Raw genomic sequence first — 71923 nt, forward strand, 5'->3', positions numbered from 1 at the left:
ATGGTTAGAAGAGGAGAGGAAAAAATTGTGTTGCAAAAGTTACATTTAAGGTTAGTTGATTTAATGCATTTTAGGTTATTAGTTCTACTGTTAGTGCATTTAAAGTTAGTTTATTTTTAGTTGAACTAGTTGATTAATTAATAAAACTACTTTATTTTACTATATATAGAAGTAGTTTATTTTTAGTAAGTACTACTTTATTTTATTTATAGTAAGTGCTTAATTAGTAGTTGAACTAGTTGATTTAACAAAACTAGTTTATTTTACTATAGAAGTAGTTTATTTTTAGCAAGGAAATTAATAGAACTAGTTTGTTTTTTTAGTTAAAGCAATTATTCCCGCATCGACGTCGACAATGCCTATCCCGCATCCTCGTCGTCGACTCGGCGGAGGAGGCCGGCTTGATCAGAGGGGCCATGTCCGGGACTGGGCTCCGCCGGGCTAGTTTTGGGAGATGCTACCTTCCGGTGGGCGTAGGTTGGTGAGGAGCCAGCCCGTCGTTGACCCGATCCTTATTTGGTGGCGGTCGCGTGGGCCAGTGACGGTGCCGAGGCTTCCGGACACCGCGGAGGTGGTACGTCACCGTGTCAGCGAGGAGGACCAGCACGTCCGTCGCTACATGGTTGCGTTGGAGGGCAGGTTCGACAATACCTGGCAGGTTCTTCAGGGATCTCACTGGAGCTATGATCCTGTGATGGTTCCGTCCCTTTGGGTGTCCACCGCCCGCGCCGATACCCGTCGGGCGCTACGGTTCTAGCTGTATTAGCGATGCTATATGTATGATAGTATTCGAGGTGTATTAGTGATAATATTCGACGATGTACGGACGCATGGAGATGATGTAGTTTTGCTTATAATTGAATGCATCCTAATTTGAATACTACTTTATTTTGTGATTTGATTTTGCTTATTGAATGCTCAAAGTGGAAAACTACTCCTACTTTGAATGCTAAAATTGGAGAGCACTATGCAAGGCGTATGCATATGATTAGTTGATAGCTTATAGGGTTTTTGTTTTCGCAGAAATCTAGGAGCCCCCGGCCCCTCCATCATCCCCGCCGTCGTCCCCGTCACCGCCCGCTCCGACATCGAGGTGAGACCAGCCAAATCCTCTTTTAGAAAGATAATTAAACGATATTTCGGGTTGACTTTAAGTCTGTCGAGTCTCCACCATATATGAGAGGACGAAGAATCCCGACTGTTGTCGTGGGGGTAGCTTCTCCTTCGTTCCCGTGTGCTAGACAATTTGGTGTAATGCACTCGAGAACGAAAGGAAGAGCTACCATCACCGACGGTCGCAAATGTCAGAGAGGAATCAGTGAGGGAGAGTTCCACCATATATATATGAGAGGACGAAGAATCCCGACTGTTGTCGTGGGGGTCGCTTCTCCTTTGTTCCTGTGTGCTAGACATTTTGGTGTAATGCACTCGGGGACAAATGGAGGAGCGACCATCACCAACGGTCGAATGTATACACCACGTGAGCTGAGAGTTTTCAAGAAAAGACTCGACAAACCGATAGTCAACCCGTGATGAATAATAATGATCTAACTTAGGTTTTTTAGTACATATATTTAATTGTAGACGTTTAATATTTGAATTATGAACATAGGAAATGTCGTACTCGGACGACGAAAGTCTTCCGGGGGAGTGCGACTGGTGCCACGACGACCGAGGTCGGTGCGACAGGCCTCACCTGGACGAAGATCGGCGCTTCAGTATTAAGCTGGAGGAGACCTTCGATGTTGAAACGGTACGCAATGACGACAAATGTTATTTTTTCGTAATTAAGCACGACTTCAACTATTTCAACGTGTACTTTTCATATTTTACAATTCGACTAGCTTATCCCATGCCATGCAAGACGCTACGTCTTGGAGAGGATGGGTTTTGGAGACCATGAAAGTATGGAAACAAAGAAAATTCACCTAAGGACCCATCATGATATAGATTTTGAAGTAAATCTGTATAATTCTGAGAGCGTAACCCATTTTGGTTGCAAAAATTGGGAAGCATTTTGCAAGATGTATGGTTTTGATGAGGGTATGCTTGTCACCATGGATCTTGGTGATCCTGACATCGAGCAAGACAATATGGACATTTGGGTCCTTGTTGATACGCCTCCAATTCTACCGCTACGTGAGTTTCTCAAACATAGTTATTAGCTAATTTATATTGTTCATTTCAAAATAGTTGACAGCTTATTTTCATTGACAGCTTATTTTGATTGTTCAAACAATGTGCGAAACATGGTAGACAAAACCTACTACACCGATGGCGCAGAGTTAACTTATAAGGAGAAAACTCATCTGATCGGATTTTGTACTGATCTTGAGAATTACAATATCTATTGTAAAACTCCTCCACATTATGGTCAATACGTGCCACTAGTGCACGTGTTGAACTACGGTAACTACTATGGAGATACCCTGGTAAGATTTCTTACTATTACGACATCCGTGCATCTTTTGCATACTTCTAAAACTAGTACATCATTGCTAACTATGAAGTTATTACTATGTTTTTCAACAGATAATCACATAGGATTGTGTGCCTCATTTGATGTAATGGTAGGCTTGATGTTTTGAACATACAACCAGGATATCCTACGAATCTCAACTGTCCATACCGGATTTCTAAAAGAAGTGGAGACATGAAAAATCAAAGAATGGAAAAAATGTATGGACAGTCGGAAGGAGGTTCTTGGAAGCAAAAGGAAGCGAAGCGCAAAAGTTGGAGACAGGATGATCTCCATTCTCCATAATGGAGAGTCGGGGTCTATATTGTTTTATGCTATTTTACCTTAAAGAGGATATTTAGGTCCTACCTAATACTGATGATCATGTGCTAAGAACAATTAAGTAGGGTTGGTTCGATGACTATGAGGATGATGACCGTATGACTTGTTATTAATAACGAGTAGAAGTTGTATGATGATGATTAGTAGGACTTGTTATTATGATGATGCATGATGCGGGCATGAACAGTTATAATATATCAGTGGGTGAAATGAACATGGATTGGAATGAAGTGAAGGCAACAAGCATGTGGTGCATGTCGAAAGTGAAGGCAACATGTAGGATTAATATTACTTTCAACATGCACCACATGTTGCCTTCACTTTAATCTAAGCCATGTTTAGGCAAAGCAGTAGCGTTGGTAAATCAAGCACGGAAATAAGATAGGACAATTCTCTCTGTTAGCTAGCTTACACACCCTAAATTACCCCCTAAACCCTCCCCCCTTTCAAAAAAAACAAAAAACCCAGCCACTGAAATGCTGACGCATGGATGCCTTTTGGTCCCGGTTGGTGTCACCAACCGGGACCAAAGGCCCTCCTGCCTGGGCTGACCGCAGCGGCCACGTGGAGGCCCATCTGTCCCGGTTCGTGTAAGAACCGGGACTAAAGGGCTAGGGCATTAGTAACGACCCTTTAGTCCCGGTTCAACAACCGGGACAAAAGGCCCTTACCAACCGGGACAGATGACCCTTTTTTACTAGTGTTCCCTCCGTAAACTAATATAAGAACGTTTAGAATACTAAAGTAGTGATCTAAACGCTCTTATATTGAAACACCAAGAATAAAACTTAGTAGGGATAAACAGGACTTAAAACAAACTAAAATAGAAAAAGAAATTTGTATTTATCAGGCAAGTCACACTTTGGCAGTGTATAGCTTGTAAGCTATAGATTATATCTTAGTGTGCGTGTATGTTAGTGTTGTTAGTGTTGAAGTTTGAGTGTGCGTGTATGTTAGTGTTGAAGTTTGAGTATTTGACAAAAAGCTACAACTATCAGGGTTTCAATCCTACAGATTTACTGTTTTCATAATATCAACAAAAAACTACCAAATGAAGCTAATTTTTTGGCAAAAAAAACTACCAAGTGAGCTTGATGACCATTTTGCCAATTTTAAACGCATAAAAAATGACAAGCAGGACCCATTTGTCGGGGCTGACATGGCCGCAAAGTCAACTCCATTTATTTTGATCATTAAGTTGACCGTTATTATAGGTGGGGGCACATCAACCTTCTTCTTTCTCCTACTACTCTCTCTCTTTGGCATTTCAACAAACACCTTCTGTGCATGGGAGGGAAGCAGGTGAGCTTCACCATTGCGCTGGGCGTCGAGTCGGTGGGACCAGTCCACAGCTGAGGCCACCGGCGAGGTGCGGCTGCTGGTCACGACGGATCCCGAGCGGCTCTTCAAGGCCACAGGCAAGAAGGGCTCAGGGTCGTCGTGCAGCGCCGCCAAGGTGTCCGGCTCCAAGTTGAGATACAGAGCACCGCAGAGAGATGAACAGCGTAGGGAGCGTCGGCGCCACCAAGATCAGCCTGCGGCTGCAGTACTATGTACTGCTGGCCGGGGTGGGCGCCGTCCTGCTCATCGCCTGCCTCAACTACATGCCCGCCGCGGAGGTTGAGCCAGCGCTCGACGGGCTCCCCTCCAGCACACGACCATGACAGAGCAGTGGAGCGTGCGGACGCGTCGCTCAGCTGCGAGTCACTATGAGAGCGTTTTTATTCACTGTGAGAAATGCTACTGGCTTGTCCTTAGCACAATTAAGAATTGGGTCACTTGCTACACCTTGCTAGTTTTGTTACTTTCTACCTTGTTACAATTTATCTTCCTATCAAAACTATATTACAGACTCGCAGTGAAATTTGCTAAAAACCAATTGTCAATTACTTTTGCTCCTGTTGGATCGACACTCTCACTTATCGAAAGAACCTTATACTTGTGGGTCATCAGTCACAAACACTTCAACAGCCTCAGAAGGCTGACGCGACAGGGCATGGTCCGCGGGGTTGCCACTGATTAAACACACCGAGTCAGTCTGCGATGCTTGAGGGCCAAAGCTTGAGGGCCAAAACAATCCCATGGCTTTGTTTGGGATGAACAAGGGAGCAAGGCGTACTGGCCGTTCGATCCCATCAGCAAGCGTGTTTATGTCTCCTGCGACGTCGTGTTTATTAGGAATATGCAACTTATCTCTATTGAAGGCCCAAGGATTATCTATCACCGATGGTAGTTACCATCACTTCAGTTCTGTATGTTGTATGTAGTATCTATCAAATCAGAGAGTATATACAGTATCTATCAAATCAGAGAGTATATACGCGTAGTATATAGTATATAAAAATGTTTAGGTAGTATATATACTATTTTTTGGTATTATGTACCGTATTTTGAGTATGTTTCTTTTTATGTACAAATATGTATGTATTTCACAAATATAATAAAAACCATGGGTCAACTTGCAATTTTTTCATGTAACTCACTTTGGAGTATATTATATATAGTATATGAACATACTTAAAATGATAAAGTAAAAGGGCTCTGCTAAAAATCAGTCGACTGATTTTTAGTGAAGTCTCAGTCGATTTGTTGACCCTTAGATCTTTGTGTTGCTTTAGGATCTGTGCAACCCTGTTGTTTCCTGTATATCAGCCCACATATGGAACGAACTGGGTGGGCCTGTTTTTTTGTCTATGTTTTTTTCGTCGGGGCAGGCTTCAGGTGGTGGGCTGGGCGGAGGTCCTTTTTGTTTGTGTGTTGGGCTTTATTTTGCCGGTTGTTCTACAAGGTTTAGGTCTGTTTAGGTCTTTTTGTTAGTGCTCGTGTTGCCTGAGGACAGGAGCGATTAATAGGGCTGTTCGCTTTGGTTTGGTTCCTATTTTCTTTTTGTTTTTTCTTCATTTTCTATTGCTATTATTATTTAAAAAAAATATTGTCACTTGTTTACACATATATCGTTTGCACACAATTGCATGTACATCGAATCACATGCAATTACATGTTTTATTGTCAGTGTCTATATGCAACTTTTTTTCCAAAAATATTATCGCCGACACGCCCATCGACCACACATGGTTTCATGCACATCGGCCACACACAATTGTATGTGTGTCATTGGCGTGTAACTTATCTTTTTTCCTTCTCAAAAAAATTTGTCACCGGCCAACTAGACTTTATTTTTGGTTTGAGTTTTTTTTAACTTTGTTTGTGGTTCGAGTAGAGACCAGTAGGGGACAGTTGCATGTTCGACACTAGGAATGCAATTGCAAGTGTCGCACCCGACCGCAACTCCATGTCTTCTAGCCCGGCCACAACTGGAAGTTTTTGTTCTGTTGGAAGGGGAGCTGGTAGAAGGGGTGGGCCAGTTGCAAGCCCGACAACATCGCCACAGCTGCAAGTGTCACACCTGACCGCAACTGCATGTCCCCTAACATGGTTGCAACTGGACCTTTGTTTTGTCGGAGGGGGCGGCGAGAGTGGGGGCGGGCCGGTTGCATGTCCGACACTCGGAATGCGACTGCAAGTGTCACACCCAATCGCAACTGCATGTCTTCTAGCCCGACTGCAACTGTACTTTTTTGTTCTGTTAGAGGGGGCGCCGGTAGAGAGGGCGGGCCAGTTGCAAGCCCGACAACATCCCTGCAACTGCAAGCGCCGGACTCGATCGCAACTGCATGTCCCCAAACATGGTTGCAATTGGACGTTTGTTTTGTCGGAGGGGGCGCCGAGAGAGGGGGCGGGCCAGTTGCATGTCTGACACTAGGAATGCAACTGCAAACGTCGCACCCGACCGCAACTGCATGTCTTGTAACCCGACCGCAACTCGACTTTTTTGTTCTGTCAGAGGGGGCGGGTCAATTGCAAGCCCGACAACAGCCCTGCAACTGCAAGTGTCGCACCCGACCGCAACTGCATGTCTTGTAACCCGACCGCAACTAGTCTTTTTTGTTCTGTCGGAGGGAGTGGGCCAGTTGCAAGCTCGACAACATCCCTGCAACTGCAAGCGCCGCACCCGGCCGCAACTAAATGTCCCCGAACATGGTTTCCAATTGGACCTTTGTTTTGTCGGAGGGGAGGCGGGAGAGGGGGCAGGCTAGTTGCATGTCCGACACTAGGAATGCAACTGCAAGTGTCGCACCCGATCGCAACTGCATGTCTTGTAACCCGACCGCAACTGGACTTTTTGTTCTGTCGGAAGGAGCGGGCCAGTTGCAAGCCCGACAACAGCCCCGCAACTACAAGCGTCGCATCCGGCCGCAACTGCATGTTCCCCAACATGGTTGCAACTGGACCTTTGTTTTGTCGAAGAGGGCGGCAGGAGAGGGGGCGGGCCACTTGCATGTTCAATACTAGGCATGCAACTGCAAGTGTCGCACCCGACCGCAACTGCATGTCTTCTAGCCGGACCGCAACTGGACTTTTTTGTTCTGTCGGAGGGGGCGCCGGTAGAGGGGGCGGGCCAGTTGCAAGCCCGACAACATCCCTGCAACTGCAAGTGTCACACCCGACCGCAACTGCATGTCTATCACTACTTCTATTTTTCTACTTTTAATTTTGTTTTTGTTTTTGTAGGTTTTTTTATCTATTCTAAATAGTGTTTTTTTTTCAAACATGCCACCCAGTTGCACGTCGCCCCGTGTGCGACCGCATATATTGTAGTCCACATGCAATTTGAAGCGACATTAGCCGGGGTATAACTAGGGTGCGGGCGGGGCGGGGAGCTGAGTGCTTGGGCGGCCCGGTTTACTTTTCTTTATTAATTTCTCTACCATTTGTTTTCCTTTCTATTTTTATTTTTCCGTTTTGGATTTGTGTTATTTTCCTTTTCTAAATGGTGGTGTTTTGGACTTTTTTTGGGAAAAATGTTGCCACTCGATTAGCACATGCGTGGTCCGTACACAGTTGCATGTACTCCGGCCATGCGCAATTGCACGTCCACTGTCCATGTGCAACTTAACTTTCTTTTTCTTTTTAAAAAAGTAGTGCCAATGTGGTTATACACATGTCAGTAGCATGTCCGTCTACCACGTGCAATTTGCATGCCTGTCATTTCTAGTTTTAAGGAACTAGAGAAAAAAGACTTGAACAGAAAAAAAAAGAGAGAGAACACAACATCAACACGCACAAGCTGCACGAACAGCTAATCTTACCTCAGCCGATGCACGACAACCTGAAAAACATTAATGATGCATGAACAGTTAATTGACAGAGATAAAAGGCCAGCCCAAACCAGTGAAGCCCATCACAGAAAACAGCTGACAAAGGACAACCGAGCCCACAAACAAGCCCAACAAGCAAACATCACAAACCAGCGGTCAGAAACTACGATGAAGCAGAACGATATGTACAAGATGACGTCATTCGACTGAGACTTAGACGGACCCAAAGTAAAATATATACTACCACATGGTAGTATATGAGACATGTGGGGTAACTACCCCTAGGTGGTAGGATGAATTTCCCTATATATATTACACAAGACTTGAGGTGCAAGGAAAGTAAACATAGACTAATAAGGACTCCTGGAGCAATATTAATACTTCCTAACACCTCCTCTATGCAATAGCATTGCATTTGAAGAAGTGTAACACTAGAAAAAAGTGATAATCCAAATCCATGTCTTGAGAGTGTCGTCATAGCATGAAGAGTTTTCAAAACCCGTCGAGTCAAGCCAAAGGAGATGACGAAGAGTTGGCACATCAGAGAAAGACACCAGTAGAAGATATAGAAGATGAGTTGTCGAAATAAGATGGCACATCAAGAGAATAAAGCATTGCGTAGAAAATCATAGCCCATGGCAACCGACGACGAAAGAAGCTCGACGGCTAAGGACAATGGGCTTAGATCGAGAATGCAAAATGAATCCAGAAAATCGTATAGAAGACAACAACGGCAAGTAGGCCACAAAAGATGTATAGTAAGGATCAGGACCAGGAAAGACTGACGGACAAAGCTATGGTGGACTCGCAGGGCATGAGAAACATAAAATTCAACGGATTTGATGGACGCAGCTGAAACTTTAGAAAACTAGAAGCTAAAAAGCACACATTAGACTAGATGCGATGGCAGCGGAAGAGCACGCAACACCGAAGGAAGGTGCATGTGTGAGATGAAGTCGACAAAACAACCATTGTCGGTAATTACCAAACAGAGTGAATCAGCAGCCAGCTAACGAGCCAACCGCATGAGAATGCCCAGCAAAGCAAGGCGACAGCAGCAAGAAAACTTGCGTGCTACCAACAAGAAGTAGCCAACAGCCGAACGAATCAAGCCAAGCCAAGCAGCATGGCAACCCACCACCAACAGCCAATCGAACAGATCGATCATCGGGCGAACGTGTGAGCCTTGAGGATTGAGCGGAGGAGCAGCTGCGCATGGAAGAGCACTCATGGACGCAGCCTTCGGGGCCAGCGGCACAGCTCGACCTGGACAACACAATCCTAATCTGCATGATGTGGCTTCAAGTTGAATCGATCTGAGTAGCGACCTAGAGCAGCGGGAGACGGAATGAGCAGCAGCCAGATTCGTAGGTGCAGACCGAAAAAAAATCGATCGTGATCAAGAGAGAACTCGATCGATAGAGAGAGGACGAGTTGTGGTGTCCGGAGGGGACCTAAACCTAGGCTCTGATACCATGTTAGGAATATGCAACTTATCTCTATTGAAGGCCAAGGGACATATATATTATACAAGACTTGAGGTGCAAAAAAAGTAAACATGGACTAATAAGAACTCCTAGACCAATACTAATACTTTCAAACAGTGTTGACAAGGCACGAGCATGGGATTGGGAAGAGGAAGGAGCCACGCTGGCAGGTATTAACTTCACAATCGAGCCTATGTCCATTCTCACCGGTGGATAATCCCCTTGAGCACGCTCTCCGTCACCAACGAGCAGCGCTCGAACGCCTGCCACAGCAGCCAAAACGGCTACATGGCAGCGAATCCTGATGGAGACGCAGGCGGCAGCAGCGGGGCAGCGGCGGCTGAAAACGCTGCCACGACAACCATGGCAGCCAATTCACCCTCGGCGTCAAGGGTTATCATGGCAGCAAAATCGATTCTTGTGGCTGCCAAATCTGCTACCATGGCAGCGGAAAAGGCGCCCTCCGCAGCTGCACCGATGATGACCAGAGTGCTCGTGTTGGTTGGCTCGAGATCGAGCTAGCTTTGAGAAAAAGTTGACTAAATCTCCTTTTGAGATTGTGTTCACTACTTGTTTTTTCCTACTATACAGGGCGGGTCTTCAGACAGAAGGAGACACTAAGAAGATGTGAGGTGGTACCCAGGCGATCCGTGAAGGGACGATGACTCTGATGAAGACTTGCGAAGTTGCCAGGAGGACGATTGGACACGCCTAAAGATGGAGGGACGGCTGGGAGATGTTGATTCCTTCGATCGCGCTGGTCATATGTAGCTGTGTGTGGGATCTCCCGAGTCTTATATTCCCCTCGACTTTGGTCCATTTTGTAGCTGGTTGCGACTTTCGTTTGGCTTCCTGTTTTGTAATAGGAATAGCTGTATTATGTTTTGGTGTTACCAAGTTTTAGTCCCATAGTATCCATTTCGATGTCGAGCCGTTACAGTGGGTTTCCTGGTAATGCGTCGAACTTGCTCTCTTTCTTTCCCTCCTCCTGTCTGTCTCGAACTGATGTATTTCCGTTCTAATAATAGGAAGGGGGTCAGCCCGGTTCGGAAAAAAAATTCGTCTCCAACACCTGACCAAGATATGCAATCAAACAATACTTGTCATTGAAATGGATGTATCTAGATGTATTTTAGTTTTAGATACATCTATTTTCACCCATTTTGATGACAAGTATTTCCGGACGGAGGGAGTACATCACAAGTCGTTGCATTGCAGTCGTGATTAGAACCAAAAGTTAAGGTTAATAATGGCTTGCAGCCTATCACTTGCTCTGGGAGTGTCTTTGGAAATTTGGAAGGAGGCTGCGACATGGCAGGGACGCAGAGCGCTGAACCCGACCAACTGGGACAATGCTGGCAGTACAAAAACAATGGTTCAAGGCATAATTCGTCAGGCAGCCCCAGGCCAGGAGAGAAAAGCCATAAAATCAATAATCATCCTAATCACTTGGGAAATATGGCAGGAAAGGAACAGCTGCACTTTCAGGGGGGAAATCGCCTGTCCTGCTGAAGTCGTCAGCAAGATTCGAGCAAATTTAGGGTTTTGGCGCCTGGCAGGGACAAAAAATGTTTTGCGCACCCCTTCGGTATTGCCCCTAGGGCTTGTTCTATTTTCTGTTTTTCTTCACCCATATGATCACTTGATCAAACCTTGTTTTCCGCTCCCTCCTAATCAATGAACGCCAGCAGCATGCCGGATCTTTCAAAAAAATAATGGCTTGCAGCAGGGTGTGTGTGACCTGGTCAGGGTCAGCAAGTCCTCAAAGTTCAGTCTTGGATCACCCCATCCATCTGAAAGCCAAGGACCATGACCAACATGCAGCAAGGCACAGACAGTACATTCATTCCAAGTCTTCATCTAGCTAGCTGTGCAAGAGCTAACCATGAATTTCTTGCCACTAGTTAATCGCCCCGTGTTGACTGCGAGAGCTAACAGCAACGCACAGCTGCATCATGCGTGCGTGCTCGAACTTGTATCGATTATATTACGTAGCAAACCTCGGCCTGGGCCTGGATCGGGTGACCACACGCAACTGATCATACAAGAAGATGCCAACCGGCGCCAAATTTAAAACAGAGTGCTTCGGTTCCAATGCATACCCTAACCTATGCTGACAGCAAAGTTATATAGTTAATGAACCAAACAGGGAAGCATCACTCACCGGATATTCTTCCGATCCCGATTCCATTCCGTCCACCATCTCAAGAACACATTATGTAATCAGTTCAGCAACACTGTTACTTGCTGCTAGTCAGGCCCAAGGTCATTGCATTGCATTGCCTTTCTGGTTAGCAGCAGTTAAGGTTACAGCTGAGCTGACCGAACGGAAACGTTGACCTCGTCACGCCCAGCATGGTCTTGAGATCACTGGCTGGGATCATTATTTCAAAGATGAGAAGCTAGTACGTTGACCGTTGACCGGCCACAAAGATACCGTTGGTATATTCCAGCTGGCCAGCTGTGCAAGAGCAAGCCTGCCATGCATTCCCTGCCATTAACTGCTCTCTGTTGACTGAAGGAGATAGCAGGGCTGCTGAAAGAGATGGCCCGTGGCTAAGCAGGCCAGGAAGCTTCTCAGAAGCAGCTGTCGCCGATCTCCGGCCTCACGTTGAAGGGGTGATATCTTCTCCACCGAAAATTCTGAATGACATCTACGATGGACGTCGACTGAATTTGCCGGTTGGAGAACGACCTTGAAGCTCCGGGACCAACTTCTTGTTTGTTTCTGCATCACATCTACAGAAAAGTTGACCCCCGGGCTGAGAGCGCAAGAGAAAGCAGCCATTTGTTTGCTCCTCCTTGCTCCCATCTGCCTTGTCGCCTTGGCTGCCAACACCAACAACAACAAACTCAAAGGCTAAGGGTATACACTTTTTCACTTTTGTTTTCTCTTCTCTTGGGAGATTGCATATGCACTTTTTCACTTATCTTCTCTGCACTCTGAGAGGTTGCTAGCTGGTTCTTCTCTTCTCTGGTGGTAGCTAACTGTTGGTGGTTCCACATGGCCATGGTCAGCAGAGCCCGCGCTTCTCTCCCTTCGCCGTCATCGTCACCATTGCCGGCCTTCTCCCCTCGGTCGCCGCAGTCCGAGGTGGTGGAGAGGATGTTCACGCGTGGAGGGAGCGGGCGGTCGTCGTCGTCCAGTGCCAGCGGGGCTAACAGGAGCGCCAGCCTCAGAGAGATCGACGAAGAGGCCGCCATCTTGCACGATGCTGATGATGATGACGGCGGAGGGAAGCTGTATGTCGCCGTCGGTAAGGACATCAAAGACAGCAGATCCAACCTCGTCTGGGCAGCTCGGAACCTCTTCGCCGGTGATCCCAAGCTTGTCCTGCTGCATGTCCACCAGCCTGCCGACAGAATCATGATAGGTAAAAGGGTCCGGCTTCGCTTCAGTATGAATTTTTTCATCCCATCTGCATCAACTTGACCACGGAGAAGGATCATGGCTAGTAGTCTGATTTTCTTGTTATTTCTGTCAGCACTCCAGTCGTTTCAGAAGTATATTTTGCGTATCTATGGGGGAAAAACACACCTTGATCTTACTGGATTTGATCCCCATCTCCATTTTCTTTTCCATCCCCTGTTTCGCAAGAGAATCTGCTGAGACGATACAAATGAAATTAGCAGCAAGCAGTAGTCTTCTGTTGTTCGATGTTGCTGTCAGACCGTTTCAGAAAGCACTCCCCTGTTTTCAGTAGGCACTGCAAATACTTGTTCAGTAACCTATGCTGATTCAACTCTAATGTTGCCGGCGCAGGATTATGCAAGGTTCCAGCAAGCCAGGTCGAGGAAAAGGAGCTCAAAGCATACAGAAAGATTGAGAAGGAGGAGATGAACACACTTTTAAACCAGTACCTCAATTTCTGCAGAGTTTCTCTCAAGGTCAGTTGACTAATTCAGGAAAGGCTACATGGATTCTGAAATCATATTCACTTGCGGTTTCTTGTTATATGTCATCTGTACGAAATAAAAAGTAGCAAATTTACAGATGCAAGCTGAAACGCTGGTGATCGAGAAGAACAGTCCTGCAAATGGGATTATTGAGCTCATTGATCAGAATCGCATTACAAAGCTTGTTATGGGAACATCTTCCTTCTCAGTGTATGTGCAGATGCAATATTCCAACTTTGTAACGAGGTTTCATGAAAAAATATATTGCAATTATTTCCAACTGCACTGTTTTCATAGAGCACAGCACCATGAGTTATGTAATTAGACGCTCGAATCCTGTATATGTAAATTTCTTATTTCTCTTTTATGGGTCCGCTGTTCTAACAAGTGGCGATAAGGAAGGGGGCAGAACCATTTAGTCAATACTTCACTTAAAACTCCAAATAACAAATAACTATGCCTTTACTAGTTATCATCTCTCCCTCCGTCAAAAGTCTAAAGTAGAAATAATCCAAGTTGTTTATGTTGATTATGAATCTTCCATGAACAGGAAGAGGAAAGTACCAAAATCAAAAGTTGCAGCCAGTGTGCATCTGCAGGCCAAACCATATTGCCAGATCTTCTATATTTGCAAAGAGGCTCTTGGTTGCTCTAGGTATGAGCATCATGCATCCCTAAGTCAACATAAGGCAAATACTACACAGAATTTGGAAATTTCAGCTCAAGCAACTACTCAAAATTATATCTATCCTGACAAACAAAATGGTGCCATGTTTCTTATCATTTTTCAGGGAGGCCACTGAGCTTTGTGCAAAAGTAGAGTCACCCCGAAGTAGCTTTGCAAGCACTATCTCAGATCAACCTGAGTTAACTCCAAGATCCCTATCACTGCCACCAGGGCATCCAGGTCTTTTAGGCGCTACAGGCCAACAACCCTTTCCACGGCGGTCCAACTCAGTCAGTTATCCCTTGTCTGGATTGATAGCAGACAGTGTAGAAAACATGTCAGCTGCAAGGCGGCAGTCAATTGATAGTCTCTTAGGCTCTACAGATCAACAGGCCCTACCACGACGGTCCAACTCAGTTAGTTATTCCTTGTCTGGATCGATAGCGGGCAGTGTAGAAATCATGTCACCTGCAAGGCGGCAGTCGATTGATATGACACCAACAGGTTCCTCTCCGAGTTCCAGCCAACAAAGCACTGGTGGGTCCTCATTGGGTCTGAGGGATTTGGACAGTATGGATGGTTCACCGGTGCCTGCTTCAGTTGCAAGCTCTGAAGAACATCAGCACTCTACGGTAAGCTATATTGGACTGAGCTGAGTTCTCTAAGCATAGCCACACCTGTTTTTTGAATTACAATAATTTTACGGCTATGTGTACCCTATGGGTGCAGAGGCCCGGAGAACTATCCCTCCATTATTTAAACAAACAAACTTATTAAACATAACAATTACTATGTGATGTTAGAACTACGTTTAAAGAGGCTTTGGTCCTAGCACAAGTGTAGAGGGAAATGGTTGACAGTAGAATGTCTTCATGGCTGTAGCAACTCTCAACCAGTAGTGTCTCTACTGTTTGCCACTGGCACTATGGAAAAAATCACTTTGTTAAATAAAATCTTACTGCTATTGCTCTGTCATCTAAATTTTGGTTGATCAACCAAGGTCTACTGTTTTGGTCTCAGTTGTAATACTTATTAGATAATGTTGTCATGCTTACTGAATGCAAAGCAAACATAATGTTTTACAGGTGGAAATACATGAAATGTTTGAGCAACTGCACCGAGTCCGCAATCAGCTAGAGCGCTCGAAAAAGGAAGCATCTGAGGGCCGGCAGAAAGCCGAGAGGGACTTGTTTGAGTCTTCTATGATGGTATGTTATTTCTTATTGACAGATACCTTTAGTTACACACTATTGTTGTTTAATGTACTGTATTTTCCCAACCTTTCTTCTCTGAATACATGGAATTTATATTACATGTATCTCTCAAGTGAGCGAACTGTTTTCTTGCAGTTCAAAGCACGGGAGAGTTCACTCCGCAAAGAAAAAAAGGAGGTAGAGGAAAGGCTAACAAAAGAAAAGGCTGACCTTGAAAAAGAGCACTTCCATGTATGCAACGAGCTGCAGAAGGCAAATGAGCAGAGAGCAGAATTGGAGAGCAAGCTTCTCCAGACAAATGCCCTAATGGAAGAGCTCCAACAGTTGCAAGTGGAGCTGCAGCGTGAGAAAGACCATGCTGTTAAAGAAGCTGAAGAAATGCGCCAAACAAATGGTAACAGTGTATTTGGCTCTACTAGTGCTGTTGCCCTAACAGAATTCAGCTACACAGAGATAGAAGAAGCGACCGACAACTTTGATGACTCCAAAAAGATTGGCAGTGGTGGGTGTGGAACCGTCTACAAGGGATTTCTCCGTCATACTACCGTAGCCATAAAGAAATTCAACCGTGAAGGCACAACAGGAGATAAAGAGTTCAATGACGAGGTAATTTTCATCATTAAGAGTAAAACGTGCTGTCAGATGAGAATAAGTAAAACAGGTAAAACGGTGCATCTAAATATGTGATTTTCCAATATATTACAGGTAGAAACACTTTCTAGGATGAGGCATCCAAACCTTGTCACTCTGATAGGAGTGTGCAGGGAGGCCAAAGCGTTGGTCTTCGAATTCCTGTCGAACGGAAGCCTAGAGAACTGCCTGCAGGGCGAGCACCAAAGAGAGCCGCTCTCATGGCGAATGCGCATCAGAATCGCTGCCGACATCTGCACGGGACTTATCTTTCTCCACTCCAACAAACCAAAAGGCATTGCCCATGGCGATCTGAAGCCTGACAATGTCCTTCTTGACAATAGCTTTGTTTGCAAACTGGCAGACTTTGGAATCTCTCGTCCCTTGGATCTAACAAACACCACCGTCACCCCTTACCACCGAACAAACCAAATTAAAGGCACAATGGGATACATGGATCCAGGATACATCGCCTCAGGGGAGATCACAGCTCAGTATGACGTCTACTCCTTTGGTGTAGTTCTGATGCGGTTGCTAACTGGCAAGAGCCCCCTAGGCCTTCCGAATGAGGTGGAGGCAGCCTTGAGCAATGACATGTTGCAAGATATAATTGATACTTCTGCAGGGGAATGGCCAACTGAATACACTGAAGAGTTGGCAAGATTAGCACTCAGATGTTGCCGGTATGAACGGAAGGAACGGCCTAATCTTGCAAATGAAGCCTGGGGTATCCTGCAAGCTATGATGAACTGTCCAGACGATAAATGCAAGCCACCAACGTTTTTCATCTGTCCAATGACACAGGTCAGTTAACAGCTTTCTTATCTTTACAATTCAATCGTTACAGTAGTTAATATCAACTATGATGTAATGATGTTTTATTTGCTTTGAAGTAAGGTGGTCAGCATTGTCACCTTTAGTTTGCTAATCTTGCATCTTTGTAACATTTTCAGGAGATCATGAGGGATCCACACATTGCTGCCGATGGATTCACATATGAAGGTGAGGCCATCAAGGACTGGCTTCAAAGGGGGCATAAATGTCCCCCATGACCTACCTCAGCTTCACACACCATGAGTTAATGCCGAACAATGCCCTTCGTTTTGCAATTCAAGAATGGCAAATGCAACAGCAACCGTGATTTTTTAACCTTCCATGGTTTGCAAGTGTGTATAGTCTGTGTAGAGAATTTATTTTCCCCCACTTTAGCAGTTAGCGCTTTCTCAATGTTTGGGCCCAAGGCCGAGAAGTGATGTACATGTTTTCGGTCTCATGTGTTTGGGATGAACTGACATGGCATGTAACTCTCCAGGAGAGAGTAGCTATTTTTAGGTTCATTGAAAAGTGATGTCATGTGTATGACCATTTTAATTCCCTCTCAGTTATGCAAAGTTGGGAGTTAAATCAAATCAGCATGGTCCCAAAACAATTTACAGTAAATGAGCAATCAGATAAATCAGAGCACAGACGGCTTATAATAATGTGATTACCCATAAATTAGCTATGCACGTTCCATTCTTACTGCATATACAGGCATGAGTTGATAATTCAAGGTAAGCTGCCATCATTTTTCAGGAGATAATAGGTACATTATTATCGGTACTACTCGTGCCAGGTCGGCGGAAACTTCATAGGCAAAGTCATTTAGCTGGTCTTACTCACCTAGTACAATTTAGCCCCAATCCACTAGCGCTAACTTTGTAAGGAAGAGCGTATTGTTTTCGTAGAAGGAAGGCAAAGAAAGATTAAGAACGAACGGCTTCCAACAGAAGATTAGGAACTTGCATGCCAAACAGCCACTTAAGGGTCTACTGTAAGATACCTATCTATCTTCCTTGAGCTGAGCGAGAACATTGGCTGGGCATTCGAACAAACAGGTGGTGCGCAACCAGAAGCTGACCACGAAACCAGAGGAGAGGAGCAGAGAAGAAGACTTACAGAGGAGGGAAGCAGAGAGGAGTTTAATTAGCAGCTATACGGAGCAGAGAGGTCTTGTATAAGTCATTCAGTCGTCCATGAGAAAGGCAAGCACTGTTGAGCAGGTAGCTCCTGCCATGTCGATGCCATGCCATGCCATGGAAATTGCAGTGGCACTGTTGGGCAATTCCTTACTCTGCGCAAGAAAATCACCATCAGTCACATCATATTTTATACAGCTTCTTGATTAGTTTTGTCACAAACAATACAATACAAAACTGCAGAACAGATTAAACAAGGAGCAACAAGTCAAGCCGGCCTGGCCTGGCAGCAGGTGTGAGTGTGTACAGCTACTGGCCTGCTACATACACTATGCACAATCAGCATGGAATGAGTCGGAGAAAGATGAGAGAATTACTAGTATAGAATGGTGTGGATGGAAGAAGCAAGTATAAAAATGCAGAGGAGCCAAGCGCAGGGGACAAGTCCAAAGCTGGCCTGGCTGAGAACGCCAAGAGAGAAACGAGAGACCAGCTACCTATCTATCCGCCATGGACGCGGCCTGCGACTCGCCGGAGCCGGAGCAGTCCTCCTCCGAGTCTGGCGAGAAGATGAAGAAGGTGTACGTGGCGGTGGGGGCCGGGTCCGACTCCAAGGCCATGGTGCTGTGGGCGCTGCACAAGTTCCCCAGAGACTCCGGCGCCGCCTCCTTGGTGCTGCTCCATGTCTACCCCCAACCCAAGCTCATCCCCATCAGTACGAGCATCTCCCCTGCCCCTGGAGTCTCTTTTCCTTTTCCCCCTTTTTACTGGAATCACAACTACTGTCTCCACCGTCAAAAAAAATATATGTTCCCTTTGTGCAACAAAATCATTAAATCAACCTGATGATTTTTGGTCCCTCCATTTCTTTCTGTAAATCATACTTATAACTCACTGCGGTAAATATTTGGCTAGCATTTTTTCGATCGTCATCATGCAATTTACGGGGCGTAAAAATCAGTGTCATTCAGCTTTGTATCACAAAAATATCTACTTATGATTGCGACTTTGTATAACACAAGCTAGGCACATATTGATATAGTGATGATCAATCAAAGTCTTCTCTTAACAAATCAAAATACGCTCTACATTAATTTCGCAACGGAGCGAGTAGTAAACCATGGATGCAAAAATTTATTTGTCCAATGATGTTCACAGTGGGTGCCAGGATCCCTGCTAGCCAGGTGCAAGAGCAGGAGCTGATTGCATACAAGAAGATGGAGCTACAAACAATCAGTGACACTCTGGATCAACACCTGCTATTATGTGCACAGGAAAAGGTTGAGTTCAAACATGCCATTGCCAGCTCCAAGAATGCCAAGAAAACTAGTCTATGCAATCAGCTTCAAACATGTCGACATTGACACATGTATCTGCTGCGCAGGTACAAGCTGAGAAGCTGGTGGTGGAATCAGAGGATGTAGCAGAGGGACTGGTGCAGCTCATCGCCATGCATCATGTCACTGCTCTTGTCATGGGGGCAGCAGCTGATAAGCATTACACAAAGTATGTATGTGGGCAAACTTCTGACTGATCCTTTCAGTACTTGATGGATGATCACCATCTATAATTAATTAAACACTTCATGATTGATCACGAATGCTGTGTTGCCACACACACAAAAAAACTGATTCCATGTTCAAGAGTTCAGGGAAATGAGAGCTCTCAAGTCCAAGAAAGCGCGGGCTGTGGAACAGCGGGCGGATCCTTCCTGCAAAATATGGTACATTTGCAAAGGAACGCTCGTTTACCGTAGGTATGGTTCGGTTGGTCGACTGCAGATGATCTTCAGTTTTGTTCATAGGATTGATTACATTGTAGCTGAACTCCAGCCTGCATTTGACATGTTTCCCTCCCTCTCTGCTTTCTCCACACTAGGAATGCCGTGCCCCTTGGCCATGAAGCAACGCCGGAAGGTACGCAAGAGTCTGCTGCTCAACAGTTTTCAGTGGATAGGTCGACTAGCTTGTCGGAGACGTGGTGTGTTTCAAGCACATGGCTACACAAACCACACGCCAGGCTGCAGATGGAAAGGACAAGTCCGTGCGGATCAGACGATAATGGAAAGGTTAACACAGTCCATGACGATAATAGATGAACAGTACAGCATGCTATTTTATCTAGCAGGCCACCAGTTTGTACTTGAAATCCAATTTTACTCCAACTTCTAGAACTCACACTGTGTCTTAACAGCAGTAGATTGAAGATGGTTAAACATTCAAGAATATCTTGACTGAAGTTTTTACCTTATCCAAACCAGGAAATTGTCAAAGAATTTGACGAGGCTGACATAAAATTCCAGCATATGCTCAGGGAGTTGGAGAGTGTAAAAAAGCAAGCTTATGAAGAAAAACACGGTCGTGAGAAAGCAGAACAAGATTTATTTCAGGCTTTCCAAAAAGTAAGAATGTCTTAATTTGCTTTTTTTCAGTAATATCGAGTATGCTGATAGAAGGATAGGCCTGGCACAGTAGTGAAGTACTCTCCACTTGTGCCAAGAGGTCCTGGGTTCAATGCGGCCTCTCTGCATTGCACTGTGCAGGGGGTAAGGCTTGCCTCGTACAATCCTTCCCCAGACCTCACCTGCTGTGGGAGCTTCTAGCACTCGGTCTGTACTTATCGAGTATATTGATGTTGATCATTGTTTCGATTTTATGGATATATGCCAGTGAGAGCATTATTTGGAAGAAGCACTTGCTACTGTGCTTGTGAAGCACTTTCAGAAACTTTACCATCAATAATAAATTTGTAAACAATATGGAGCAATGGTTCTGATAGCTGCCAGCTAATTTTTTTAACAAATACTTTCTCACATTTAGCTTGTCTAACAGGCACGAGTCTCCGAGAATATGTACTTAGGAGAAGTGAAGCAAAAGAATGAAATCGAGGAAAAGTTGGCAACAGTAATGGAGGAAATTGAGAGTCTCACAGAAACAACTGATGGACTTTGTGCAAAGCTTCAAGAGGAACGCAAGAAAAGATCAGCCCTGGAGAAAAGAACTGCCCATTCTGACCGTATCATCAAGGATTTGCTGTTGCAGCGCGACAAGGCTGTAAGAGAGGTAGAAGCACTACATGCAAAGAAAGGAGAGTCCAGTGCAACAGCAGAGGGGACGATGCACATCACGGAGTTGTCCAGCTCAGAGATTAAGGATGCAACCAACAACTTTGACCACTCACTGAAGATTGGAGAAAGTGTTTATGGAAGCGTGTACAAGGGATTTCTTCGGCACACAAATGTAGCCATAAAGAAGTTGAATCTCGAAAGCACACAGCCAGAGTCACAGTCACAGTCGCAGTTCAATCAAGAGGTTGAATTCTTGCTTCAAGTTAATTATTTGCTTTCTTTCATCTCAACTAAACTGGTATTTTGCTGGTTCAAATAAATTACTGTGTTGCAGACAGTTAAGTTGTTCATGATGCCTCCTTTGCAGATAGAGATACTCAGTAGGGTGCGACATCCAAACCTGGTCACTCTTATTGGAGCTTGCAAGGACGCTCAAGCTCTTGTCTACGAATACATGCCGAATGGAAGCTTGGATGACCGCCTGGCTTGCAAGGACAATTCTAAACCTCTTAGTTGGCAGCTGCGCACCCGCATCATTTCCCATGTTTGCTCGGCACTCATCTTCCTCCATTCAAATAAACCCCATAGCATTGTCCACAGTGACCTGAAAGCATCTAACATTCTTCTAGATGGAAATAATGTAGCAAAGCTCAGTGGTTTTGGCGTGTGCCGAATGATCACTGATGAGTTCAGGGACACAACCACTCTATATAGGCATACCCACCCAAAGGGATCTTTTGTGTACATTGATCCTGAATATGTTATGACTGGTGATCTAACACCGCTATCTGACGTATACTCTTTCGGAATCGTGCTCCTGCGCCTCTTGACTGGAAGACCAGGATTCGGGCTGTTGAGAGATGTGCAACGGGCTGTGGAAAAGGGTTGCTTGGGAGCAATATTGGATTCATCTGCTGGGGGCTGGCCAGCTATGCAAGCTGAGCAATTGGCTCGGGTAGGTCTGAAATGTTGCGAGATCAGAAGAAAAAACCGTCCAGACCTGCAAAAGGAGGTTTGGACTGTAATTGAACCAATGTTGAAGCCTGCTTCCATTATGTTGTGTTCCTTGTCATTCAAATCAGTATCAGAAGACCTTGGTGGTGTGCCACCCTACTTCATCTGTCCAATACTACAGGTGAGTCATACATTTTGCTTGGTGAATATCTTTTTCTTCTACTGTCTATTTTAATATTTTAAAGCATGGAGGGATATCTTTAAAATATACTAAGCATGTTTGATTAGCCTTAAATTCCCTCTGAATTGTTCTTTCCAGTTATCATTCTTAGTAATCTTAGACAAGCTCAGTCGATTTCTTGCATAGAAAGCATTTGTCATTTCAGGTTGTTTCACCTTCACATTTCTACGGTGCAGGATGTCATGAGGGAGCCTCTAATTGCTGCAGATGGCTTTACCTATGAAGCCGAAGCTATAAGGGAGTGGATTGACAGTGGCCACCATACATCACCCATGACAAATCTTGAGCTACTCCACCGTGATCTTTTGCCAAACCATGCCCTCCGTTCTGCAATCCAAGAATGGCTGCAGACAGATGCACAATAAATGTTATTTTTATCATCATGGAACTTACAAATGAACTAATACTATGTCCTTAACTTCTTTACACAAAACAATAGGTGCATACCTTACGAATAAGTAAAAATATACACATCATTATTGTTTTGCTTTTCAGCAAAATTTTGTATCTAAAATATAATAGACTTGGAGCTCCATCAGCAGCATGCCAGTGTTTGTACATGGATCTGTACAGTCAAAACTGTCTTGGTGATAATATTGCTGTTACATGCTACATGGGTACTGCACTATGTTTTTTTTCACTGCTTGATCAACAATCGGCGTGTTGTGGTACTAGCATCTGAATGCTGATCGAGAATGGAAAGTACGGAAGCATATCTGAACGGAACTATCAGTTCAGAATGTCGCTAGTTACAACCATTCATTTTACGTTGTCATCTTATATGTGTTCACATGTTCCATAAGTCTAATTTCCATCCAACCTGTATATTCTGAATGTCTGGAACAATCAACACTAACTGCTGAGAAGGTAAATGGGGTAGCAATGAGATAACAATAACTTCATCAGTACGCCTGTTTCTGTTGTCATCTTGTTAATACCAAAAATACATTGAGATGGACAAAACCATCTTTGAAAGATGTGTGCTGTGCGCAAATTTTGCCAAAGTTTCTTACCTATGCAGATCACTCAGCAAGTTATTCTCAACAAGATGTGTGGTGTGCACAAAGTTGCCAAAGTTTCTTACCTATGCAGATAGCTCAGCAAATTCGTCTCGACAAGCACTTCCCTCCAAATGAGTCAAATGGAGCCTCCAATGCATGCAAGCTGCAACCCCAATCTTCGCATATTCTAGTTATCATGCTGGTATATGCTGTTGACAGCTTGACAGGAGATGTCTTGATGTGCATTAACATACTGACAGCTTGACAGCAAGAATTATGTGAGATGCATTAACATATTGACAGCTTGACAGCAAGAATTATGTGAGATGATGCATTAACATATTGACAGCTTGACAGCAAGAATTATGTGAGAGTACCTCCTGGGAAAGAACAATGCTACCAAGTGCCAAGTATCTAATTATATATGATCTATTCTGGACAATTTTTTCGCATCGTGAAAGTAACCATCTATTTGGAACTGCCGGCCAAGTGAGATGGGATGGCCTGTAAATGATCGCCACCTAACGGGACAACTTCATTGCTAAGCATCAAAAGTCAGTCATGGAGGATATTCATGTTTAGAAGCGACTTGGTAGTAGTAGAAACTTCGCGGAAATGCCAGGGTTCCCATCAGGATTACGTAGATAACTCACAGTTATACTTGCTAAAAAATGAGCGGAAGCTGATGAAGCTATCATTTCTTATAGAAAAATCCCTGACTAGAGAAGATAATAAGACGATTAATTAAGTTCTACATAATCAATGACAAAATATAGAATGTATTGGTATTATCTCCACGCCAGCAAACATTCATGCAACATGTTTTATTTTCGTTTTAACCAACCAGTTGGTCTATCCACGCCTTTTGAAGTATGCAGGACTCAATTTTCTGCCACCAAAATACAATAAAGTTATTATCAGTTTGGTTTTCCTTTTCTGTAAACTGGAATGGCTACTACAAGGGTTAACCGATGTTTCCTAAATGGAACAGGATATTTTTTTTAATTGGGAAACACTTGGGACCCGAAGTCAGACATTGACTTGATGATGCGCTCACTGCTGCTAGATACAATCAGACAATAACCAAATCCAAGGCCACTCTTTAAAACCATCACCAGTCTACTCTCCCATTTGGGCCTTCTAAAACTGACACTACCTGGGAAAGACCAAGGCAGAACAAGGACTAGGATGACAATCATATCGATGCCACGGAGCTGAAGAAAAGTGGTCCAGCACATTTAGGTACTTCCCCAAAACTTTTAGAGCATTTTCAGACATCTTCACCTTTTGTAGTCTTAGGTCGTGTGTGTTCAGCTCTGCTGAGCCAGATAGCAAAACCAGAATATAGATGTGATGCCAATTCATGATTTCTCAGGGTCTGTGTAGGGAGTAAGAAAGATGGATGAAGAAGAGGTTCATATCGCGATCGGGAAGAATTTCAGAAAGGAGAAAGCTAACATACTATGGGCTGCTGCAAATTTCCCAAGGGCTACCATAGTTCTTATCCACGTTCATTGGCCATCCAAGTGGATGCCCTTCAGTAAGTTTTTTCAGCCAAGTATTTTCCATGCTTTGTAAAGCTCTAATGGTTAGATGCCCTTCAGTACGTTTTTTTCAATATTAACAGGATAAAGTATAACCTTGTGTTTTATTAGCTGTATAAATAATTGATTGTTTCTAACCAACAACTGCAGTGGGTGGAAAGCTGCTATACAAGTTTGCAGATGAAAAGGAGAAGGAGATGCATAGAGGTAGAGAAACGGAGGCAATGGTCAAGATGCTATCACAATATAAAAGCCTATGTGATGATACAAGAGAGGTATCCTACGATTTAGATTCAGATTAAAATAAATAAGGTCACAGCGGTGCTTATTAGAGTTCATACGAAAAGCATTCTAGTCATGTGATATTTGTTCTCAATCATGACGAATTAAGTGTAACAACACTATAATTTAAATAATTATTTATCTGATGATGAAAGTTAAGCAAACAAACCATGTGGAGAGGGATCAAATCAATACAACACTAACATAATTATTTCACAGAAAATATGTTTCCTAAACGGGCCTGTGTCCTTGCAGGTTAGGGCACATTACCTTACACATGATGACATTCTTACTGGTGTTGTAAACCTGGTAAAGAAGCTCAAAGTCAAGAGAATTGTCATCGGGTCAAGGTGAGATCATAGCGTGAACTAATAGGAATAAGGTGCCTCTTTGTATATGTTATTCAATGTAACCTGTACACATGGACATTGCCTTAGCCCATAAAACAGCATAACAATATAGTAAGTTCTGCAGGAACATGTCAAAGAAAGCGGTTCTTCGTAAATGCTCTCAGGTTTGGGTGGTGATTAATGGCAAATATCTGTCCACTAGGTATAGTTTCTCCAAAGAGCATAACTGCACTTCCGGTAATATCTGAATCATATCTAGTAATTACTTGATGGATGAGTTCGTTCTTAAGTGCAGCAATGATCATCTGGAGCATACTGGAGGCACTGGATATGGAGGGAGCTCTGAGTTTTTGCCATCTATGCATGAGCTGAGCGACGAATCTGATGGCTATGCAACACCACCAAGTGATTTTGTGAGCAGACTTCTTAGCAAAGCATTACACACATGCAAACAATAACAGTTTTAGTTCACAAGTTTAAGACCATGGTTCAGAGTTTTGATACATGCCTGTGGTGTATTCCAGTATGTATCATTTCAGGAAGACGATGTCGTGGATGAGGATGGGGTGATTCCAATGGATGGTGATGAACAATTGGAAAAGGTATAACTTGCCTTTTTTTTCAAGACAACTACCACAACATGTGCATTAAAATGTCTGCCTACTCTTTAAGTTTGACGACACACACAGAAACAAAATTACATTTGATTGAGTTTACTCCATGCTCAAGCATGTTTGACAATTTTAGATTTACCACCGTTGCCTCAGATGCATGTTGATTAACTATGTGTCAAAAAACAGGTGTTACTTATGACTTCTGAAAGTGCAGCTTGTGTTAATAAAATAAACTGATTGCTCCATTCCAGTATGATGTGCAGGAAGCTGAACAAGGCATTTTGGAAATAAATGCTTCTGAGTTAGTGGGCAAAATTTCTGGTGATGACATACGGAATTCCAGAAATATGAGTGAAGAGTCTGAAAAATTGATGGTAAATGTCACACAATACTACCTTTGTCAATGCCTATTTCGTTTAAAACATGGCTAGATGAAGGTTTCAACTTATGATGATGATAATTTACTCAAAATAAAAACAATAGTAGCAAAGATAGGTTGGAGACATCACGAGTCAGGAAGAGGAATATAGATGACAGAAATCATATGGAAAACAGTGTGTGTCACACAACATCGGTACAGCGTTGAATCCCTTAACTACTTCAATACACCCCGTTTGGTTTTGTTCAGGAGGAAATGGAAAAACTACAAAGGAAATTGAAAGAGCTGCAAGATGAGGGGTATAATTATGAAGAAAGCATCTTGTCGCCAAGAAGAAAGAATGTATTGTTGAAGGAGAAAACGTTACCAAAACAAAGATACCCAGAGCTGCAAATCCCAGAACATATTGTGCAGTACTCCATGTCGCATATTGGGAAAGCGACCAATAACTTCTACTCAAGAAACCTCATAGGGGAAGGAGGCTATGGCCTAGTGTACAAAGGAAAACTAGGTGGTATGCCAGTGGCTATCAAGCTGTTGAGACCCCATGGTAAACACCATGGTAGACAAGGTTTTCCAGAGTATCAGCAGGAGGTAATATAATGAACTCTATCCAGTCATCCTTTTAACTGTCTGAGCATGCACACAACATAGCCTAACAATAATTACAAGAGGAAGCAAACACTCATTCCATACAGAGTAAGATGCAAGTATTTCCATCTGAACTGTAGCATAATTTTGATAGGACCCTTATTTTCCTGCGGTTCTTTAAGAGAACTTTTTTTACACATTTAACACCATATTGATGGATAATCACCCCTCCTCCTTGCTTATCTCAAACAACTCCACAAAGTAGATAAATAGATGGGCAGAGTAACAAGCTCGCATACCTTACTACTTGGAGAAGAATCTTCTGAGCTGCATTACATATAGTAACCGGAGGAAATGTCGATCATGTTTGGAATTCCCCAGGTCGTTGTGCTGAGCAGAGTCAAGCACCCACACATCGTGAAGCTGATCGGCGTGTGCCCGGAATCATGCGGCCTCGTCTACGAGTACCTCCCCAACGGCACACTCATGGACGGGCTCTCCAAGGGGCTTCCATGGAAGGACCGTATCAGGATCCTCAGCGAACAGCGTTCCGCGCTGGCGCACCTCCACTCGAGCCGACCCCATGCCATCATCCACGCGGACCTGAAGCTGACGAACATCCTCCTCGATGCCGGGAACGTGAGCCGGCTAGGAGACTTCGGGACGGCGCGCGTAGTGCAGATGAAGCCGCTGGAGGAGGACACCATCTGCCGGCGGACGAACCCGATGGGCACGATGGGGTACATGGACCCCGTCTTCTTCACGACAGGCGAGCTCACTGCAGAGTCGGACGTCTACGCGTTCGGCGTGGTGATCCTGCAGGTCCTCACGGGGCTGCTCGACCTCAACATCGTCGAGCAGGTGCAGGAGGCGATGAAGATGGACGCCGTGCACGGCCTGCTGGACGCCTCCGCTGGCACCTGGCCAGAGGTGCAGGCGGAGCGGCTCATGCGACTGGCGCTGAGGTGCTGCAACCTGGAGCGGAACCGGCGGCCAGCTGCCACCTCTGACGCCGACTGGCGATCGCTGGACATCCTGCGGACCATGGCGACTGCAAGTAAATCCCGGAAATGGAGTCATGCAAACTGAAGAACCATGCCAGCAGCACCACCGTGCATCGACGAAATGCCAACAGAAGATAATGGGTCTGGTTTGTGAATCTAAACTGCATTTGCGTTTAGTTTGTGATGCCATAGCATTTCTCTTGTGAATGTGCATTCTTAAACTAGTTAGAACATAATGTACGATAGGACAGAACAGTGCATCCCTCCCATTGCAAACTTTTTTTATCATGTCAATGGAGTGGTAAACAATAGTTAAATGTGTGTGGAAATTTCGGGAAGCGCAGTCCAAACATCTCAGGATCCAATGACCGCATGAAGCAATATGTATGTTGATCAGTTCATTCTTGAAAGGCACTTTCGCGCCCGATTCCCATGTAAAATCAGCCGCTGCTGCGGGAGATGGAAGAGTGCTTGCAATGCGGTGCAGCTAATACGAGAGGCAGCACGGGATAGATGGGGATTTGCACGGCGCAGCTCTCATCGAACACGGTTCGATTGAGAGGGAGGGGGGAGGGGGGGGGGGGGGGGGGGGGGGGGGTTGGTTCAGAAATCGGCATTACCTGCCTGCCCGCCTCGCATTACGCCGCCGACGCTTCTCCGGGATCCATCGCCGCCGCCGCCGCCGCCATAGGAGAAAGGGGAACGCCGCCGCGCGTTCCGACAAACCGGACAGCACTGGGTCTTTGACTCTGAGATGGGCTTGGCCGCCGTGTGTATTTTGGGCTTCTAGTAGTCCTTTTTTTTAGCATCCCTCAAAAGAAAAGTAGTCCTTTTTTATTAAAAAAAAAGTAGTTTTTTTTAACATCAGTACAGATACAAGCGCTCATATACACGATGCTAGAAAAGCGCTCATGTACATGTGCATACACTCACCCCTATGAACGCATACACGCACACCCTACCCCTATGAGCACCTCTGAAAGACTGAGCCGGCATATCATCTTGAAATTTACGAAGTCACCGTACGTACCTCGTCGTCGACGGGAACGTCTCCTCTCACTGAATGTGCATCGCCGGAAATCCTGAAATAGAAATCCTGAAATAAATCCAGGAATAAATGCGAGCATCAGGATTTGAATCCTGATGGGCTAGGGATACCACAGTCCCTCTAACCATCCAACCACAGGTTGGTTTGCTTGGGTTTCTAGTAGTCGCGGATGACGAAATACGTGTATTTTGGGACGGAGGGAGTATACGGTAGCACATTTACAAATATTTTTTTAAATGGCACATTCACACAATATCGGTCTATGTTGTCGTAAAATTCTAAATCAAAATTTGAAACATTGCTCGAGGTACAAAACTAACAAATTTGACACCAAATAATATATATCATAAGTTGGGCTTTAAATCAGGCCCATTATCATATTAATGTCAAAAATGTCTTTTTTGTATCTCGTGCAATGTTTTGAATTTTGATATGAAATTTTGCGGCAACATAACTTGATATTGAGTCAATCTTATATATTTTTATATTTTTTGAAACATTTTAATGCGCTAAGGTGTCTGATGCACCGGTAATACATTCCCTCTAGTAGCCTTATGGGCCCAGCCCTACAAAATAGCCTTAGGGCAACTCTAACGCGGGTCACCAGATGGGCATGGCCTGAACCGGAGAATTGGTGATGGAGAAACTATGAAGATCTGGAACCACGGAACCACGGTTGGTTGCCTAGGGATTACAATATGAGATTGATCGTTGCTATCGCTGAAAACTCATCCAAGTTTGTCAGCGAATTAATTCTTCCAAACATGCCATCTCGGGAGAGAATGTCACACAACATTTCATTGCTATGGTTGTCGAGTCAGTTCTCTTGATTCCTCTGTGCACAAGACAAATAGAAGAATTTTGGTCATGAAACTTTGAGTATAATGGCTTGCTCTCAGTGCGCTCAGCTTATCGTATGTTGACGTAACATAATTATTTTCATTCTAAAAACATGTTTTGCAAAATTGGATGGATTTTAAGAAAATGTTTGGGCTTCAAAAAATGTTTGCGTTCTCAAAAAATGTTTGGAATTTTTTATAAAAGAATGTTCATGTGCTTAATGAATATTCCAAAAAATTAAAATTCTTGGAATTAAAAAGATGTTCACATTTTCAAAAAGTGTTCTCGTTTGTGGAAAACTGTTTGGGATTTTACAAAAAATGTGAAAATATAATATTTTGGATTTTTTAAATGTTTTGAAATTTAAAAAAAACTGTGTTTTCAGAAAATGTTCCTGATTTGAAAGATGTTCATTTTGTTAATAATTTTCGCAAAAATATAGAAAATGTTTAAACATATGAAAAAACATTCAATTGTTCTAGGAATTGTTATTTTTTGAAATAAATTCTTCCCATGTGTTTTTTTGGGGGAATAACTCATGATAAAAATCGCTAGTCTCACTCACTATATAGCAACCGCTCCCTACGGGAAAATATCCAGTGCTCCCAGCCTTGGGCTACTCCCGGTACTTCAATGTCAAAAAAAAAACATTTTTTAATGTTTTGAAAAATTCTGAAAAAAATTGTGAATGTTATCAATGAATGTGACTACAAGCACTAAAAATTTCAGGTCCAAACTCGAAACACAAATTGAGAAACAAAAATGTAAAATCTAGTATGAATAGTGTAAAGAAGAGATAAAAGCAATATTGACGCTATTTAGATATGGATTTCTCTTTTTGTTTCTCAATGTACATTTTGATTTTGGACCTGAAATTTTTAGGGGATGTAGTAAAATTCCTCGTGAACATTCTCATTTTTTTTCCAGAATTTTTTGGAACATTTAAAAATATTTTTTGATATTGAAGCACTGAGAGTACCGCAAGATGGGAGCACTCGATACTTTCTCCGCTCCCTATGATTCTGGGACATTGGAGCTGCAACCCTATGCATCCAACATCCCTATAGGTGCTCCCCTAGTAGGACCTCCAATATGGCGTGAGCCGGTGCTTCGCATAGGCGTGCCCCAGACTAGAGCGACCCATTGGTGATGAACTAAAGTGAGCCAGCACACTGTAGTGACCTTTTTCTTTTCGGCCGATTTTTAAAAAATAAAATGAACGCACTTTTTTCAAACACAAAAACATCTTTTCAAAAAGTGAATATGTTTGGAAGAAATGCGAGCATCATTTTGAAAATAAATGTGAATAATTGTGTTAAAAATGTTTTTTTCATTGTTGTGAATAAAACTAGATACCCAATGTTCGTCTCGACATAACATTGGGTATACATGGGCTGTTCTGTTTATGTTATAAGATATACATGGGCTCATAAACAGAAGAGCCCATATATACCCAATGTTCTTCTCAACGAAACAAACCTAGACGACCTTGGCGCGAAACAGCTGCATCCACATTGATCTTCTACTTCTCAGGTGGCACTAGTAGAAAAACAACCTTACGTTCACCTCATTAGTCCCGGTTCAATTACGGCCCGGTACTAATGATACCATTAGTCCCGGTTCCAACGGCTATACATTAGTCTCCGTTCATTTGTGACCACTAGGACTAAAGGGGTGATGGCAGGCTGGCGTCAGGCCGGGGCCCCACGAGCCCCTTTAGTCCCGGTTTGTGACACAAACCGGGACTATAGGTTATACCTTTAGTCCGGGTTGGAGCCACCAACCGGGACTACCTTTAGTCCCAGTTGGTGGCTCCAACCCGGACTAAAGGGGTTATGCAATTTTCAAACTCTACCCCCCCCCCCCCCCCCCCCCCGTATTGCATTTTCAGTTTTGAAAAAAAAACAAAAGAAAATGATAGAAACTTCAAAAATTAAAGTCCTTCAAGATGTAGTTATGTTACTATATCTACTAGTTAGGGAAATTTTAAAACATAAGTTTCGACATGTCTTACAAAAAAGTGTTATGAAAAAATAAAACGACTATAACTTTTGCATACGATGTCGAAAAAAATGTATAATATATCAAAATGTTCAACACGAAAAGCCGGTTCCGATTTCGACCGCCGTAGGCCGTTTTGCAAATTTTTAGAATCCTCAAATTCTGAAAGGAAAAAAAGTTATGCTCAAATTTCAGTTTTTTTGAATTTTGGTCAAACTGTGGTCAAACTATTTATTCAAGAAATATTGGTTTTAATAAATAATTATTGTTTTTTAAATAATAGTTTCAAACTCAAACGGTGAAACGTGTGACTTCATGCTCATGCGGTAATGCCTCTATCACCCGTGCAACCAGTGGTCTCATCATGCCATCACGTGGTATCCAGTTATCTCACCATACTCTAGTAGAAGCTCCATTGCCAATCCTCTTAATAATTCCTTGTTTCATAATATCTCGACCTTCAATCAATGATCTCCATATTTTGTGAGGGGTGGTTTCCTAGTTGGGCATCCAAAATTGATTCTTGTGGGAAGTAAGCTGCTTTCAAAATACGTGCACTTAAAGAATCAGGATTATCTAAGATCCTCCATGCATGCTTTGCAAGAAGAGACAAGTTGAAAATTTCGAAATCCCTAAAACCAAGCCCCCCCCCCCATATATTTTGGCACTGTCATCTTCTCCCATGCCACCCAATATGGTTTCCTTTTTCCTTTCTAACTCCCCCACCAGAAAGCTCGGATTGCGGAAGTTAAGTGTTCGCATAAACCTTGTGGTAGTTTGAAACAGGACATGGAGAAGACCGAAATCGCCTGTGCCACAGATTTTATCAAGACTTCCTTACCTGCAGCAGACATAAGCTTACTCATCCAACCACGTATCTTGTTCTCAGAGATGGTCTCTGAAATACTTGAAAGCCCCGTTTTTTATAGTCCCATTTCAGACGGCATATCGAGATATTTTGCACTGAGACTTTCATTAGGGATTTGCATCACATCTTTTATTTGTACCCTGATCACATCTGGGCAACCTTTACTAAAAACTAGCGCTGATTTGTCCTTGTTAACTCTTTGTCCAGAAGCCTTAGCATGTGTTTCCAACAAAAGAGATACTTCCTCCACCCCCTCTACATTCGCTTTACTAAACAGTAGGTTGTCATCTGCAAACATTAAGTGATTCATCGGCGGAGCCGATGCAACCACCTTTATACCCCAAGATTAGATGACTGGACTCTAGATTTTAAAAGGCACGAAAGACCCTCCACTGCCAACAAAAGTAGATAAGGTGAAATCAGATCTCCCTGGCGGATACCACGTGTTGGTTTGAACTCCTGGAGCTTCTGCCCATTAAACAAAACCAAGAAGGATACTGGGTCAACCATGTCCATAATGATGTTGACCCATCTCAAAAACTGATAAAAACCAGGGTCCGAACATTCGCTGACTAAATTGGCTAGCCCATAAATGGAATCGCTAGCTGGCTCCTATGGAAAACACTGACAATTGAACGTAACACGCATGAAATAGGGATTACCAGGAAGACACAAAGCGGAGGGTGTGGGTCGCTCTTCTTTTCATTATTTTCACGTGTTGTACATATATTTTGCATGCAGAGATGAAACCGGAGTGAAAAATCGCTTTTCTCGAAGAAAAAAGGGAATTGAGAGGAAAATACGAAAACATAAACAGAAATTTTCATAAGTGAAACATAAACGGAATTTGTTACACAGAAACGGAAACAAAATTGGACTAGTGTTTTTGTGTTTGTTGTGCCGGAAATCGAAAACGGAACACAAAAACGTAACCGAGGCCATTGCCAATTCTCTGCTGCCTCCGGGCACCCTGACCTCTGGAGGGGGTCACTTCTTCGGTAAGAAAGCCCTTCCGACAATCATGAAACAAGTGGAGAAATATGTGTGGGTGGAATTTGATCGATTTCCCCAACTCCCTAATCTCTGCAACCCCTCTTTATAGTACGGTGAAATATGTTCCTACAAAAAAATTTAACCAAAAAACTTTCGAAGCCATCGAAAGAACATCGTCTTTTGCCCTTTTTAAAAAGATGGGGTTACTGAAGTCCGTAGACCAAATAGAGGAACTAATGTCCTGAGATAAACTGGACAACCGACATTAGTTCTCGCAAATCGTATTGTGATCAGCACCGAAATCGTAACTGAGTGACAACTGCACTTTCACCTGTCCCCATAGCTACAATGAAGCCAATTGATGTCTGACCCAATCTTGCCTCCGCCATTGGATTTGGTGATGGTTACGGTGGTGGTCCCAGAAGCGGCAGTGCTCTTCCTTGATTTGCTAATGATCCCTCTGATGTCAGCCGTCCACGAGAAAGTGTATATACCGACCACCTCAAAACTTTCGACCAAGCATTAAATTAAAACCATAATGAAAGGGTGAGCAACCAGCTATGCCAAATGGCACCTGCTGGTTGGCTGCGGTGAGAATGTTTTTTTTTAACATGAAAGTGAGGCTTTTTTTTTGGAGATAGATGTGAGGGCCACGTGTCATCTGCTAAGTGGAGGAGAGAGAGTTTCTTTTTTATGAGATGAAGGTGAGGGTTTTGTTTTTTTCTTTAAGTTGAAAAATTGAGAATACAATGTTCTCTTGATTGTCTTGCCTAAATCAATGTTCTCTTGATTGTCGCGGTACCAGCCGCCAGCAAAAGGGCCTCGTACCCAGCCGCCGCTAGGGCTTTTCTACCTTCCGCCGGCGCCGGTCTGCCTTGCCTGTTGTGGCCTTAGCGTCATGAAGGCGTGGTGGATCTCAGCCCTTGCCGGTTGGAGGGCTTCATCTATATGGATCTGGATGTAATTTTTATTATTTCTAGTATTCGTTTATATACTATCATAATTGATGATGAATAGATTAAATTCTTTTTTACTGGAATAGACTAGAAATTTTATGAAGAAAAAAGAAAAGAAACGAGCATACACCTTCAAGGCACCTCAGCCACTAGTAACCGTTCAAGGCACCTCTGCGTACACGTGCAGCAAACAGACACGACGTGGCTGCCGTAGGTTCGCTGATCACACGCACAAACCTGAAAAGAAAAAGCGCACGGTATGTGTGGTGTTGTGTCTGTTGTCCCGGTGCCCGCAAGGGAAGCACATACTGTGCGTCCAACACCACTCCGCTCGGTCGCCACGGTGAAGCCGAACCTCCCGTACGTGCACAAATTGTGATTGGTCGATGGTGGAGGAGGCAAGTGCACGCAGTTGATCCAAGAACAAGCTGAACAAGGATAGGGCTGCAAGTTCTTTTAGCCGATTCTCATAATTTTAAGAATTGACCCTTCACCCAGCTTCTTTTATAATCTTAATCCATATATTTTTTTACAATCCTAAGATACAAGATTTTGGGAGAAACTGGATGGAGGGCTAATTAAACATGTAACGACTAAACATGCTAACACGCTAATTAAACATGTAACGAGATAAGAGCCAACACCGTCTGTGCGCCGATCAATCACATGGCCAGGGCTCCAACGACCATCACAGCAAGCGTCGCGGCCCGCCACCTCGCGGAGAGGCCGGGCGCGGCGCTGGGCCGGGACCCGGCCTCGGGCTCACCACCTGGCCAGAGCGGGCCGAGCTTGGGCGTGGGCTCGTATGGCGGCGGCGGGCTGGAGTAGATGCAAATAATTAATAAAGTACCGAATATACATATGAATACACTAGTAAAAAAAGTTCTACAACTTGTATGTGGGGCCATGCCCCCGCCACCCCACCCCTAGATCCGCCTCTGCTTATTGGTGTATGGTACGAGATATTATACATACATATAGGAAGATTGCTAATACGTACTTCCAGCTGAGATTGCACCAAGTTGACCATAATCACTAAACAAAAAATAAAACCAAAGCTAATACAATACTAAAATCAAATCAGATTTTTTCTAAGAAATGATGAATTAAGGACATTGGTATTACACACAAGAAGAAAGAAAATGTATAAACACATAAAACAAAAAAATCTTAGAAAATTGCACACGATTGGCATAGAAATTACACTGTTTCATGATATGCAAAACATAAGTATATAGTAACGCAATTTTTAGACAACGGTATGAACCGCACACACATTGCATAAAAATCGACTGAGTGTTTATCCATATTATGAGGGCAATTATTTGATAGGCGCCTAATTTTCTTGGGCCTTTAGTCAAATAGTCTCCACCACCCGATCAAGATTCAAAGGCTCAACCGCATTCTTCTTTCTGTAGTCTTCCTCTTCGCCCTATACTAATACTAAAAAAAAGGAGTTTTCTAAGGAAGAGTGGATTAGTGACATTGGTATTAGCCTTTAAGAATAAGGAAAATTTTAAAACTAAAGCAAAAAAAGATAAAATTTACACAAAAGTTGCGATATTTTATAATATGCAAAAATAAACATATAATCGTGGATTTTTCACAAAAACTGGTTTCCTAAGAATGAATAAATTAGTGGTATTGGTAATACCCTTAAAGAAGAAAGAAAATAAAAGGGTAAAATAGTCAAAATAATGAAGTTTTCTAATGAAGAATGAGTTAGTGGTATTGGTAAAACCCTTGAAGAAGAAAGAAGATGAAATAAAACAACTAAAAAAAATCATAATAATAAAGGTTTCTAAGTAAGAATAAATTAATGGCACTGGTATTACCCTTTAAGAAGAAATAAAAAATGCAATAAAATTAGAACAAAATCAAAATAATACAATTATCTAAGGAAGAATGAATTACTCGCATTGGCATTACCCTTAATGAAGAAAGAAAACAAAATAATAACTAAATAAAAATAAAAATAATAAAGTTTTCTAAGAAAAAGTAAATTAGTGGCACTGGTATTACCCATTAAGAAGAAATAAATTAAAAAAATATTAAATCATATAATGACAAAACTTCCACATAATATGCATAAAAATTACGCTTTTCTATATTGTGCAAGAATAAGCATACCATAGTGGAATTTTCACAAAAAAGTATTTCACAAAGAAGAATTAATTAATGGCATTGGTATTACTCTTAAAGAGAAGTAAAAATAATAATAACTAAAACAAAATCAAAACAATGAAGTTTTATAAGAAAAAAATGAATTAGTGACATTGATATTACCATTTAAGAAGAAAGAAAATGATATAAAAACTAAAACAAAATAAAAATAATGAGATCTTCTAAGGAAGAATGAATTGGTGGTATTGGTGTTACCCTTTAAAAAGAAAGAAAACAAAAAAATATATAAAAGAAACAGTGACAAAATTTGCACACAATATACACAAAATTTACCTTTTCTAAAAATATGCAAAAATAAACATATAATAGTGAAATATTTGCAAACAAAACTCCTCAGTAGTGAACTAATGGGATTAACATTACTCTTAAAGAAGAAAGAGAACAAAATAATAACAAAATCGAAATCAAAATAATGAAGTTTTATAAGGAACAATTAATTATTGCCATTTGTATTAACTTAAAAAAATTGAAGTTTCTAAGAGTTAATTAATTAGTGGCATTGGTACTCGCCTAACATCGGACAAATTTACACACTAATTATAAATAATTTGTATGTATACATTCATGTTATACTCCGTGTTCAAATAAGAAAACACCACTGACGAAGATTAATCGTCTCTCAACATGTTCAAAATAATTTGCATCTTATATCGATGGTGGCATCTCCTTGAACACACACACACACACACACACAGAGACACACACACACACACACACACACACACACACACACACACACACACACACACACACACACCAAAGAAAAACTGAAAAAGGAAAAACAATACTGAAGACACAAAAAAAGACATATTAAACGTATTCGGATTCATACATTTACACGATAGAGAAAATTCATAAAAGTATATTTAAATTCAAATCAAAAGCTTGTTGGATTGATCTAAATTAGTCTGCACTAACACGTCTCATTAATGCTATCGGCGGCCGCATCACCCCTCCTGCACGCAGTAGTTGCAAGTTGCATGCGTGGATGCGGTAGTGTAGGTGTGTACAATTTAGAGAAAAGAAACCGAGTGACCCTATTTCATTTTTTGAGTCGACTGATGTACAGCTAAAGCGAAAAATAGAGCGAAGCCTTCTATAAGGTTCTCAAAACTGATAAAAAACCGAGGTCTGAACATGTGCTGACTAAGTGGGCCAGCCCATAATTGGAATGGCTAGCTGGCTCCTATGCGAAACACCGATAATTTAACGCAACACACGTGAAATAGGGATTACCAGGAAGGCACAACGCGGAGGGCACGGGTCGTTTTCTTTTCATTTTTTCACGTTTTTTTTGCGGGTGCATTTTTTCACGTGTTGTACATATATATTGTATGTAGAGATGAAACCAGAGTGAAAAAAATTGCTTTTCTGGAGGAAAAAAAGGGAATAGAGAGGAAATACGAAAAGATAAAAGGAAATTTACAAAACCAAAAGGAAAACGGAATTTGTTACACATAAATGAAAAAAATAGACTAGAGTTTTATGGCGCAAAAAACACGGAAACATAACCTTTTCGTTTCCATGAGTATGAAATTTTCACTTTTACTATGTACTAATGAATGCTTTGTAACCCAACCATCAAACAACGCACAATGACAGTGAGCGGAATGGCCTATGTGAGACCCAACTTCTTCTGCCATGCATGTACTCAACTAGACCTAGACAATTGTCCAACACTATTACAATATTACGCAAAGTCACTAACCTAATCATATTATTTTATAGCCATTTACAAATTGATTTAGTTTGTTGGTATGCTTGAGTTTTTCTCTATGGTTCAAGGAGTTTTCAAGTTTCGATCAACTCCCGTTGTAGTTATCATATTCACTCCATATTTGCATCATGTTTGTTTTCCGTTGATGTTTCCGTATTCATTTACAGGGTTTCTGTATTTGTTTCTGCTTTGACAAAAAAAGAAAATAAATGTGGTCACATCCCGCTCTGTCCATTTCCGTCAATTTTCATCCCTGAGAAATAGTCGTTGCACAGCTGCAACTCCGGGCACCCGGACATTCAAGAGGGGAGGCGGCCTGCCCCAGGAACCCGGGGGACAAAGTCCTAGGCACCCGGACAAAAACCGTAGCCAGGCATGCATGGGGCCGGGCACTCAGAGTCTAAGACCCCGGGCACCCGGACCATCCGGAGAGAACACACTCCACCCCGGGCACTCGGACCATCCGGAGAGAACACGCTCAACCCCGGGCACCCGAGGCCATTGCCAATTCTCTGGTGCCTCCGGGCACCCATACCAAAGAGAGTCCGGGCACCCTGACCTCTGGAGGGGTTCACTTCTTCGGTAATGAAGCCCTTCCGATAATCATGAAACAAGTGGAGAAATATGATGATTGGAATTTGATCAACTAGATGAAACCCCGCGCATTGTTGCAGGAATTTTGAACACACAAACTTTAAATAAAAATTGATACAACCATGGTTTTCAACTGTTCAATAGTAATAATCCAAAATAAATAGTGGAAACAAATTAATTCAAAGCAAATAGAATTATACCAATTGAACATGGGGTAGTCCGGACTAAAGGAAATTTGAACATATCTTGTTTGGAAATAGCAAGGATTTAGTGCAAGTGAAAAGGGTGTGACTGATTGTACGAACCAAATTGTCTCTACTGAGCTTTTTATGCAAAAGCATACTCTACATGACCTTATAAATAAGCGAAGTGGTGTCAAACATAACAAATATTTTTAATGGCACCTAACAGTATAAATGAATTGTTTTGAAGAAATGATACTAAGAATTTGGTCCTTACCGAATGTAATTTGCGGCTGAATAGCTTCTCTGTTTTCAAGATAGCCAAGATCTATATATCTGTTGGCAAAAGAAATACCCATGGCCAACAGTTTAGTAATCACTATGGATTTATCAACTAGTAAACATTGGCACCATACACAGGGAAATATTCTTTCAAGATGATAGTACATTCTTGGCCTGTAAGGATGAAAGCTAGAGAGAATAGATTGATTTATGACTCCATTGATTGGTCCACAGATGAAGTTATAACCTCGATAAGCCAAATATGTGTCTTTGTATATTCCAATTCCTGCTTCAACAACAAATATAATATATTTTGTCTAGTTCTGAAGGCGAACTGAAGGTTGCTTAGTGACCAAATAGAGTCATCGATCAATCTGGCATCTCCTGAATTTTAATTATTTCAAGTTTTAGAACCAGAACAGTCCTAGATCAGATTACCCCATAGAATATATTTTGTCTAGTGCTGAAGGCAAACTGAAGTTTTATGAATGATGACCACAATAAATAGAGTACACGTTACCTCAAACACATGTTACTCACCCAGATCAATTCTCCTCTGTTGGCAATTCGGCTGGTGATAACATGGGTAGTCTTTGAGAGCGCCACGATCCACACTACTAGAAAAAGGGCTATAGATGGGATTGACATTAATGGCGCACCAGACAAGCGGTGCGCCATTAGTATATACTAATGGCGCACCACCTTCTCATACGCCATTAGAGTTGAAACTACTAATGACGCACCTGGCCCAGGGTGCGCCATTAGTATCAATTTTTTTTTAATTAGTGCGCCTGTCCAAACATAATAATGGCGCATCCAGACACAGTGCGCCATTACTAGTTGTAACTAGTAATGGCGCACCTGCCGGAAAGTGCGCCACTAATGTTGTTTTTTCTATTATATTTTTTATTCCCTTTTTTGCAAAACTACTAATGGCGCACTTTTCCACCGTGCGCCATTACTAGTTTAAACTAGTAATGGCGCACTGTGGAACAGTGCGCCATTAGTATTTTTTTTGCAAAACTACTAATGGCGCACCACCAGAAGGTGCGCCATTAGTAACCTGGATTACTAATGGCGCATTTAGAGTTGGTGCGCCATTAGTAAGTGGGCAGCAACAAGATATTTTGGACAGCCTCTCCTACCCACACTCACTTTCTCCCCACTTCATTCTCTCCACCTCCTCCTTGTCTCGGGTGCCTCCTCTTTTTCACCTCATTTCCACCATAGATTCATTCAATTTAAGTGGTTAAATTACCTTGTTTTGATAGGTAAGTAAGGGGGGAAGCTATATTTATGTTGTTCTCCCTACAACAATGTGCACATGCACTTTTTATGGCCTAGCTAGATCTATGTATGTTCGTGGTGTTGCATATGTTTGTGGTGTTGCATATGTGTTTGTGTTTGGAGGTGTACCGGTATTTGAAATGCGATAGTTGCCAATATTTTGCCGGAATGTTGATTCATTTCCGTTTCGGCGAGAATTTTGGCATTAAGCATTCTTTTTGGTCCTATTTTTAGGGAAAGTCATGCCAAATTTTTTCTTGGTTCTAAAATATCGTTTTGCTCTACCCCGCAGGCGACCATGGTCCGCATGATGACCGAAGGCATCGTGAATAGGTTTTTGAGGTCCGCGAAGGCCGAGATGCTTCAAAAGAACGAGACGGAGATAAGATGTCCGTGTCGAAGATGCAAGCTGAAGAGCCTTATTGCGGACCCGGAATCCGGGCAGGTGCGGGACCACCTGCTCTTGCGTGGTTTCATGGATGGCTATCGGTGGCAAGGTGATGAAGATGACTACGAAGTCATCCATGGGGGCCGGGCAAGAAATGAGGAAGGGCAGCAAGACAACCACCGCGGCTCGGGCAGGCGAGAAGACGAAGAATCCCCAGGAGATGATCACGACGGTGATGCTGTACACAGTCATCATGTAGAAGATGCAGGACATGATGATGAGGAAGATGCCGGAGCAGACGACGGGCATGATCATGAAGATGATGATGCCGGCGGAGCAAACGACGCTGGACCATCGATGGGCTGGGTGCAGGACCCTCATATTCAAGAGCTGCTTCTCAAGCAGACGGATAACGCAAGAGCTGCCGCCCGAGAGAAAGCCAAGATGGATCAACTTGAGTTAGACGCGGTTACTCCATTGTATGAAGGATGCAGGCCCGAGGATACCCGCCTGAAAGTAACGCTCATGGCTCTGGAGATGAAGGTAAAACACAAAATGACCGACGCATGCTTCGACGAGAACATGTCATTCTGGCACGAACGTCTTCCCAAGGGGAACAAGTGCCCGACCAGTTTGGAGGAGGCGAAGAAAATCGTGTGTCCTCTGGATTTACCGCACGTGAAATACCATGTGTGCATGAACAATTGCATCATTTATCGGGACGAGCACGCGGAGTCTACCATATGTCCGGTGTGCGGCGTCACTCGATACAAGAAGAGGAAGAAAGCTCCTCGAAAAGTGGTGTGGTACTTTCCGATCACTCCTCGTCTGCAGCGGTATTTCGCGGACCCTAAGGTAGCAAAGCTCCTGCGTTGGCACGCGGAAAGGGAGGAGAAGAAGCGAGAAGATGACGCAAATGATCCGGAGATAGATAAAAAAGACAAGATGCTGAGTCACCCTAAGGATGCGAGCCAGTGGCAAGCGTTGAACTTCAAAGACCTAGAATTTGGGAACGATCCAAGGAACATCGTGCTGGACGCGAGCACCGATGGAGTCAATCCGTTTAGCAGCCAGAGAAGCACACATAGCACCTGGCCTGTGTTTGTGTGGATGTACAACCTTCCCCCCTGGTTGTGCATGAAGAGGAAGTACATTCACATGAGTATGCTAATTGAAGGACCGAAACAACCAGGGAACGACATCAATCTGTATCTGGGGCTGCTGAAAGAGGAGCTTGACACGCTGTGGAAAACGCCAGCCAATACGTGGGACGCCGCAGAGAAAGAATATTTCCCTATGAGAGCCGCGCTGCTCACGACGGTGCACGACTATCTCGATTACGGATATGTCGCGGGGCAGGTGGTCCACGGATTTTCTGGATGCGTCAGGTGCATGGATGACACAACGTATCGCCAGCTAGATAGAGATCCCGGGTCTTCGAAAACCGTGTTCATGGGACATCGAAAGGTGGCTTCGCGACGATGACCCGTGGAGAAAACGCAAGGATCTATTCGATGGTGAAACCGAACCCCGAGGACGCCCGCGTACGAGGAGCGGCGAGGAAATAGACGAGCTGTTGAAAAATTGGAAAGACTGCCCACTGCCGGGAAAGAAGCAAAAGGCGCCAGAGCCGGGAAAGAAGCGAAAGGCGCCAGAGCCGCTGCTGAAGGTATGGAAAACGAGGTCTGTTTTCTGGGACTTGCCGTACTGGAAGATCCACCGTGTGCCTCACAGCCTTGATGTCATGCATATCACGAAGAACGTGTGCGAGAGTCTGCTTGGTACCCTGCTCAACATGCCAGAGAGGACCAAAGATGGCCGAAAGCAAGGGCAGACTTGAAATCAATGGGCATCAGGCAGGAGCTTCACGCTATATATGATGATGATGATGATGATGATGAGGCGAAGCAGGACACGGAAAGTCGTCGCAAAGGCAAAAAGGCCAAGAAGACCGGAAATGACTACCCTCCCGCGTGCTTCACTCTAAGTCAGGAGGAGATCGAGCAGTTTTTCACCTGCCTCGTAGGAGTAAAACTTCCTTACAGTTACGCGGGGAAGATAAGCAGATACCTAGACCTAGCGAAGCTGAAGTTCAGCTGGATGAAGTCTCACGGCTGTCACGTGCTGATGACGCAGATACTTCCAGTTGCAATCCGTGGGATCATGGACGCGCACGTCCGTGAAACGCTATTTGGCCTATGCAACTTTTTCGACGTCATCTCTCGGAAGTCTGTTGGCGTGAGGCAACTCAGAAGGCTCCAGGAAGAGATCGTGGTGATACTATGCGAGCTTGAGATGTACTTCCCGCCCGCGTTCTTCGACGTTATGGTGCATCTGCTGGTCCATATCATGGACGATATCATCCAACTCGGGCCGACGTTCCTGCACAGCATGATGCCGTCGAAAGGATGAATGGTGTCATCAAAGGATACGTTCGCAACATGTCACGTCCAGAGGGAAGCATAGCCAGGGGCTTTCTGACCGAAGAGTGCATCTCCTACTGCACGAATTATCTAGGCATCGAGAACCCCGTTGGTCTGCCCGTCAACAGGCACCTCGGCAGGCTCGCTGGATGGGGTCACCGTGAGGGTCACCGCGAAATGCATGTCGACTTCGAGGGTCGACTCGCCGACTTTGAAAGAGCAAACCTAGTCGCGCTACAACACATAGACGTGGTCGATCCTTGGGTGGTAGAGCACAAAACCTTTATTAAGAAGACGTACAATGACCGAGGCCAACAGAGGACGGACGGAGATATACTCAAAGAGCACAACTCATGTTTCACGCGTTGGTTCAAGCAGAAGCTTCTGTCGTACCCTTTACATGAGGATTCTTCCGTGGAAGAACAACTCATATTCGCCTTGTCATAGGGCGCCGAGCACAACCTGATGACCTATGAGGCGTACGATATCAACGGCTACACATTCTACACCGAGGCCAAGGACATGAAGAGCGATGGTTATCAGAACTCCGGGGTAACGATGGAATCCTACACCGGTAACGACAAGGACAGATACTACGGAAGGATCGAGGAGATCTGGGAGCTGAGCTACGCTGGAGAGAAGGTCCCGATGTTCCGTGTCAGATGGGCCAAGAGCGTCCTAAAAGAAGACCGGTATTTCACCACCATGGTTATACCCGAAGCCAAATCCAAGACCGCGGGCGCAAACGTCACCGCGAAAAATGAGCCATGGGTACTGGCTTCCCAAGTGGACCAATGCTTCTTCATTACCGACCCGTCAAAGCCCAGTCGTGTTGTCGTGAGGAGAGGCAAAAGGAAGATCATCGGAATGGATGGAGTACCCAATGAGCAAGACTTCGACAAGTACGGCGACCCGAGAATCGAACATGACGACGATGATGAAGTAGCAGCATACACCACAAGAAGAAGCAGGACCACCCTACCTAAAGGACGTCCGTTCCACAGAAGAACTCCATTTGCGAAAAAGAAGGGCAAGAAGATTGTGAACAGATAGCTAGCTAAGATCGATTGTATTTAAATCGTAGCCTTCATTTCTCGATTGTATTTCATGGGCACTTTTTGAACTATCATGAATATTTTTAAATTTCATGGACACTCGATCTCGATCCCCCTCCATCTCGATCGCTATCCCACCTCGCCAGATCCGGTCCCCCTCGCCGCCGAGCACCCCCCGGTCCACCGGCCCCCCGCACCCCGCGCACCCTCCCCCGCTCCACCGGCATTACTGTTTGATGATATTTTTTAAAAAATTATTACTGTCTTATAAAAAAATATTATTGTTATGATTTAAACAAGTTTGAACATATTTAAACACAAATAAATATCAAACAACATTTTAAATGCATAAAAAAAATTGTGGAGCCTGGGAATCGAACCCAGGACCTCCTGGTGTGAGAACTGGCTGCTGACCAGTCGAGCTAGTAGAGGGAACTTGGTGTGGATCAGGTCAGGTGGAAGATAACCTGTTGGCTCGAGCAGAAATAAAAAAAAATACTAATGGCGCACCAGGGTGAGGTGCGCCATTAGTATGGATGTACTTATGGCGCACCGAGGGGTGGTGCGCCATTAGTATTGTGCCCTCGCCCTCGATCCCCTTCCCCTCTCCTATCCCCGGCCCAAACCTATCCCCTCTCTCTCCCTCGCCCTCGCCCTCGATCCCCTTCCCCTCTCCTCTCCCGACGCCGCTGCCCCGCCGCCTCGACGCCGCCCTATCGTCCTCGTCTCCGCCCCGACGCCGCGACGCCGCCCTCTCCTCTCCCGACGCCGCCGCCCCGTCGTCCTCGTCTCCTCGGCGCCACTCTCCTCGTCTCCTCGGAGCACCACCACCACCCGGACCTCGTCGCCTCCCGGACCTCGTCGCACCACCACCACCCGGACCTCGTCGCCCCGTCCACACCACCGCCTCCGTGAGCTCCACCACCACCCGGACTTGTCTATTGCTTCATGTTCATTATGACAATTGCTAATTCTTGTTTGATTTAGTAGCGTCTCATTTCTTGTGCTCATGGGAAAACTAAGAAAGCTCAGGAACATAATTGTGTTTCTTGTCTTGTTTGTTTCGGTTGCCTTTTAAAGAGAATGGGGTTAGCAAGAGAAATCAGCTTGTACACTATGAGTAGCTTATGCATGAGTCCTGATGGAATCACTATAAACACCAGGTCATTATAATTGTTTTCGAGGAGTAGTTTTGATGGTCAAGATCAGCATAAAGGAATACAACTTTATATCTGGTTTACCTTGGATTGTTTTACCTTGAGAAAATGCATTCCACTCAAAGACAGCCCATTTTGTACACTTTTTCGTTTGATAGATCTAAGGAGGCAGAAAAGTTCTCTTTTAGTCATCTTTATTGCAGTCAATGTCTCCACCACTCTGATATCCTCAGTATCATGGTTGTGCTCTGAATCTCCAAGCAAATCATATTGGTTGTGATGATTGACTGAAACATAAGAAGTTTTCAGGTGGTTGCATTGTTTCTTGCTACCAACACCCGTAGTTTCTTTCTTTGTTTAGTTGGAAGTTTGTTATACTGATAGAGTGTGCATAGGGAGTAAACGAATTCCTGCAAAACGAATTTTGTATGAGTTTTTTAGATCTGAATTCATTTATGTTCATGTGCGTCTGTCTGGCTGTGTATCCCAACTTGTGTTGATGCTCTGAAGTAGGTTTTCACTAAGAGAATTCAAAACTAAGACATGTTCTTAAACTGAAGCAGTATTTGTATCACAGAAAAAGTTCTGAAGCTGTTGAACCTTACCTTATGTATCACAAAAAAAGGCAAGGAACATCATGAACAACTCTCCATGACTTAATTTTCCTATATGCATTGGCCTGTACAGCAGGTTCACTTTTCCTATATGCATTGGCCAGTACAGCAGGTTCACTTTTCAAAACAAATTAGAGCAGACCTCATACACCCAAGAAAACCTGAAAAAAATGAAGTTCAACCCCTCACTTTTCCTATATGCATTGGCCTGTACAGTTGGATTTGTTTCTGATTTTAGTGTTTTCAGTCTATTTTTCTATTTCTGCTTTAACATAACGGAATAACTAATGGTGGCTGCCTAATGATGACAAACTAAGTTTCTGATTTATTTTGTTATAGAAGTGTAGATTCATTGGTAGCAATTGTTTTCAGTGTCTCATGTTGCTTGTAGTGTTTTGTCCAAAATGTTGAATGATACTGCTTGGAGATGCATATATTGTTTCACCTCTTCACATGCCAATGTATTTTCCATGTTGTGATGGAGGCCTTTTTTGCCTTGTCCACCCGAGAGGCCCTTGAGTTTGCCGGAATGTCGATTAACTTCCGTTCCGGCAAATTCGGGTACTCCATATGTCCTATTTTCAGCAAAGGTCATGCTGAAATTTTCCGTGAATTTTAGCATGACTTTGCTAAAAATAGGACATATGGGGTACTTGTGACTAATGCATGGGCCGGGGTATCTTAGTAGTTAATTAAGTAGGATCAAGTGCCCCGGCGTACTTGTGACTAATGCATGGCTTTTAGGGTGCCTCGGTGTCGATAAAAACCGAAATGATGAAAGCTTAGGCTTTTAGGGTGCCTCGGCGTCGAAAAACCCTCAATGATAAAAGCTTAGCTTTTAGGATGCCTCGGTGTCGACAAACCCTAAATGATGAGACCATGATCTTGTTCCTTGACAATAACCAACTTTTTGACCAAACTTTGTTCCTATTTAGAGAGAAACATGGCCAACAACGATGAGGCCGGGGGTTCGGGCGTCAAGGCATTCTGGAAGCTGTCCCAGGAGATGGAGGAACAACCTCACTTGTATGAGGACGCTGCCTTCCCCACCGATCCTGAGACCACTGATGGTACCGCCGAGGATGACCCCACTGATGCCACCACTGATGGTGCCGCCGAGGATGCCACCACTGATGATGGCGGCGCACGCACAGATGGCAGCCAACCGAAGAGGCAACGGAAGGACCGGCGCCCGACCGTGCTCCGCACCCTCAAGGAGGAAGTTACTGAAGTGGACTCCGACGGGAATCCAACGGCGCCCGAACGAATAGTCAAGGGGTACTCGCTTCAGCTCGGGTGCATTCTCCGGAGCACCATCTCGATCAACACTGAGAACCTGAGGCATCCTGACCGAGGGAATTTGCGCAACCTCCTCTTCACGAAGCTGCACGAACGATACAAGTTCCCCGCTGAATTTGAAAACACAAGCCTCAAAGGGAATAAAGTGAACAATGCTGCCCTCACGAAGATGAGCAAGGCCCTGTCTACTTGGAAAAGCAATGTGAAGAGAATGATCGAGAAAGGTGAGAGTTATGAGAAGATCAAGGAGAAAAATCCTTCGATCACCGAAGATGACTACAACGACTTCAAGATCAACTACTCGAGCACCGCAAACTCCGAATCAAGTAAGTGGGGGAAAGAAATGCGGGAGCTGAACTTAGGGGAACACACACTCGGTCCCGGCGGTTACAGAGTGGCGGAGCCTATATGGGACAAGGAGGAGGCGGACCGTGCCGAGCAAGGCCTACCGCCCCTCTTCGATAAATACGGTGACAAGCAGACCAGGAACTTTGTCAGGGCCCGGTACAAGAAGGACCCGAAAACAAAGGAGCTTACCACGGATCCGAAGACCAGGGCGCTTGAGCTTGTTCTGGTAAGGAATACACCCCCGCGTAATTAGCTCCATATGGTTGCATTCTAATTAATGAAGCCAAATTTCTAAATGGTTCACATTCCTTCCGCAGGCGACTGAAAGCAGTAGCGCGGGGTCGACTAAGAGCAACCCTTGGGACACCACTCTAAATAGGGCGTTGAATGTAATGAAGAACAAGGATAAGCTCAGTAAGCCGACGTCAGCTGGTCGTGTGGCCGGCAAAGGCTTGTCGACAAAATGGTCGTCATACTATAACACTGGTGGGCGAAAGGAGAAAAAGACCAGCTCGGAAAGCCAGGCGCGCGAGGTTCAAGAACTCAGGGCACAGGTGGCGCGGATTCCGGAGATTGTCCAAGAGCAAGTGCAACAACAACTCGGAGTGACGATCACCGCCATTGTGCCTACCTTGATCCAGGGGATTAGTGCGTGGATTGCGGGCGGCCAACAGGGGCCGCCCCCGATTCCTAGCTTCACGGCCAGCAACTCGCAGAACGCGATGGCGGGGCCATTGGTGTCTCCGGCGGAGGCGGCATTGGTGTCTCCGACGCCGGCACGGGAGCTTAATGCACCCGGGTGTACGCCGGCCGGCACCTCTGCAGCAAGCGGTCCCTCCGTCAACTGCACGCCCGCCGTTGGCGGTGCCTCGACATTAGCCGAGCTCGACGCCATCATCACGGTAACTAATTAAGCCTCTCTCGGCCGAGGACTTCATCTCCTTGCCTTTGACTGGGCATCCCTAACGCCCTACATGTTTTCGCAGGGCGCCGCCGACGTTCCGTGCACTCTCCTGCACTTCGTGAACAACGAGTTGGTCGATGTCGCCAAGGGAAAAATCGTTCAACCGGGCAACCCCTTGTTCCACGGTACCCAGATGCCACCCAACTTGTTTAGGGTTCAACTGGTTCGGGTGCTGCCAGGCTGCGACGAGTTGTTACCTCCGATTCGACCCATCGGGGCCGACGATGATGACGTGATGACCCTCAGCGCGTGCCTGAGCTGGCCCCTGCTTTGGCCGAAGAGCCAGATTCATTTGGGGGTGGGGGACACCACCCCAAAGACAACACCGCCAGTCGTGCCGGCGCCAAGTCGGCCCCATGGCAAGACCGCCGCAACGGTGCCGGACATCCCTATGCCACTGGATCCAAACATGCATATGGCACAGGATCAGAACAACGACGACGACGATACATTAGCCAACGTCGATCAGTACTTTGCCGATCATGGGTATGGTGGCGACTTCATGGGGCCTCCTTCTCAAGAACCCAACCCAACAAAAGACGTGCGCGATCTAGCTGGTACCGCGGAGAAGCCAAGTTGCAACAGGCGTCGTCTGCAGTTCAGCTCTCAGGAGACGCCTCCAGCTGCCGACTTCACCGAGCCTCAGATAGGCGAGGTGCGAAATATGATCAGCCCCAACACACTCAAGAAGGCGGTCTGTGAGCAGAACTCGGTCCCATTACAGGAGAAGAAGAAGGCACGCAAAAGAAAGACTAACAAGGGTGCGGGCCAGCCGGCACCGAGTACGATCCGTGCTCAGGACGGGCCACCTTCAACTGAGGATATCTCGAGGAGGGTGCATGTGGCGGGTAGGCCGATGCTACCGAGAAATATGCTCGATGCTGCAACCGGTGCTATGCGGAGTCTGCATGACAGTGTTCTTTCTTTGGAGAAGCGGCGTCTCAGAGAGAAGGATGTGGCATACCCGATTTTCGCGGCCAAGGTGCCAGAGGGCAAGGGCTTTGTGGATAACTCCATCGGGGGTACGATCGTCCTGCGGTTTGATGACATCCACGCTATGTTGAACCTTCATCCGCTGCACTACACCTTCGTTCGGCTATTTTCGCTGAGTATGGAGATGCGGATCATTCGCGACAAGACCCCGGACATCGTGATAGTCGACCCCTTCTACATGCGTGCCAAGATCTTGGGCAGCGCTGGGGACCGGCAAGTCGCGAGTTCTTACCTCGAAGGCGTCAGTCTGGCAAACCAAGATAAGGATAACTTCCTCGTGCCTTACTTTCCCGAGTAAGTCCTCCCCTCAACCGCCCCGTAACATATGAATTCTTAGATTTCGATCGTTTTTCTTTTAACATTCCGTGTTTTCTGCAGTGACACACATTGCACGCTCATCCTCCTAAGCCCCAAATATTCCATGGCCACGTATTTCGACCCGGACCGTCAGTCGAACGTAGACTACACAAATGTCAAGAAGGTTCTTGATGATGTTCTCCCCGGCTACGTCAAATCTGGAGGCACCTTCACCAGGCCTATTCGTAAGTACGACAAGCACGTGTTCTCCCACAATACGACGTTCTGCTGCGTCAAGCAGCCGCCTGGCGGTCAGAAGGGTGCCTACTACGCCATCCATCACATGCGGGCGATCGTACGGGACCATCATCAACTTCTGCTACCGAGTAGACTCAAAGATTGGGCCGCGAGCGTGTCGGCAATCCAGGACGCGGACATCAGACAAGAATTCTTTCGCATCCAGTCGGAGTTTGTGGAAATCATCCATCAAGATGTCCTTCGTACCTCGGGGCAGTTCTACCTCAGAAATCAACCGTCCAACAGTGACATCGACACAATCCTACAAATGCAGGCTGACAACGCCCGTTGTTTCATGACTCCCATGATAGACGGCGGCTTCATCCACGCTCCGGTCCCTTGAGTCGAGTCGAAAGCAGTGATGCTGTGTCTAGTTCTGAAACATCGATTGGCTCATGTTGTAATTAAACTTTAATGAACTTGTAGTATGTCTCTTTGGTTTCGAGAGTCGTTCAACTTAGATGTAATCGATGCTATTAATGTCTTGCTTTTCTCTTCCGATCGTTCTGTTGCATACTTATATATTGCTTATGTATTGTCTGTGAATTGGTACTAACGTTTCGTTTGGCTACTGCATAGCGATGCCGTGGTATGTCGTGTACAAGGATAAGGTTCCCGGAGTCTACGACGACTGGGAGGAGTGTCGGAGACAGGTTCACCGATTCAGCGGTAACAGTTACAAAGGGTACGCCACTAGGGCCGAGGCCGAATCTAGATACGCCCGCTATCTAGCGGGAGAGGGGAGGGAGCGTTGGAGGAACCGGATGAAGACGAGTTTCATCGTGATGATGCTCATCGTGATGACCGCAGCTCTCTTCTATGTGATGGTAGTTTAGATGATCGATATCGACTTGTAATGTGAAGACAAACTCGCGGTCTCTTGACTTGTAATATAATGTTTTATCTTTGTTCGGTCTTTTCAATTCGGAGACTAATATGATGAATTGTATTCGGAGACTAAAATGATGAATTGTATTCAGAGACTAATCTTCTATTGTATTCGATGAATCTGTTGTTGATGTGTGCTGTCTATATTTTGTCCAATTATACATTTTGTAACCTGTGCAAAAAACAGAAAATAAAAAAAATAAAAAAACCTAATATTCATACTAATGGCGCATCACATCATAGTGCGCCATTAGTATGCCAAAGGATACTAATGGCGCATCACTAAACAGTGCGCCATTAGTATGCCGAAGTTACTAATGGCGCATCCTGTTGTTGTGCGCCATTAGTATGCCAAAGCACCTGGGTATAGATGGCCCCCTGGGAGGCATACTAATGGCGCACTGTTGTATATACTAATGGCGCATCTGGGGTGCGCCATTAGTATACCAGATACTAATGGCGCACCAGTGGTGCGCCATTAGTAAAATATACTAATGGCGTGGCACTAATGGCGCACCACTAATGCGCCATTAATGGCCAAATTAGGTGCGCCATTAGTAGGCCTTTTCCTAGTAGTGCCAGGAGATAGAGCGAGGGATGGTCGTGCTCTGCAGGAAGAGAGATCATCACAAAGATTGCCTCATGGGAGCTTTGGTTTGGTTGAGCAAGATGAGGAGGACCGGCCATTATGAACCATCCTATTCAAAGAGAGAGAGAGCCCGAGATCCATACTTCGGTGACCAGCCAACACAGTCTGGAGGCAGAATCCCATGCGAATCCAATGATCGGAGAAAGTGGTCACCAACACCGTCTGGAAGCAGAATCCCATGCGAATCCAATGACCGGAGAAAGTGGTCACCAACACCGTCTGGAGGCAGAATCCCATATGAATCCAATGACCGGAGAAAGAACGAAGCCAAATATTATGGGTTCATGGGGATGTAGAAATTGATGAGTAAATAGGCAGTTTTTCGATTAAATTAATCCATGAATGAATCATGAGCATGACATGGACAACATTCATAACACACTGATTACGATCTAACAGAGCATGTATTACGCACATAGTAGAAACATCTACGCATATTGCTAGTACTGCTACAACAGAAAGAAACACGAGAGGGAGAAACGATGTATACCCTCCAATCGACCACGCGGCGGCGGTGGCGGTGGCAGCAGCCGCGGCATCCTCAGCTGCCTTCTTGTCGGCCTCGGCCTTCTCAGCGGCGGCACGGTCGGCGTCGGTCGACATGGTGATGACGAAGGTGATGCGGACGTAGATGAACAGAAGCGAGTAGTCGCGTAGTCGCTACCCAAAAACCTAATCGCCCCTCTCCCATACAGGATCCGGAGAGGCGGGGTTTCGGAGCCCGTCAACCGTGTATGCGGTGAACGGGACGGAGTCGCCGACGGCAGCAGCAGCAGAGGAACAACGTGGGCGTGGAGGCGGAGATGGAGATGCGTTCTGTTTTCGCGGCGGCTAGGGTTGGCAGCGCCCCACATATATATGTGCGGCCGCGCGTGGAGAGACGTGGGTTGAACCCACATCCATGTCGGTAGCCCATGATCCGACATCTCAGATCATGGCCCTACCTGTCAAAGACTCTCCGTTCCTGACCGGCAAAAAGAAGCGCATAGGAGTGAGCTCGGCTCGGCTCAATCCCGCAACCCGCGGCGCGGCGCGTCGTGACGAGGCGAGGCATGGCGTGGCGTGGCGTGGAGAGCGGAGGAGGAGGAGTGCGCGAGGGCTTCTTTTCTTCTCAAGCTCCAATAGCATGAGGGAGAGAATCCCTTATAAACCACTCCAACTCTCCTTCCACTTCCGGGGTGGGACTAAACTTCCCACCACCTTGTCATGCCACCTACATGGGCCCTTAGAGATTAAATCTGAAATTGTCATATGGGCTCTAGGCCCATCTCATATTTCAACAATCCCCCACCAGATCTCAGGGGCCCACTTGTCCTTTGTTCCAAACGCTGTTTTGATATACCAGCATCTCAGTGGAGACCGATTAAGGTTGAGCTCCACCTAGACCAAGTAGTTACACTCCTTCACAACTGAACAATGGACTATGCCTTGAATTGTCAGTTTGGCGTCAAGAAGTTTCACCACAAGTCTCAGTGATACGAGGCTGCCGAAGGCCGACCCCTCGGGTGGAGCATATTAGTCACACTCCTGGCCTGTTCATGAGCTTGCTAGAGATCACCCCAATCTCATAGACTGTGACCAGCAGTCGGGCTCATATAGGTGTGTTCCTCCAAAGATTGCTCTGTAGGATAGCATCTTGCTTATACATATAAGCCTTGGAACACATTAAGACAGTAGTCACCCTTCCATACAGTTTCTGAGAGTATTGCATCTCCAACGGAGTAGGTTAGTAAAGTTACTCTCCTCAGTTCACCGCTGGCTTGTTTTCCCAGGTCCTACTTCATGGGATCTCCGATCACATAGGTTGGGTTACTACCATGGCAACTCATGTGGGTCTCATACCCATCTCCCTTGATGCGCTATCTATCACAACACGTGATAGCCCTTTAGTGAAGAGATCTGCCAGATTCTTAGCTGTTTGGATATAATCCAACGCTATCACTCCGGAGTTTCTCAATTTTCTGGCAGCTTTCAATCTCATTCTTATGTGTTTGTTGGACTTCATGTTGTCCTTTGAACTCTTCACTTTGACAATAACTGTTTGATTGTCGCAGTTCATAAGGATGGCCGGAACCGGCTTCTCAACCACTGGCAAGTCCATCAACAGATCTCGAAGCCATTCTGCTTCGCCACCCGATGTGTCTAATGCTGTTAATTCTGCTTCCATTGTCGATCTTGTTAAGATCGTTTGCTTGCAAGACTTCCAGGAAACAGCACCACCTCCAAGAGTAAACATATACCCAGTTGTGGCCTTCATCTCATCAGCATCAGAGATCCAATTCGCATCACTATACCCTTCAAGTACCGACGGGTATCCGGTATAGTGAAGTCTATAGTTCATAGTACCTTTCAGATAGCGCATAACTCTCTCAAGAGCACGCCAATGTACATCACCCGGTTTGAAAACAAATCGGCTCAGTTTGCTAATAGCAAATGCGATGTCAGGCCTCGTTGCGCTCGCTAGATGCTGGAGTGAACCAACAATCTGAGAGTATCTCAATTGATCTATAGCTGTGCCTTTAGACTCTCGAATCAGCACACTAGAATCATATGGTGTTTGAGATGGTTTGCAGTCCGAATATCCAAAGCGACTCAACACCTTCTCGACATAATGGGATTCCAGAAGTGTAATCCCACCCTCATCATCTCTCAATAGCTTGATGTTCAAGATAACATCAGCCACTCCAAGGTCCTTCATCTCAAAGTTCTGAGATAGGAAAGTCTTAACCTCCTCGATCAACTTGAGATTAGTCCCAAATATCAGTATGTCATCAACATACAAACACAGTATAACTCCTTCGCCCCCACCATAGCGATAGTATACACATTTGTCGGCCTCATTAACAACAAAGCCAACAGATGTCAACGTTTCATTAAACTTGTCATGCCATTGCTTAGGCGCTTGTCTCAGGCCATACAAAGATTTCACCAACTTACACACCTTTCCTTCCTGACCATCTATCACAAAGCCATCAGGCTGTTGCATATAGATTTCCTCCTTTAGCTCTCCGTTCAGGAAAGCCGTCTTAACATCCATCTGATGAATGAGAAGACCATGCGAGGCCGCCAACGAGAGTAATACTTGAATGGTGGTCAGTCTGGCCACAGGTGAATAAGTGTCGAAGAAATCTTCTTCTTCTTTCTGGGCGTAGCCCTTGGTCACAAGCCTAGCCTTGTACTTTTCTATCGTACCGTCGGGCCTAAGCTTCTTCTTGAACACCCACTTGCATCCCAATGGTTTGCAACCATAAGGACGTTCAGTAAGCTCCCAAGTCTCGTTAGCCATGATGGAATCCATCTCGCTACGGACCGCATCCTTCCAGTAGTCAGCTTCTGGAGATGCATACGCTTCTGAAATAGAAGTGGGATTATCCTCAGTGCTTTGTACATCTCTCATGGGGAAAATGTCCTCAAAGAATGTAGCATCCTTAGACTCCATAATTGTATCGACCTTCATGTCAGGTACCTCAGATTTCACTACTAGAAATCTATAGCCAACACTATTCATAGCGTAGCCCAAATTAACACAGTCCACGGTCTTTGGTCCAAGCTTACGCTTTTTGGGGATCGGCACATTAACTTTCGCCAAGCAGCCCCAAGTACGTAAGTACGAGAGTGTTGTCCTTCTCTTGGTCCACTTCTCATAAGGAGTGATCTCGTTATCCTTTGTCGGAACTTTATTCAGGATATGACATGATGTCATTATAGCCTCCCCCCACCATGCCTTGGATAAACCCGATGTATCTAACATGGCGTTAAACCAAATCAGTTAGAGTACGGTTTTTCCGCTCGGCAACCCCGTTTGACTGGGGTGAGTAGGGAGGCGTCCTCTCGTGAATAATGCTGTGTTCCGCACAAAAGGCATCAAACTCTTTCGAGAAGTACTCTCCACCATGATCTGACCGGACTCGCTTAATTTTCTTTTCAAGTTGATTCTCAACTTCTGCCTTATAGATTTTGAAGTAGTGTAGAGCCTCATCTTTAGTATTTAACAGATACACATAGCAATATCTAGTGGAATCATCTATCAAAGTCATGAAATATTTCTTTCCACCTTTAGTCAACACACCATTCATCTCACAAAGATCAGAATGTATGAGTTCCAGTGGCGCCAAGTGTCTCTCCTCTGCCGCCTTGTGAGGCTTGCGAGGTTGCTTAGATTGCACACACGAATGGCACTTAGAACCTTTGGCTAAAGTGAAACTCGGGATTAAATTCGATTTTGCTAGCTGCGTCATAACGCCGAAACTAATGTGACAAAGACGTGAATGCCAGACTTCAGATTCATTAACACTCAAATGAACATTGTTCACGACTTTATTACATAGATCTGCAAGAGAAAGGTGGAACATGCCTCCGCATTCATAACCCTTTCCAACAAATAGTCCATATTTCGTAACAACTAATTTATTAGACTCGAATACCAACTTAAACCCTTCTCTACATAGAAGGGAGCCACTAACGAGATTCTTCTTGATGGCGGGGACATGCTGCACGTTCTTCAGCTGCACGATCCTTCCCGAAGTAAACTTCAGATCGACCGTGCCAACACCAAGAACAGAAGCACTCGCGCCATTCCCCATCAGTACGGACCCGTGACCTGTGGCCTGGTAAGAAGAAAACAATGAAATGTCAGCACACACATGAACACCTGCACCTGTGTCGACCCACCAATCGGTGGACGGCCAAACTGAAAATACAGCAAATAAATTAACGTACCCAGATGCACCACTCTCATTGTTGCTCACAATCATATTGACAGACTTGGAGTCCTGCCCTGGCTTCTTGTATTTTTTTGGGCACTTGTTGGCCCAATGTTCAACCGAACCACAAGTAAAGCAGCCCTCATCCTTCTTGTTCTTCTTGAAGGTCTTCTTACCCTTCTTCTTAAAGTCGGCACTCTGTTGGACACCGTTCTTTCCTTGGGCTTGTGGGAATTGGAGTTCTTCTGATGCACCATATTGGCTACAGAAGTTCCTTCGACTCCTTTTCCGTGCGAGTCCTTTGCCCTTGAATTCTGCTCAACACTCAGATGGCCAATGACATCCTCCATAGAGAATTCACGCCTCTGATGTTTCAGAGTGGTGGCAAAGTTCCTCCAGGAATTGGGGAGCTTAACGATTATGCAGCCCACGACAAACTTGCCCGGTAACTCGCACTTAAGAAGCTCAAGCTCCTTAACAATGCATATTATCTCATGAGCCTGCTCCAACACAGGACGGTTTTCAACCATCTTGTAATCGTGGAACTGCTCTATAATATACATCTCGCTCCCTGCATCGGCCGCCCCGAACTTAGATTCGAGCGCCTCCCACAAGTCTTTGGCAGACCGCACATGCAAATATGCGTCAACCAGCTTTCTCCAATCACGCTCAGAACTGCCCCGAGGAACACGACAGTGGCCTCCTTGAACGCCTTCTCCTGTTCAGGAGCGATCGTTCCTGTGGGAGTCACACCGGCGACCCAGAACACGTTCATGGCCGTGAGCCATAAGGTGGTTTTAGTCTGCCAACGCTTAAAGTACGTCCCCGTAAACGGGGACGGTTTCAGTGCAGCAGCAAAACCAGAATTCGAAAAACTCCTACACAGATTAGGTTTTTGGATTGATGAGTAAATAGGCAGTTTTTTGATTAAATTAATCCATGAATGAATCATTAGCATGACATGGACAGCATTGATAACACACTGATTTCGATCTAACAGAGCATGTACTACACACATAGTAGAAACATCTACGCATATTGCTAGTACTTCTACAACAGAAAGAAACACGAGAGGGATAAACGATGTATACCCTCCAATCGGCAACAGAGGAACAACGTGGGCGTGGAGGCGGAGATGGAGATGCGTTCTGTTTTCGCGGCGGCTAGGGTTGGCAGCGCCCACATATATATGTGCGGCCGCACGTGGAGAGACGTGGGCTGAACCAAGAAGCGCATAGGAGTGAGCTCGGCTCGGCTCAATCCCGCAACCCGCGGCGCGGCGCGTCGTGGCGAGGCGAGCGGAGGAGGAGGAGTGCGCGAGGGCTTCTTTTCTTCTCAAGCTCCAATAGCATGAGGGAGAGAATCCCTTACAAACCACTCCAACTCTCCTTCCACTTCCGGGGTGGGACTAAACTTCCCACCACCTTGTCATGCCACCTACATGGGCCCTTAGAGATTAAATCTGAAATTGTCATATGGGCTCTAGGCCCATCTCATATTTCAACAGAAACTCCTGATCCACAATCCACAGAGCCAATGACGATTCATGGGGTGCTAGTAAAACACCGTTGATCTTGAGTGGCAATGTACAATCAGATCATTGTACCTGTAGATTCACAAATAACGAAATTAGATAAGGAAAAAGGAGGAGATCAGATTGATTTGGAGCAACACCATCAAACTGAGATGGTTCTGGAATGAGGAGAGATAAGAGGAAGGAGATTCAAGGTGAGGAAGAAGAGAATACGAAGAGTAAGAGTCAGCGGGGACAAAATCATCTGGTTGATTCGCTGTAATGAAGAGGCGACGTTTTTTTAGGGATTAAAAGAGGCAAGGTCAAATGAAACGCTGGGCTAAATTTGTGGTGGGCGAGGTAGCCACTTTAAAGCACACGTACACAAACCTGGCTGGAGTATATGAGAAGTCGCTTTTTTCTTTTGTGAGAATGAGAAGTCGCTTGCATAGCCTACGCACAGAAAGGAGAATTAAACGATACGTACCATGGGCAACAACCGATGGGGAAAAAGGGGTGACGTGGCTGCACTTAGCACTAATGTGGTACTATGATGATGTGGATAGTGTGCATGGTAAGAGAATAGAGGCAAATTTGACAATTTTGACCTCGGGACGAAATCAATTCACAGAATGAACTGCCCGTGAAACTATTTCACTCCCCTGACCTTTTTGTGCAGTGCCCGCCACGCCGGCGCCACACCCTACGGTGCAGCGCCTAGCATGGGGGCGTTGCACTCCAGTCCACCGTGGCAGCCCTGGGCCCCGCTGTTGGAAATATGCCCTAGAGGCAATAATAAAATGGTTATTATTGCATTTCCTTGTTCATGATAAATGTCTATTGTTCATGCTATAATTGTATTAATTGGAAACCGTAATACATGTGTGAATACATAGACCACAACATGTCCCTAGTAAGCCTCTAGTTGACTAGCTCGTTGATCAATAGATGGTTATGGTTTCCTGACCATGGACATTGGATGTTCATTGATAACGGGATCACATCATTAGGAGAATGATGTGATGGACAAGACCCAATCCTAAGCATAGCACAAGATCGTGTAGTTTGTTTGCTAAGAGCTTTTCTAATGTCAAGTATCGTTTCCTTAGACCATGAGATTGTGCAACTCCCGGATACCGTAGGAATGCTTTGGGTGTACCAAACGTCACGACGTAACTGGGTGGCTATAAAGGTGCACTACAGGTATCTCCGAAAGTGTCTGTTGGGTTGGCACGAATCGAGATTGGGATTTGTCACTCCGTATGACGGAGAGGTATCTCTGGGCCCACTCGGTAATGCATCATCATAATGAGCTCAATGTGACCAAGTGGTTGGTCACGGGATCATGCATTACGGTACGAGTAAAGTGACTTGCCGGTAACGAGATTGGACAAGGCATTGGGATACCGACGATCGAATCTCAGGCAAGTAACGTACCGATTGACAAAGGGAATTGTATACGAGATTGATTGAATCCTCGACATCGTGGTTCATCCGATGAGATCATCATGGAACATGTGGGAGCCAACATGGGTATCGAGATCCCGCTGTTGGTTATTGACCGGAGAGTCGTCTCGGTCATGTCTGCATGTCTCCCGAACCCGTAGGGTCTACACACTTAAGGTTCGGTGACGCTAGGGTTGTAGAGATATTAGTATGCGGAAATCCGAAAGTTGTTCGGAGACCCGGATGAGATCCCGGACGTCACGAGGAGTTCCGGAATGGTCCGGAGGTAAAGATTTATATATGGGAAGTCCTATTTTGGCCACCGGAAAATGTTCGGGATTTTTCGGTATTGTACCGGGAAGGTTCTAGAAGGTTCCGAAGTGGGGCCCACCTGCATGGGGGGACCCACATGAACGTGGGTAGTGGGGGCAAGGCCCCACACCCCTGGTCAAGGCACACCAAGATCCCACCTTAGAAGGAATAAGATCATATCCCGAAGGGATAAGATCAAGATTCCTAAAAAGGGGGATAACAATCGGTGGGGAAGGGAAATGATGGGATTTCTTTTCCCCACCTTTGCCAACGCCCCAATGGACTTGGAGGGCAAGAAACCAGCCCCCTCCACCCCTATATATAGTGGGGAGGCGCATGGGAGCAGCACCCCAAGCCCTGGCGCCTCCCTCCCTCCCGTGACACCTCTTCCTCCCCGCTTGCAGTTGGCGAAGCCCTGCCGGGATCCCGCTACTTCCACCACCACGCCGTCGTGCTGCTGGATCTCCATCAACTTCTCCTCCCCCTTGCTGGATCAAGAAGGAGGAGACGTCCCCGCTCCGTACGTGTGTTGAACGCGGAGGTGCCGTCCGTTCGGCGCTAGGATCATCGGTGATTTGGATCACGACGAGTACGACTCCATCAACCCCGTTCTCTTGAACGCTTCCGCGCGCGATCTACAAGAGTATGTAGATGCACTCCCCTCTCTCTCGTTGCTAGATGACTCCATAGATTGATCTTGGTGATACGTAGAAAATTTTAAATTTCTGCTACGTTCCCCAACAGTGGGATCAGAGCCAGGTTTATGCGTAGATTCTATGCACGAGTAGAACACAAAGTAGTTGTGGGCGACGATTTGTTCAATTTGCTTACCGTTACTAGTCTTATCTTGATTCGGCGGCATTGTGGGATGAAGCGGCCCGGACCGACCTTACACGTACTCTTACGTGAGACATGTTCCACCGACTGACATGCACTTGATGCATAAGGTGGCTAGCGGGTGTGTGTCTCTCCCACTTTAGTCGGATCGGATTCGATGAAAAGGGTCCTTATGAAGGGTAAATAGCAATTGGCATATCACCATTGTGGCTTTTGCGTAGGTAAGAAACGTTCTTGCTAGAAACCCATAGCAGCCACGTAAAACATGCAACAATAATTAGAGGACGTCTAACTTGTTTTTGCAGGGTATGCTATGTGATGTGATATGGCCAAGAGGATGTGATGAATGATATATGTGATGTATGAGATTGATCATGTTCTTGTAATAGGAATCACGACTTGCATGTCGATGAGTATGACAACCGGCAGGAGCCATAGGAGTTGTCTTAATTTATTGTATGACCTGCGTGTCAATGAAAAACGCCATGTAATTACTTTACTTTATTGCTAACCGTTAGCCATAGTAGTAGAAGTAATAGTTGGCGAGACAACTTCATGAAGACACGATGATGGAGATCATGGTGTCATGCCGGTGACGAAGGTGATCATGCCGCGCCTCGAAGATGGAGATCAAAAGGCGCAAGATGATATTGGCCATATCATGTCACTTTATGATTTGCATGTGATGTTTGTCATGTTTACATCTTATTTGCTTAGAACGACGGTAGCATAAATAAGATGATCCCTCACTAAAATTTCAAGAGATGTGTTCCCCCTAACTGTGCACCATTGCGAAGGTTCGTTGTTTCGAAGCACCACGTGATGATCGGGTGTGATAGATTCTAACGTTCGCATACAACGGGTGTTGACGAGCCTAGCATGTACAGACATGGCCTCGGAACACAAGCAAAACACTTAGGTTGACTTGACGAGCCTAGCATGTACAAACATGTCCTCGGAACACAAGAGACCGAAAGGTCGAACATGAGTCGTATAGTAGATACGATCAACATGGAGATGTTCACCGATGATGACTAGTCCGTCTCACGTGATGATCGGACACGGCCTAGTCGATTCGGATCATGTATCACTTAGATGACTAGAGGGATGTCTATCTAAGTGGGAGTTCATTAAATAATCAGATGAACTTAATTATCATGAACATAGTCAAAAGGTCTTTGCAAATAATGTCGTAGCTTACGCTTTAGTTCTACTAAGATATGTTCCTAGAGAAAATTTAGTTGAAAGTTGATAGTAGCAATTATGCGGACTGGGTCCGTAAACTGAGGATTGTCCTCATTGCTGCACAGAAGGCTTATGTCCTTAATGCACCGCTCGGTGTGCTGAACCTCGAGCGTCGTCTGTAGATGTTGCGAAACATCTGACATACACGTTTTGATGACTACGTGATAGTTCAGTGTGTGATGCTAACGGTTTAAAATTGTGGCACCAAAGACGGTTTTGAAACGTCGCAGAACATATGAGATGTTCCAAAGACTGAAATTGGGATTTCAGACTAGTGCCCACGTCAAGAGGTATGAGACCTCTGACAAGTTTCTTAAGCCTCAAACTAAGGGAGAAAAGCTCAATCGTTGAGCATGTGCTCAGATTGTCTGAGTACTACAATCACTTGAATCAAGTGGGAGTTAATCTTCCAGATGAGATAGTGATGGTTCTCCATAGTCACTGCCACCAAGCTATTAGAGCTTCGTGATGAACTATAACATATCAGGGATAGACATGATGATGCTTGAGCAACTCGCGATGTTTGACACCGCGAAAGTAGAAATCAAGTAGGAGCATCAATTGTTGATGGTTAGTAAAACCACTAGTTTCTAGAAGGGCAAGGGAAAGAAGGGATACTTCATGAAACGTCAAATCAGTTGCTGCTCTAGTGAAGAAACCCAAGGTTGAACCCAAACCTGAGACTAAGTGCTTCTAAAATGAGGGGAACGGTCACTGAAGCAGAACTACCCTAGATACTTCGTAGATGAGAAGGCTGGAAAGGTCGACAGAAGTATATTGGATATACATTATATTAATGTGTACTTTACTAGTACTCCTAGTAGCACCAGGATATTAGATACCGGTTTGGTTGCTAAGTGTTAGTAACTCAAAATAAAATCTGCGGAATAAACGGAGACTAGCCAAAGGTGAGATGACGATATGTGTTGGAAGTGTTTCCAAGGTTGATGTGATCAAGCATCGCATGCTCCATCTACCATCGAGATTGGGGTTAAACCTGAATAATTGTTATTTGGTGTTTGCGTTGAGCATAGACATGATTGGATCATGTTTATAGCAATACGGTTATTCATTAAAGGAGAATAATGGTTACTCTGTCTATTTGAATAATACCTTCAATGGTCTTGCACCTAAAATGAATGGTTTATTGAATCTCGATCGTAGTGATACACATGTTCATGCCAAAAGATATAAGATAGTAATGATAGTACCACATACTTGTGGCACTGCCACTTGAGTCATATTGGTATAAAACGCATGAAGAAGCTCCATGTTGATGGATCTTTGGACTCACTCGTTTTTGAAAAGATTGAGACATGCGAACCATGTCTATTAGTATATATGCATGAAGAAAGTCCATGCAGATGGATCATTTGGACTCACTTGAGACATGCAAATCATACCACATGGGCAAGATGACTGAAAGGCCTCGTTTTCAGTAAGATGGAACAAGAGAGCAACTTGTTGGAAGTAATACATTTGATGTGTGCAGTCCAATGAGTGCTGAGGCACGCAGTGGATATCGTTATGTTCTTACTTCACAGATGATTTGAGTAGATGCTGAGAATATTTACTTGATGAAACACAAGTCTGAATTATTGAAAGGTTCAAGTAATTTCAGAGTGAAGTTGAAGATCGTCGTGACAAGAGGATAAAATGTCTGTGATATGATCATAGAGATGAATATCTGGGTTACGAGTTTGGCACACAATTAAGAAATTGTGGAAATTGTTTCACGACTAATACCGCATGGAACACCATATTGTGATGGTGTGTCCGAACATCATAACTGCACTGTATTGGATATGGTGCATACCATGATGTCTCTTATCGAATTACAACTATCGTTTATGGGTTAGGCATTAGAGACAACCGCATTCACTTTAAATAGGGCACCACGCAATTCCGTTGAGACGACACCATATGAACTATGGTTTAGAGAAACCTAAGCTGTCGTTTCTTAAAAGTTTGGGGCTGCGACGCTTATGTGAAAAAGTTTCAGGCTGATAAGCTCGAACCCAAAGCGGATAAATGCATCTTCATAGAATACCCAGAACAGTTGGGTATACCTCCTATTTCAGATCTGGAAGCAAAAGTGATTGTTTCTAGAAACGGGTCCTTTCTCGAGGAAAAGTTTCTCTCGAAAGAATTGAGTGGAGGATGGTGGAGACTTGATGAGGTCATTGAACCGTCACTTCAACTAATGTGTAGCAGGGCACAGGAAGTTGTTCCTGTGGCACCTACACCAATTGAAGTGGAAGCTTATGATAGTGATCATGAAACTTCAGATCAAGTCACTACCAAACCTCATAGGACGACTAGGATGCATACTACTTCAGAGTGGTACGTAATCCTGTCTTGGAAGTCATGTTGCAAGACAACAATGAACCTACGAGCTATGGAGAAGCGATGGTGGGCCCAGATTCCGACGAATGGCTCAAGGCCATAAAATCCGAGAGGATCCATGTATGAAAACAAAGTATAGACTTTGAAAGAACTACTTGGTGGTCGTAAGGCTGTTGGGTACAGATGGATTTTAAAGGGAAGACAGACAATGATGGTAAGTGTCACCATTAAGAAAGCTCGACTTGTCGTTAAGATGTTTTCCGGCAAGTTCAAGGAGTTGACTGCGATGAGACTTTCTCACTCGTAGCGATGCAAGAGTCTGTTAGAATTATATTAGCAGTTACTGCATTATTTATGAAATCTTGCAGATAGGATGTCAAAACATTGTTTCCTCGACGATTTTCTTGAGGAAAGGTTGTATGTGATCCAACCAGAAGGTTTTGTCAATCCTGAAAGATGCTAACAAGTATGCAAAGCTCCAGCAATCCTTCTAAGGATTGGAGTAAGCATCTCGGAGTTGGAATGAACGCTTTGATGAGATGATCAAAGATTTTGGGTTTATACAAAGTTCATGAGAAACTTGTATTTCCAAAGAAGTGAGTGGGAGCACTATAGAATTTTTGATGAGTATATGTTGTTAACATATTGTTGATCAGAAATGATGTAGAATTTCTGGAAAGCATCCAGGGTTATTTGAAAAGTGTTTTTCAATGGAAAACCTGGATTAAGCTACTTGAACATTGAGCATCAAGATCTATAAGGATAGATCAAAACGCTTAATAGTACTTTCAAATGAATGCATACCGTGACAGGATTTTGAAGGAGTTCAAAATAGATCAGCAAAGAAGGAGTTCTTGGCTGTGTTACAAGGTGTGAGTATTGAGTAAGACTCAAGACCTGACCACGGCAGAAGAGAGAGAAAGGACGAAGGTCGTCCCCTATGCTTTAGACGTAGGCTCTACAGTATGCTATGCTGTGTACCGCACCTGAAGTGTGCCTTGCCATGAGTTAGTCAAGGGGTACAATAGTGATTCGGGAATGGATCACATGACAGCGGTCGAACTTATCCTTAGTATCTAGTGGACTAAGGAATTTTCTCGATTATGGAGGTGGTAAAACAGTTCGTCGTAAAGGGTTACATCGATGCAAACTTTGACACTAATCCAGATGACTCTGAGTAGTAAACCAGATTCGTATAGTAGAGCAGTTATTTGGAATAGCTCCAAGTAGCGCGTGGTAGCTACATCTACAAGATGACATAGAGATTTGTAAAGCACACACGGATCTGAATGTTGCAGACCCGTTGACTAAAACCTCTCTCGTAAGCATAACATGATCAAACCCTAGAACTCATTGAGTGTTAATGACATGGTGATGTGGACTAGATTATTGACTCTAGTAAACTTTGAGTGTTAATCACATGGTGATGTGAACTAGATTATTGACTCTAGTGCAAGCGGGAGACTGTTGGAAATATGCCCTAGAGGCAATAATAAAATGGTTATTATTGCATTTCCCTGTTCATGATAAATGTCTATTGTTCATGCTATAATTGTATTAATTGGAAACCGTAATACATGTGTGAATACATAGACCACAACATGTCCCTAGTAAGCCTCTAGTTGACTAGCTCGTTGATCAATAGATGGTTATGGTTTCCTGACCATGGACATTGGATGCCATTGATAACGGGATCACATCATTAGGAGAATGATGTGATGGACAAGACCCAATCCTAAGCATAGCACAAGATCGTGTAGTTCGTTTGCTAAGAGCTTTTCTTATGTCAAGTATCGTTTCCTTAGACCATGAGATTGTGCAACTCCCGGATACCGTAGGAATGCTTTGGGTGTACCAAACGTCACAACGTAACTGGGTGGCTATAAAGGTGCACTACAGGTATCTCCGAAAGTGTCTGTTGGGTTGGCACGAATCGAGATTGGGATTTGTCACTCCGTATGACGGAGAGGTATCTCTGGGCCCACTCGGTAATGCATCATCATAATGAGCTCAATGTGACCAAGTGGTTGGTCACGGGATCATGCATTACGGTACGAGTAAAGTGACTTGCCGGTAACGAGATTGAACAAGGCATTGGGATACCGACGATCGAATCTCGGGCAAGTAACGTACCGATTGACAAAGGGAATTGTATACGGGATTGATTGAATCCTCGACATCGTGGTTCATCCGATGAGATCATCGTGGAACATGTGGGAGCCAACATGCGTATCCAGATCCCGCTGTTGGTTATTGACCGGAGAGTCGTCTCGGTCATGTCTGCATGTCTCCCGAACCCGTAGGGTCTACACACTTAAGGTTCGGTGACGCTAGGGTTGTAGAGATATTAGTATGCGGAAATCCGAAAGTTGTTCGGAGTCCCGGATGAGATCCCGGACGTCACGAGGAGTTCCGGAATGGTCCGGAGGTAAAGATTTATATATGGGAAGTCCTATTTTGGCCATCGGAAAATATTCGGGATTTTTTGGTATTGTACCGGGAAGGTTCTAGAAGGTTCTGAAGTGGGGCCCACCTGCATGGGGGGACCCACATGAACGTGGGTAGTGGGGGCAAGGCCCCACACCCCTGGTCAAGGCGCACCAAGATCCCACCTTAGAAGGAATAAGATCATATCCCGAAGGGATAAGATCAAGATCCCTAAAAAGGGGGATAACAATCGGTGGGGAAGGGAAATGATGGGATTTCTTTTCCCCATCTTTGCCAACGCCCCAATGGACTTGGAGGGCAAGAAACCAGCCCCCTCCACCCCTATATATAGTGGGGAGGCGCATGGGAGCAGCACCCCAAGCCCTGGCGCCTCCCTCCCTCCCGTGACACCTCTTCCTCCCCGCTTGCGCTTGGCGAAGCCCTGCCGGGATCCCGCTACTTCCACCACCACGCCGTCGTGCTGCTGGATCTCCATCAACTTCTCCTCCCCCCTTGCTGGATCAAGAAGGAGGAGACGTCCCCGCTCCGTACGTGTGTTGAACGCGGAGGTGCCGTCCGTTCGGCGCTAGGATCATCGGTGATTTGGATCACGACGAGTACGACTCCATCAACCCCGTTCTCTTGAACGCTTCCGCGCGCGATCTACAAGGGTATGTAGATGCACTCCCCTCTCTCTCGTTGCTAGATGACTCCATAGATTGATCTTGGTGATACGTAGAAAATTTTAAATTTCTGCTATGTTCCCCAACACCCGCACCCAGCAGTGCAGCGCCTACGAGCTAGGCACCACACATGTAAAGTGCAGCGCCTAGCCCTTAGGCGCTGCACTGTGACTTAGATGCCATCCGCCCGCTCCCCCTCCCACCACCCCACCCATTCATTCCAGGAGGAGTTACAGAACAGGCGCGCCGGCGGCTTCCTCCTCTCCTCCTCTCCCCCTCTCAATCCCCTCTCCCAAATCCTTCAGATCCGACTATTTGGTCCGTGCATTTCTTCACCAATCCATCCTAGAAGGTACTCTTCTCCAATCCCCTTCTTTCTATCCATAGAAAATATGGTATTTTGAAGATTTGGGGAATCCTTGTTTGATTTGATTAGATTTGAATCTTGCATGTATTAAAATTTTGCATGTATTACAACCCTTGTTTGTTTGATTTGTGGAACCCTAGTTTAGTTTATTTTATTGAAAAGATATGGTTGGATACATAGATTGACATGTTATTTCTATGGAAAAGTTATTTGTATGAAGTAGGCCCAGTTTAGTTTATTTGTACTGAAATTATACTCGTATTGAGAAGAATGCTTTGGATACATATATGCTTTGAATCTTGCATCTAGTAGGCCTACTTTAGTTTTTTTGAATTGAAAAGATAATCGTGTTGACAAGAATGCTTTGTTGAAATTGTTAGGATGGTTTGGCTTCTTGATGATCACTGGGACAAACAACACCGGTCGTACGCTATGTTGGTGGAGCAGCGGGTAATACTGAAAGTGGCCGGTGTTATGAATTTCGTATTTATTTCAAACACAAATGCCCCATATGTAATGTTATGATTTGTTTGTTTATAGGAGCTTGCACCTATGAAGCTTCGGTCTCACGGGGTCACCCTTGGATGGATGCGCTATGATGAGCGGTACACACCGTATGTAAGGGAGGCAGGACTTCTCCCTTTCATTCAGTTGGTCCGCCGGTGGATGCCACCCAACAATGCTGCAGCACTCACCGCGCTTATTGATCATTGGAGGCCGGAGACACACACTTTCCATCTTCGGACCGGGGAGATGACCGTGACGCTCCAGGATATTGCTATGATCAACGGTCTTCCTACCGATGGGAATCCTTTATGTATGAACACCGATTCTGATGGGTGGCGCGCGCAGATGCATGCCCTTATCGGTATGGTTCCTCCGGAGCCTCGGGAACCAGAAGCAGAAGACAAGAAGAAGGAAAGAGTCGCAGCTGGCGCTACTTTCACGTGGATATCATCAAACTTCAGTACTTGCCCTGAGGATGCTAATGAGGACATGGTGAAGACATATGCTCGTGTCTACATGTGGTACGTGATATCCAGGACTATGTTTGCTGATGGCACAGGCAAGAATGCTCCATGGATGTGGCTGAAGGCGTTGACCGTCTTCGATAGCAAATGGAGTTGGGGTTCGGCGACACTGGCTTACTTGTATCAATAGGTATGAAGTTGTTTCCTTTTCACTTCATTGATACATTATCAACGCGCTCTTGCGGCAAATTTGACCATGTTCTCTTTTATGTGCAGTTGGATGAAGCCTGTTGTAGGCACACTGGAGGTATTGGTGGTTGTCTGCTCGCACTTTCCATATGGAGCTGGGAGCGTTTACCGGTTGGACGACCGAAGACCGTGAAGTACGAGGATTGGGACGACAAAGACGACCCACTACGGCTCCCCACTTGGGCTCACAAGTGGGATGTGTTAAATGAGACGACGGATGATCCCTCGGTCATGTACAAGTTGTACAAGAGCGAGCTGGACACGATCACGCCTGAGCAGGTGAACCGACATTGCATAAGTGATTATCATGCTTGTATCGTAACTCGATATCAATTTTGCATTCTATCCCATTTTGCAGGTGGAATGGGAGCCGTATGGAAAAGGAGAGAGTTTTGGTAACCCTATGGAGTTCAGGCTGAATCCGATGTGCACTAGGGATAGGGATCTCTGGCATATGCGGTGCCCACTGATATGCAACTGGGCAGTTGAGCTTCACCTGCCACATTGGGTGTTCCGTCAGTTTGGTTTGTTCCAGCCACACCCGCCGGAGTGGGAGGACACGGACAAGTTGCTACACGCGTAAGATATAATTAACCTTGAGCACTTAGCAGCTTCTCGACGGTTTCGATGATGCCAATATTCTGTTTCTAACTTCCAGGTTGGATAGGAAAAAGCAGCGGAAGATCAAGGATTGGGCCAACCATCACAGGAAGTATGTCGTACAGTTCGCGCTTAGTGTGGAGCAAGCAAGGGCTGGAAAACGAGCCCAGCTTCGCGAGCACTGCTCGATCGCGTTCAACAACTATCTCACATGGTTTCTTGCAAGTACCCGCGTGGAGGTATGCAAGCCGGCGTATGCTGAGAAGATTCTGGAAGAACCCACCGTTTTTGATGAGGTAGCCCAGCACCAGTACAACGCATTAGTCAGGAAAGGCAACTCAGTGATCCCTTCAGCTCCAATGATGAACTTTGTGGTTTGCCCTTTTTGCTTTTCCATTCGCACTATTCACACATTCGCTTGCCTAACACTTTGATACCTTTTCTGTTCATAGCGTGCCCAGATCAAGAAAGCAGCTGATGAGACCGAGACTATTCTGGAAACAACCCTGGCTGGCAAAAGCGATGGGGAAGGTGCACTTCGAGCAGTCATTAAGGTTCACATCTCCTTCAAACTAGCACTTAACATATGTTGCTACGTTCCATGTCTCATTCATTTGTACATGTTGCAGCGCCAGGGCCAAAAGTTAAGGCGGCTATCAAACCTTTTCGGTTGTCGTGACCCCGAGTATGTATCACCAGAACGGTCTAGGTCGGTGACACCATCAGATCCCGCTTCGGGGCAGGGCCATGGTGAACCTTTGGAGGATGAGGATGTGGGTGTGGTCACCCAAGAGGTATGGCATGACGATATATATCCATTTGTTGATGCATTGCTAACTATATCCTCACACACGGTCTTTCCATATCTTCTGTTGATGCATAGGTTGCTGATGATATGACCGTGGGGACGTACCAGGCTCGGTCTGCATACGAGTTGAAGCCTAGGAAGGGAATCAACAAGTACACACCTGAAGACTTCACCCAAAGAGGCCAAAGAGGCAAAAGGACGGTCGGCACCTCGTGGATGGCGGCTTTGGATGACTATTTGGATGACGATGTAGATGACGTGAAGGAACCGGAGCCGGAGCCGGAGCGGGTTCCTCTTCCTAGGAAGGTGAAGAAGATAAGCGTCAAGAGGGGGGGAGGAGCCAGCAAGCGCGGAAAGCACTAGTCATCGTCCTTTATTTATAATGTTGAACTTAGAGTGGTGGTAGCTCTTAGTAATGTGGAATTTGTTATGTCGTTGAACTTGGAGTGGTGGTAGCTCTATTTTAAACTTGAACTTATTGTGATGGTCCTTTCTAAGAAATGATGTCTTTGTTGAACACTTTTTGAACCTTAATGTTTATTATACGAAATGTTGAATTGTGGCTGAAAATGACCCAGTCTGAATGACAAAAAAACACTAAGTGTTTGTGCGGCTACCACTAGGTTGGCTACCACTTGGTTGGCTCCCTTGTGTAGCTCCTTGTTGGCTTGTGCTTGCATCATTTTTCTTGGACCTTTTCCTTGGTTTCGTACATTTTCTTTTGTTGTGGCCATGACCTTTGCACTCCCCACAACGGGAGCTCTCACGAGGCTCTTGGAATTGGTGGTTGCCTGCTTCGCGGCGGCCACCATGGCCCCATCCGTCCATGTCGCCTCTAAGACGCTTTGTCTTACGTCTACCCCGTTTAACAACCTTCAACTCCGGATCCGGCCATAGTTGAACTCCATGATACTCCGGCCATTGTGATTGGTCAAAGTATGGGTGAAAGCGGGGAGCCAATGTTTTCTTGACCGTCATGATTGAGAACTCCGACTCCCTCACGGTGCGTAGGTGATTGATGTCCACATTCCTAACGCGACCGGCGGTATACAAGTGTGAGCATGGGAGATGAAGTAACAATGGCCTCCCGCAAGTGCAATCACATTGTGTTAACGACACCTTGAAAGCCCGACCTCCATGTTGCCGGCCATCGTTTGTGGTTCCTCCTGGCTCTTTCACTTCGTACTTCCACTCTTCGTTGTCATATAATATAGCTTCTTCTGAGTCCGCCTTCCGTGATTGAAATACCAACC

General features: G+C 44.9%; 3 protein-coding genes and 1 long non-coding RNA gene across 6 annotated transcripts; 3 read left to right on the top strand and 1 right to left on the bottom strand.

Annotated features, from left to right (window-relative positions):
* The first annotated feature begins 10637 nt into the window (after positions 1-10637).
* On the top strand, positions 10638-17225 carry LOC109751839 (U-box domain-containing protein 33). 2 transcript variants are annotated; one of them, XM_073500520.1, is made up of 10 exons: positions 10638-12312; positions 12397-12820; positions 13210-13334; positions 13441-13553; positions 13894-13998; positions 14135-14642; positions 15096-15218; positions 15360-15830; positions 15930-16658; positions 16808-17225. In XM_073500520.1, exons 2-10 carry the CDS (start codon positions 12451-12453, stop codon positions 16904-16906), a joined length of 2643 nt encoding a protein of 880 aa, XP_073356621.1. In that variant the 5' UTR covers positions 10638-12312; positions 12397-12450; the 3' UTR covers positions 16907-17225. The 2 variants fall into 2 exon arrangements, with proteins under 2 accessions (XP_073356621.1, XP_073356622.1); XM_073500521.1 differs by having other exon boundaries at positions 10646-12312; positions 12468-12820.
* Positions 15198-28594, bottom strand: LOC109751877 (uncharacterized). The gene is made up of 8 exons (XR_006664401.2): positions 28460-28594; positions 27135-27886; positions 23159-23328; positions 22292-22418; positions 19564-19832; positions 16769-17967; positions 15963-16642; positions 15198-15560 (listed from the first exon to the last, which is right to left on the bottom strand). It is a non-coding gene; the product is annotated as an uncharacterized lncRNA (long non-coding RNA).
* Positions 18280-23136, top strand: LOC109751847 (U-box domain-containing protein 33). Its single transcript, XM_020310732.3, has 9 exons — positions 18280-18527; positions 18971-19092; positions 19197-19318; positions 19464-19568; positions 19691-19880; positions 20073-20213; positions 20644-21123; positions 21247-22014; positions 22251-23136. Exons 1-9 carry the CDS (start codon positions 18323-18325, stop codon positions 22437-22439), a joined length of 2322 nt encoding a protein of 773 aa, XP_020166321.1. The 5' UTR covers positions 18280-18322; the 3' UTR covers positions 22440-23136.
* On the top strand, positions 23342-28145 carry LOC109751855 (U-box domain-containing protein 33). 2 transcript variants are annotated; one of them, XM_020310740.4, is made up of 10 exons: positions 23342-24317; positions 24451-24615; positions 24770-24894; positions 25157-25251; positions 25376-25453; positions 25547-25664; positions 25776-25853; positions 26117-26239; positions 26494-26838; positions 27217-28145. In XM_020310740.4, the coding sequence occupies exons 2-10, from the start codon at positions 24474-24476 to the stop codon at positions 27922-27924; spliced, it is 1812 nt and encodes a 603-aa protein (XP_020166329.1). In that variant the 5' UTR covers positions 23342-24317; positions 24451-24473; the 3' UTR covers positions 27925-28145. The 2 variants fall into 2 exon arrangements, with proteins under 2 accessions (XP_020166329.1, XP_020166335.1); XM_020310746.4 differs by having other exon boundaries at positions 24462-24615.
* Positions 28595-71923: the final 43329 nt, after the last annotated feature.

The sequence above is a fragment of the Aegilops tauschii genome, chromosome 5 (assembly GCF_002575655.3).
Source record: "Aegilops tauschii subsp. strangulata cultivar AL8/78 chromosome 5, Aet v6.0, whole genome shotgun sequence".
NCBI lineage: Eukaryota > Viridiplantae > Streptophyta > Magnoliopsida > Poales > Poaceae > Aegilops > Aegilops tauschii.

Coding starts and splice junctions, on each gene's coding strand:
- LOC109751839 (XM_073500520.1), top strand. CDS start 12,451: ATGGCCATGGTCAGCAGAGCCCGCGCTTCTCTCCCTTCGCCGTCATCG. Junction 13,554..13,893: donor GGAACATCTTCCTTCTCAGT/GTATGTGCAGAT, acceptor TTCCATGAACAG/GAAGAGGAAAGTACCAAAAT. Junction 14,643..15,095: donor AAGAACATCAGCACTCTACG/GTAAGCTATATT, acceptor AATGTTTTACAG/GTGGAAATACATGAAATGTT.
- LOC109751847 (XM_020310732.3), top strand. CDS start 18,323: ATGGACGCGGCCTGCGACTCGCCGGAGCCGGAGCAGTCCTCCTCCGAG. Junction 19,319..19,463: donor GCTGATAAGCATTACACAAA/GTATGTATGTGG, acceptor TCAAGAGTTCAG/GGAAATGAGAGCTCTCAAGT. Junction 21,124..21,246: donor AGTCGCAGTTCAATCAAGAG/GTTGAATTCTTG, acceptor CCTCCTTTGCAG/ATAGAGATACTCAGTAGGGT.
- LOC109751855 (XM_020310740.4), top strand. CDS start 24,474: ATGGATGAAGAAGAGGTTCATATCGCGATCGGGAAGAATTTCAGAAAG. Junction 25,454..25,546: donor GGCAAATATCTGTCCACTAG/GTATAGTTTCTC, acceptor TCTTAAGTGCAG/CAATGATCATCTGGAGCATA. Junction 26,240..26,493: donor AAGAGTCTGAAAAATTGATG/GTAAATGTCACA, acceptor GGTTTTGTTCAG/GAGGAAATGGAAAAACTACA.